This window comes from Salmo salar, chromosome ssa03 (genome assembly GCF_905237065.1).
Source record: "Salmo salar chromosome ssa03, Ssal_v3.1, whole genome shotgun sequence".
NCBI classification, from domain to species: domain Eukaryota; kingdom Metazoa; phylum Chordata; class Actinopteri; order Salmoniformes; family Salmonidae; genus Salmo; species Salmo salar.
The window spans coordinates 87338294-87410382 of record NC_059444.1 but is presented as its reverse complement, the minus strand read 5'-3'; the positions used below and the strand labels follow the sequence as shown (position 1 = coordinate 87410382).

The 72089-nt window shown below is 46.3% G+C and overlaps 2 protein-coding genes across 2 annotated transcripts in view; one reads left to right on the top strand and one right to left on the bottom strand.

Annotated features, from left to right (window-relative positions):
- Positions 1-6399, top strand: part of LOC106594801 (BAH and coiled-coil domain-containing protein 1) — a 161974-nt gene extending 155575 nt beyond the window's left edge. The window contains exons 17-19 of the mRNA XM_045715696.1: positions 1-988; positions 1771-2007; positions 2365-6399. The exon at positions 1-988 is cut by the window's left edge and continues 286 nt beyond it. Of these exons, the coding sequence (XP_045571652.1) occupies positions 1-988; positions 1771-2007; positions 2365-2580 (1441 nt within the window). The 3' untranslated portion in view covers positions 2581-6399. The remainder of the gene's footprint in view (positions 989-1770; positions 2008-2364) is intronic.
- A 53285-nt stretch (positions 6400-59684) lies between these two features.
- LOC106601958 (actin, non-muscle 6.2) lies at positions 59685-64295 on the bottom strand. The gene is made up of 6 exons (XM_014194401.1): positions 64144-64295; positions 63523-63649; positions 61787-62026; positions 61078-61516; positions 60371-60552; positions 59685-60144 (listed from the first exon to the last, which is right to left on the bottom strand). The coding sequence occupies exons 2-6, from the start codon at positions 63646-63648 to the stop codon at positions 60001-60003; spliced, it is 1131 nt and encodes a 376-aa protein (XP_014049876.1). The 5' UTR covers position 63649; positions 64144-64295; the 3' UTR covers positions 59685-60000.
- Between the last annotated feature and the right edge of the window lie 7794 nt (positions 64296-72089).

Genomic DNA, 72089 nt, shown 5'->3' with positions numbered 1-72089 from the left:
TAGCACCCAGCCCACCGGCATGTCCCTGGGTTCCAGGACCGGGCCCTATGTCCAGAGACGGAGGCCCAGCGAGGTGCCGCGGAGCAGCAGGAAGAGCGGTCAGGAGTTCCTGGTCAAACTGGATCACGAGGGGGTGACTTCACCCAAGACGAAGAACAGCAAGGCCCTACTGCTGCTGGGCGGTGGCTCTGGGTTCGGGACCAAAGGCGTGGGCGGTCTCCCCAGGCCTGAGGCCTACTCCCACCCAGTCCTGCTGGTCAAGGACAACAGGAAGGGAGGTTCTGCCTCGAGGGCTGAGCTCCTCCTTAAGGGTGCCCCTCCTCCACAGAGGAAGGCTTCTCCCTCCCTGGCTATGGGGGAGTATGGTGTCGGCGAGCTGGGTCTCAGCTGCCATCGTGACTGCCACAGCTCCTACTCGGACCTGGACGACGAAGAGGAGGAGGAAGAGGAGGAGAGGAGGAGGAGAAGGGCGGCTGCGCTGGCCACAGCAGCCTCTGGAGGCCTGAGGACCGCGGGAAGCTTCCTCTCGCGCCTCTCTGTCTCGTCCTCTTCCTCTGGTTCCTCAAGTTCGTCCAGCTCGGGCTCCATGTCCAGTTCCAGCCTGTGCTCCTCGGATAACGACTCGTCCTACAGCTCGGAGGATGAGGAGAGCTCCACGCTGCTGCTACAGAGCTGCCTGTCCTCCCACCATGGCCTGCTGCAGTCCCCCGAGCCCCCGGCTGCAGCCGGACCCCACCAGGGCCAACAGTCCTTCGTGGCCAAGGCCGTGGCCGTATCCAACACCAAGGGAGGAGGAGCCACCAACGACCACAGTGCCAACAACAAGCTTCTCAAAAGGAAGATGTGCGGCAGCTCGTCCCCCTCCAAACCTCCCAGAGACCTGGTGAAGAGGCAGAGGATTATCCCCGATGATGCAGGACCAAGACCCAAGATGAACACGTTCCTACCGGGAAGACAGATGTGGAGGTGGTCGGGGAACCCCACTCAGGTGAGACGGGTTGATCTTTTTAAAAACGGAATTCTGTGGTCAAAAATGTTTATGCCAATCTATTCCTGCCCCAATCCTTCCCCAATACCTCCATATCATAGCTACATGAGACCCTAACTCTCTCCCAATACCTCCATATCATAGCTACATGAGACCCTAACTCTCTCCCAATACCTCCATATCATAGCTACATGAGACTCTAACTCTCTCACAATCCTCCATATCATAGCTACATGAGACCCTAACTCTCTCACAATCCTCCATATCATAGCTACATGAGACTCTAACTCTCTCCCAATCCTCCATATCATAGCTACATGAGACCCTAACTCTCTCCCAATCCTCCATATCATAGCTACATGAGACCCTAACTCTCTCACAATCCTCCATATCATAGCTACATGAGACTCTAACTCTCTCCCAATCCTCCATATCATAGCTACATGAGACCCTAACTCTCTCTCAATCCTCCAAAGCAGAGGTACATGACCTTTAGAGCCGCACTATTGACCAGAGATACAAACTACTTAAGGTGACTTTAAGCACACCTAGACTGGTATTCAATCCAACACACAATAATCAACCTGTGCACTGAGGGTGACTTATAAAAGTGATTTCTCCTTGAGCTGACAGCCACGTAGTTTACAGCAAACGTGGTCTCCGCAAAACAAGCTTTTAAAAGTTTATCCTATTGAACAGGACGTTTATCTGAGTTGGATTGAATCCCACTCCCTAGTTCCTAGACATGACTGCGTGTATTGAGTGTTCCTGCATCTCCACAGAGGCGGGGGCTGAAGGGGAAGTCCAAGAAGCTGTTCTACAAGGCCATCGTACGGGGAAGGGACATGGTGCGAGTGGGCGACTGTGCCATGTTCCTCTCTGCCGGCCGGCCCCACCTACCCTACGTGGGCCGCATCGAGAACTTCTGGGAGTCGTGGAGCTCCAGCATGGTGGTGAAGGTCAAGTGGTTCTACCACCCAGAGGAGACCAAGTTGGGCAAGAGGCACCGCGACAGCAAGGTACATCCACATTCAGGTTTAGACCACTCTATTGCCATTTGGGTTGCAAAATCCTGGTTTTAGGAACGGGGCATCCTTCAACTGGGATTTCTGGAAAACCTGTGAATTTTAGTTGAGAATGTGCCTTGATGTTGAACAAGCAATAAAACATCTGTTATTATACCAATCGTTGTGCACAGGTTGTTCATCTGTTTGAAACGCGACCATAGTGTAACATTACAGGAGGTAGCAAGCTTTCATAGTCTTTTGGTATCTCAGCATATTATGGTTTCAGAGTTAAAGTCTATTGAAAATACTGACATTTGCTCTCTCTCTCTCTCTCTCTCTCTCTCTCTCTCTCTCTCTCTCCTCTACTAGCACGCTCTGTATCAGTCGTGCCACGAGGACGAGAATGACGTCCAGACAATCTCCCACAAGTGCCAGGTGGTGAGCCGCGAGGAGTATGAGCACATGACCCGCGGCCAGAAACCCAGCAGTAGCGTGACCACCCAAGGCCTGTACTATCTGGCTGGCACCTACGACCCCACCAGCGGTCAACTGCTCACTGCTGAGGGGGTGGCCATCGTCTGCTGAGCTGAGGACATCTTGTCCTGAGGATACTACTGAACCACCCATCTGATGGGTCTGATGGGAAATGAAGGTGAAGGTCCCCGCAGCTTTGCCTGAAGGTGCCTATGGCCTGACTCAGTCCGTAGGAGGGTTCCCCAGATGGGTCAGTCCTGGAGGAAGTGAAGGTCAAGGTGCCTGTGGCTTTGCCTGAAGGACCCCTGGCCTTAGTCAGTGCTGACTAGTGGTGGACGTCAGGGCCAAGGCAGGGCTGTCCCCTGTCTACACTGGATATCTTAACACACATGGCTGCTAGACTGGGGTCTAGTTAGAAGAAGGGGAGGGGGTAGCCATTCACAGCAGTGAACCCCATTCTGCTCCCACCCTCACTGGGTAACTGAAGACAAAGATCTGGGTCCTGAACAACCAGGATCCAGGAGGTCAATGACACCCGACTGACTTTCCATTGGTCCAACTTAACATCTCTTTAGTTTAGACTGAGGATGGCATGTTTGAGGGACGGTTTCACACCTGATCTTTACACCACTCACCCATCATAGGTCACCAAATTAGAGCTGAACGTAGGTTTGGATTGGACAGCTCAAGGCACCATTAGGTCCCTCCGGACCAGGCCTGTGGTGGCCTCATTTCAGCTGAGTGCGTGAGTGAGTGAGTGAGTGAGTGAGTGAGTGAGTGAGTGAGTGAGTGAGTGAGTGAGTGAGTGAGTGAGTGAGTGAGTGAGTGAGTGAGTGAGTGAGTGAGTGAGTGAGTGAGTGAGTGAGTGAGTGAGTGAGTGAGTGAGTGAGTGAGTGAGTGAGTAGGTGAGGGAGGGAGGGAGGGAGGTATGGGATGTACTCTGCATAGTTCGTCTTCGTGATTCCAGGGATGTTAAAATATGTATAAGATATCGATGATAAAGATGTAAATATTTGGAATAATTTTTCCAGTCAAGCCATACACTTCAGTACCTCTTGTCTCTCTTATGGATCAGGTGTATACTGTACAGGTCAATTATCTGTTGTTTTTGTTGTTGTTGTTGTCTATATGTATATAACAACTATTTTATATAGAAGTATATATGAAAGGTATCTTTCCATGTTTTTTTATTGATTTATTTTTCTATGAGGGGTGAATATGGCTCTTTGTGTTTTTCTTTGGGACGATGAGCTGAAGATGTAAAGGTGTTGCACTACACATGACCTGCTGAGAGACAGACAGACAGACAGACAGACAGACAGACAGACAGACAGACAGACAGACAGACAGACAGACAGACAGACAGACAGACAGACAGACAGACAGACAGACAGACAGACAGATAGATAGATAGATAGATAGATAGATAGATAGATAGATAGATAGATAGATAGATAGATAGATAGATAGATAGATAGATAGATAGATAGATAGATAGATAGATAGATAGATAGATAGATAGAGAGATAGAGAGAGAGAGAGAGAGAGAGAGAGAGAGAGAGAGAGCACAGAAATGAGAGAAGGATATGACAGGAGAGGTCTCACTCTCTCAGAGAGAGGAGCCATCCTGTTCAAGTGTAAATGTGTCCTTAAATGTGTTACTTTCCATTTGTGTTATTTTGTTTTATAACCATCTTTATTTATGTACTTTTCAGTTGTTCCTCGCTACATAGCAGATCCAAGTGGACTGCATTCACGGGTTACAAAAGAATACTATTAACAAGTGAGAAATACAGATATTTACATATATTTATTTTTATTGGTATTGAAATACATTCTAATATTGCCCTGGCATCACTTTAACTATGCCATTGTGGCATGCTCTCCACATTATTCAATTCAAAATGAGTTGGTCTGCATATGCAGGTGTATAGAAGCGCTATACTTCAAGTACACATTTGGACCTGTAAAAACCAAAGCTTCTACTCTGTAAGATCTTCATTAAGTACTATTGAAGTAGTACTTACTGAAGAACATCAAGCAGCTGTGTTATTCAGAGATCACTGGGAACTTAATAATCAAACTGTTTCTCCCTCTGAGAATACAAGACATCCCCCTATGTGCATATATGGCTTTGCTTTGTGACAATGGGTTTTCTTGCACACGTACCTGTAGCTCTGTGAGGTCCAAAGTCCCTGTGGCCAAAATGCATCAGTGACCTGAAACAGGTGGCTGATAAGGTAATACCAAGGTCAAGGTGCTGTCAACATCAAAAAAAAGGTTTGAGTATTGACAATTTGTTGGAGATTCATCAGTTGGGTTTATTGATTAATGAATAGACATGCCTCTTAATTAGGAACACACATGCACTCAATGTTAACGGTGAAGGACAATCAAATTCACAAAGCAATGGATATAGTTTAAAAGGCTCACTTAATCAAAATATTGCTTTTAAATGTTTTATTTCATTTTGTGCCAAATACATTTTGTCTCAGCCTCTGTTGTTTTGATATGCAATCCTGACTGTATTTTTATGTTCTTACAGTTTTTTATTTGCTCATCATCAACCTTTATTTATTGTCAATGTTGCTGTTTGCTCGTCAAGCCAAGAGCTCTCTATGACAACGTGATGTTGTTTCTCCATGTGATGTCACATTTGGATTAGTTTGGTCTTTGAAGAGGCCGCGCAGTAAAAAGGAATACAGGAACACTGGATTATTCTCATCCATAAACCTCTCTGAATAACTTGATGTTTGGACTGGACCCTCCTGCTCTCTGTCTGTGGTGGCGCGACTGACTGACTACATCGCAGACGTTTCATTGCATCAACCAGTAGTTATGCGCCATGTCATGGACTGCACAGTCCTACATCAGATTGCTATGTCATATGATGTGGTTAGCAGATATGTTAAACATCTACACGAGTGTTGAGATCTGGCAGGCGTCTGCAATTTAGTCAGGCAGGAACGCCACCTATGACTCTGCACCCTGGGTTTGATCCCGGGCTGTATCACAACCGGCCGTGATCGGGAGTCCTATAGGGCGGCGCACAATTGGCCCAGCGTCGTCCGGGTTAGGGGAGAGTTTGGCCGGGGTAGGCCGTCATTGTAAATAAGAATTGGTTCTTAACTGACTTGCCTGGTTAAATAAAGGTTAAAAAAAAGAAGGGAAAAAAGCTCCATCTCAGGGTCCCTCAGTGTCTGTGACTCTAGCTTCCTGAAATATTGACCTCCCATTTGTTTCAAGCAACATTTTTTTACGGTCTAAGTCCGAGATGTGTGTGTGTGTGTGTGTGTGTGTGTGTGTGTGTGTGTGTGTGTGTGTGTGTGTGTGTGTGTGTGTGTGTGTGTGTGTGTGTGTGTGCGTGTGTATGTATGTTTGCGTGTGCTTGCGTGCAAGATACTGCATGCCTGTTAAGAGGCCACTGGATATGATGAAATTAGAATGTAGTTTTGGAACTCCCGTGTCTTCATTTGTATAGCGAGAAAGACAGCCTTAGCATTTTGTTTGGAGGCCAGGTGCTATACTAAGATGGCTCAGAGAAGTTGCATTGAAATTCAGTGATTGGGCAGAATATTGCAAAGGCTCATGGGCCAAAGGAAATCAGGATGCAGGAGCATCTTTCCTTTCAACTCACTTTTGGTTATAAGGGAACGGAAATATAAGGTGTGAAAGGTATGGAGTGTCTCAGAGTTGTTACGGTAAATATTAACATCATTTTGACATATGTTTATTATGATTATTATTTTAATATTGTTAAATTGAATTATCTCCTGCTATCAATGTTATAAAGACATGTAGATGTGTATAGCAAGTTTGGGGGTAAATGTTTTACAAAAAAAATACTTTAATAATATAAATCTGTAAAAACTGTTTTAGTATCAAGATTTTTTTATCTGAGTTATGAATAAATATCACAACTTAAAATGACGTATTATTTGTATTGCTAATTTATACACCTATGTCTGGATGATAATTAATCATTTTTCTTGATGAATTCTTTGATAACAATATGAATTAGCCGCTTGTGCTGTCCTTTATTGGCCCCAAAAAACCTTGATCGTTGGTGCTGGTGAGATTTCTCTGTTTTGACCAATGAGAAGGGTGCTTTATGGTGGAGTCTGGAGTGCCTTGCACCACGTTCCATGACTAACACGGATGCAGTGAGTAGTGTACTCACAGTATGATGAGTGCAAGGTTGGGGTCAATCCAAATTTAATTTGAAATTCCAATTAAATTCTTGAATTCACTAATGAACTGGAGAGTTTACGTTGAAATCAATTTGAATTTCAACAATGTTCAAGTTTTGGAATTGGAATTGAATTGGACTTGGTCTTTTTGTTTTAAATAATTTTAACTTGTACCTCTATAATTCCAGTATACTGTATGTAGGCTGCCTGAACCGTGACATGATCAGCCTGAAACCCTGGGGAAATTTAATTGGAATGGGAATTGTTGGGGATAATATTGAATTGGGAATTTAATTATTGGAATTTACCTAACATTGGAATTGAGAGGAATTGAATTATCTCTGAATTCCAAATCTGACCTGGAATTTGAATTGAATTAAATGGAATTTACCGGGAGAGGGAATTGAATTAGAATCAAATCTGTGGATTTAACCCCAACCCTGGAGGAGTGTCTATGGGAGATTCCTCTTTCTCAGTCAGTTATCACCACACTGAAGACCCGTGGATTTGCACATACAGTTCTAACAATTGAGTTAAAACTGTTCAGTACTCAGTCAGTCAGTGTTTTCCCTCTGTTCTGCTCTCAGCACTGCCTCAAGGTCCAAGCTAAGGTGTCACCCACATACCACCAGCCATACACAGGGGCGAAAATCTGATATCAACTTTGGAGGGGACAATTACATGAAATTTTCTCAAGAGTAATTCCTGAGGGGGACACCAAAAGTAGTGCTGTAACACAGCCTACATTGTAATATGGTAAATGTATATTGAGGAACCAAAGAAATAAGGTGTTTGCCGTACTCCTAACTACCGGTACCCAAAACTACACAACTAATCACAACAGCAATACCATTGCCTTTAACAAATCTTAGTTCAGTCACCAGTTTAAGTTGAGAGTGGGGGTATCCATGGCATTTTCCAATTATGTTCCTATTTTACAAGTAAAAAAAATTGAGAACCTTTCATAATGTTGCCAAACAAAGACTCAACAAACTTACCTGAGACTCCCTGTCTCTGCCAGTCTGTCCCTGCATATCTATCTGTCCCCAACTCTGCTGTCTGTGTGCCATCTGTTGCCTGCTCTGCCTAGTGACATCATTGTGAAACATTTCCATTAGAATTTCATTTCTTTCTTATGAACATTTTATCAACTAGTCTTTGAGATATTAGGCTACTAGGGTTCTTACTTTGCGTTTTGGTGTACTGAAAAATACTCTGATGTCCGTCTTTTATTTTTCTGCCATTTTTCTACCTGGCTGGCTGGCTACACCCACACACAGTGTGTAGGTTATTTACAGTAGGAGATGGGCTTCTATCATCTTATCTTTTATCATTCTATTTGGGCTTCGATCTAAAAGGTAGCTAGCAAATGTGAAACGGATTAAAATGACAAGAGTTGACAGCTGTATGAGTTCACCATTTACACAACATATGCTGCAACCTTTTGTAATTTTAATAGTTTGTTTCATATTGGCTGGCTTCCAACAATAGCTGAATTTGCAAAGCTAGCGAGCACCAATTCCGTTTCAGTGGTGTTTGCTATAATCTTTGCTACCCGGGTTAAATAAAGGTGAAATAAAATAAATAAATAAAAGTTCCCTTGCGACAATTTAGCTTTTGCAACGAGACCATTAAATATATTTAAGACAATGGTAGAAGAGAGTGTAGTTCTGTTCAGTTTGGACTCCAGTTTATCGCTAACCTTATCACAGGGACTTTGAAGCACTAACTTACATCATCTGCATGCCGATCTTGGAATAAATTGACGATAGCAAAGATTCCATATTTGACGAGGCCACATAAATGGAATAGGTACTAGCTAGCTTAATAGTTAATATTTGCACGCTAGCTCTGCATATTCAGCTAGTGTGTGTGCGCGATTGACTGGATTAACCTCACGTCAGTTACGTTCATTGAGTGCCTTTCAGACAGTGGATACGACCCCTCTGTTACCTTGCCAACTAAGGAACGGGGGTCGCAATCTTTTGAAACTTAAGAACGCGCTATTAAGTGTCTATAATCAGCACAATTGCTTTCATTGCGTATTATTAATATTATTGAAATTACATAGTTATGTTTCAGTGATATATTGGGGGGGACAAATCATATTTTTCCCAGGATGGGGGGGTCGTGTGTCCCCCGTGTCCCCCGGGATTTCCGCCCCTGGCCATACATAGGTCTACCATATCTGCACATTTGTGCGTTTCCTCGACAACTCGCCATCACGGTTGACAACTCCCTTGTGTCCTCCTCCCAGAGTGCTAAGAGCCTTGGCGTGACCCTGGACAACACCCTGTCGTTCTCCACCAACATCAAGGCGGTGACCCGATCCTGTAGGTTCATGCTCTACAACATTCGCAGAGTACGACCCTGCCTCACACAGGAAGCGGCGCAGGTCCTAATCCAGGCACTTGTCATCTCCCGTCTGGATTACTGCAACTCGCTGTTGGCTGGGCTCCCTGCCTGTGCCATTAAACCCCTACAACTCATCCAGAACGCCGCAGCCCGTCTGGTGTTCAACCTTCCCAAGTTCTCTCACGTCACCCCGCTCCTCCGCTCTCTCCACTGGCTTCCAGTCGAAGCTCGCATCCGCTACAAGACCATGGTGCTTGCCTACGGAGCTGTGAGGGGAACGGCACCTCCGTACCTTCAGGCTCTGATCAGGCCCTACACCCAAACAAGGGCACTCCGTTCATCCACCTCTGGCCTGCTCGCCTCCCTACCTCTGAGGAAGCACAGTTCCCGCTCAGCCCAGTCAAAACTGTTCGCTGCTCTGGCACCCCAATGGTGGAACAAGCTCCCTCACGACGCCAGGACAGCGGAGTCAATCACCACCTTCCGGAGACACCTGAAACCCCACCTCTTCAAGGAATACCTGGGATAGGATAAAGTAATCCTTCTAACCCCCCCCTTAAAAGATTTAGATGCACTATTGTAAAGTGGTTGTTCCACTGGATATTATAGGTGAATGCACCAATTTGTAAGTCGCTCTGGATAAGAGCGTCTGCTAAATGACTAAAATGTAATGTAAATGTAAAGACAATATCCGTCACCAGACTCAAGTGAGATAACTTCGCTGTCATTACCGGAGGGTGGGCACAATATGGGTCACTGACCTTTCTCTCCGAGGGGCCTGGGGGTCCAGCGCCACATTTCCCTCCCCCCAACTCCTCCACTCCCCCCTGGCCCAGACCTCCCCCACCTCCTCCCCTCCCCCAGACCTCCTCACCTCCTCCCCCCTGGCTCAGATGGGGTTAATGAGACATCAGTCATCACAATCTCCACCAGTGGCCCCCAGTGAACCCAAACACTGTCTGCTGTTTACTGTGAGCAGCCATTTGTGTGCTAACCATGGCCACTGTCCCATGTCCAGGCCAGGGCTCGCTCTGCGTCATCACTGTAGGTGTGGTAGGAGCTGGCTGGCCGAATCATCTTGGGGGTGGAGGGTGAAGGGTAATCACCAAAGGGGTGGGAGAGGCGCCTCAACTCACCTCTCCATGCTCCAAAGATATAAAATCAAAACAAAGACCTTTGAGTTCATTACAGGCTTGGGTAACTTCATGACAACATGTGTTCGAATATAAACCTTAGTAGCCTGCAGTACATTTTGTTATACAACCCTAAAAGCACATACAGTGATCCATTTTGTTCTCAAAAGCTTCCATTTCTAAACCCTTTTTTTGGACTTTGTCAAGCAACTAGTTACCGACATAAAACACAATTTACCATGTCTTCTTTGTTAATATGGAGGAACGAAAATCTCTTTTGTATAGTAATGGTGCCTATATCATCCATATCGGTGGCTATCGTACATCGTACCGGTATGTCAGATGAGCTCACTCGCCAATTTCTCAGACTAAGTATCACAGAAACAAAACACTGAATGAATAACAAAAACTTTTCCTGACAAGTTGCTATAGATGATATTGATAAAAATAACTGTTCAACCTGTGAAAAACACAAAAATGTATATTTCTTTTAAATAAATGTGTAAAAATATATGCTTATTTTGGGGAATTAAAACCATTTGCTTGAGTAACAAAACATCCACCCAAAACCACTAATTCTTATAATTTACAGTGTTAAATAACACTAATATGTGAGAACAATATTTTTTGTGATTTCTTTTCGTTTTGTCATTATAATAAGGTTGGTAGCAACATGTGAAAATTGTTGTGGAAATCTGTTACGGCTCAAGTCGACTACAAAACCCACAATGGAATGCTCTCTCTATGGGCTGGCTAGATAGCTAGCTAAACAAACTCCACTGTCAATTAAGGAGTCTACAATCTCACCATGTTCAACCTGCAGATCGATGTGCCTCGCAGAGTGGTGTGACATTCGCAACAGCCATGTACGGCAGCAGGCAATGCCCCCCGGACTGAAGAGTCAGACAAATAGGTGAAATGTGGTGGACCCTCTGTTAAATGACACATTTCTCGAGGTAGGATATATCGCAAAAATATGATCAGTGACTCATTAATTAAAGAGAAGACAACCTCCCGTGTCATGACATCGGCCAGTATTGAAGTCTGACGTATGATAGACGTTTTCGCGATCTAAAAGTCATACTCCTATTAACTTCTAGTGTAGTGAGAGAGACTTCATCTCAATTGTATGTCATACCAGACACATTTCTGCCTGCTTTAACGGCAATAGCTCAGATACACATGGAAACTTGAAATGACCCCGGGAATCAATAGAACATCACTCAGAGATGTACAAAAACAATACAACGTTCAAAATGGGTGAATCTTTCCTTTAATAAAATTAATAGTGTTACTGCTTGACAGGGTGACTCAGCAAGGTGCTGGAGGAAGTGAACGTGGCAAATGTATCATTCAAACACTGACTCTGACTGGGAATTTATTCAACCAAGAGTTACTGAAGCACACAACTCCTACAGAATCTTAAAATTTGTGTGTGTGTGTAAATTTGGACAAATCTCCGACAAGTTTTAAAGTGTTGTCCGCCTAATAGTCCATAGTGTTAGTCCATAGTGTTAGTCTAACACTTATTTCTCCTGCCATGACCTAGATCCAGTCATGACACCCCTAATCCATCTCTCTGTTGCTCATTACCAGTGGCTTGTACAGATTCTGTATCGGCTATGCTAGCTGAGCTTTCCACAGCATTACATGGGATTACTGTCTCTCCTCGCAACATATGATGTTAACATGCTTATGCAATGATGTAGCACTCTGTTGACACTATTGACACTAGACCTGGGTTAAAATACTATTTATTGTATTTCAATTACTTTCAAATACATTTTAAGGAAGTATTTAAAATGGGAATGTATTTGGATAAACATTTTGAAGACCAATCTTTTCTACCTCTTCCTCCACTCCACTCTCCTCCCCTCCACTCTGTATGCAGACTCGTCTCAGAGAGCGTTGCTCGGTGTCAACAGGAGGAATGCTACCCTGCACAAATATCCACACCCCATAAATCTCTTGACCCCTGCCTGACCCTGTCTGACCACCGACCAGCTGGGGGTTGGGGGGGGGGGGTTACCGCTTTTACGATGAAGTTATGTGAAGGCAAGTTTATGTATTTACATGCCAATTACTTGTCCACTAGGGCAATTCATGTGCTTGTTAACATCTAGTACAGTGGTTCCCACAGTGGGACCCCTTGGGGAACTTGGCCTATCCACTGCAGGTACTTGAGAAGACTCATGAAACCATAGGCCTACTGCTAAAATGCACAGGGGTACGACAGGGGTACTCTGGACAGAGAAAAATTCAGTTGGTGGTACAGTAACCGAAAAAGGTTGGGGACCACTGATCTAGTAGGCTCATGAAAGGGTGTTGGGGACGGGCTTGAGGATGAGGATGAAACCCTGAGCTACGGCTCCAAACATTGGGGGGTTCAATTCCAGTTCCAGGCACTGTTCAATTTTTATTTTTTTTATTCTCAAGGTTCGTTTTGGTTTTGACGAGTGAATGACAGCACTGTCGTTGCGTTCTACTAGCCTTAGTGGTAGTAGTGGTAGTCTTAGTGGTAGTAGTGGTAGTAGTGGTAGTCTATAGCGTTAGTAGTCGTAGTAGTGGTGGTAGTGGTAGTCTATAGTGTTAGTAATGGTATTGGTGGTAGTCTATAGTGTTAGTTGTGGTAGTAGTGGTAGTCTATAGTGTTAGTTGTGGTAGTAGTGGTAGTCTATAGTGTTAGTAGTGGTAGTAGTGGTAGTCTATAGTGTTAGTTGTGGTAGTAGTGGTAGTCTATAGCGTTATTAGTGGTAGTAGTGGTAGTCTATAGTGTTAGTTGCTGTAGTAGTGGTAGTCTATAGCATTAGTAGTGGTAGTAGTGATAGTAGTGGTGATAGTGGTAGTCTATAGTGTTAGTAATGGTATTGGTGGTAGTCTATAGTGTTAGTAGTGGTAGTAGTGGTAGTCTATAGTGTTAGTTGTGGTAGTAGTGGTAGTAGTGGTAGTCTATAGTGTTAGTAGTGGTAGTAGTGGTAGTCTATAGTATTAGTTGTGGTAGTAGTGGTAGTCTATAGCATTATTAGTGGTAGTAGTGGTAGTAGTGGTAGTCTACAGTGTTAGTTGTGGTAGTAGTGGTAGTCTATAGCATTAGTAGTGGTAGTAGTGATAGTAGTGGTAGTAGTGGTAGTCTATAGTGTTAGTAGTGGTATTGGTGGCAGTCTATAGTGTTAGTTGTGGTAATAGTGGTAGTAGTGGTAGTCTATAGTGTTTGTAGTGGTGGTAGTCTATAGTGTTAGTAGTGGTGGTAGTGGTAGTCTATAGTGTAAGTAGTGGTAGTAGTGGTAGTCTATAGCATTAGTAGTGGTAGTAGTGGTAGTCTATTGTGTTTGTAGTGGTAGTAGTGGTAGTCTATAGTGGTAGTAGTGGTAGTATTGGTAGTCTATAGTGTTAGTGGTGGTCGTAGTGGTAGTAGTGTTAGTAGTGGTAGTAGTGGTAGTCTATAGTGGTAGTAGTGGTCGTAGTGGTTGCAGTGTTAGTAGTGGTAGTCTATAGTGGTAGTAGTGGTAGTCTGTAGTGGTAGTAGTGGTAGTAGTGGTAGTAGTGGTAGTCTATAGTGTTTGTAGTGGTAGTAGTGGAAGTCTACAGTGTTAGTAGTGGTAGTCTATAGTGTTTGTAGTGGTAGTAGTGGTAGTAGTGGAACTCTACAGTGTTAGTAGGGGTAGTAGTGGTAGTCTATAGTGGTAGTCTATAGTGGTAGTAGTGGTAGTAGTCTATAGTGGTAGTTGTGGTAGTAGTGGTAGTCTAAGTGTTATTAGTGGTAGAAGTGGTAGTCTATAATGGTAGTAGTGTTAGTAGTGGTAGTAGTTGTAGTCTATAGTGTTAGTAGTGGTAGTCTATATTGGTAGTAGTGGTAGTCTATAGTGTTATTAGTGGTAGAGGTGGTAGTCTATAATGGTAGTAGTGGTAGTAGAAGGCTATAGTGTTAGTAGTGGTAGTAGTGGTAGTCTATAGCGTTTGTAGTGGTAGTAGTGGTAGTCTATAGTGTTAGTAGTGTTAGTTGTGGTAGTCTATAGTGTTAGTAGTGGTAGTAGTGTTAGTAGTGGTAGTATTGGTAGTCTATAGTGTTAGTAGTGGTAGTAGTGGTAGTCTATAGTGTTAGTAGTGTTAGTTGTGGTAGTCTATAGTGTTAGTAGTGGTAGTAGTGGTAGTAGTGGTAGTAGTTGTAGTAGTGGTAGTATTGGTAGTCTATTGTGTTAGTACTGGTAGTAGTGGTAGTCTACAGTGTTAGTAGTGGTAGTCTATAGTGTTAGTACTGGTAGTAGTGGTAGTCTATTGTGTTTGTAGTGGTAGTAGTGGTAGTCTATAGCGTTTGTAGTGGTATTAGTGGTAGTCTATAGTTTTAGTAGTGGTAGTAGTGGTAGTAGTGGTTGTAGTGGTAGTAGTGGTAGTCTATAGTGTTTGTAGTGGTAGTAGTGGTAGTCTATAGTGGTAGTAGTGGTAGTAGTGGAGGTCTATAGTGGTAGTAGTGGTAGCAGTGGTAGTAGTGGTAGTAGTGGAAGTCTACAGTGTTAGTAGTGGTAGTAGTGGTAGTCTATAGTGTTTGTAGTGGTAGTAGTCATAGTAGTGGAAGTCTATTGCGTTAGTAGTGGTGTTAATGGTAATCTATAGTGGTAGTAGTGGTAGCAGTAGTAGTAGTGGTAGTAGTGGTAGTCTATAGCGTTAGTAGTGGTAGTAGTGGTAGTAGTGGTAGTCTATAGTGTTTGTAGTGGTAGTAGAGGTAGTAGTGGAAGTCTACCGTGTTAGTAGTGGTAGTAGTGGTAGTCTATAGTGTTTGTAGTGGTAGTAGTGGTAGTCTATAGTGGTAGTAGTGGTCGTAGTGGAAGTCTACAGTGTTAGTAGTGGTAGTCTATAGTGTTTGTAGTGGTAGTAGTGGTAGTAGTGGAAGTCTATAGCATTAGTAGTGGTATTAATGGTTGTCTATAGTGTTAGTAGTGGTATTGGTGGTAGTCTATAGCATTAGTAGTGGTAGTAGTGGTAGTAGTGGTAGTCTATAGTGGTAGTAGTGGTAGTAGTGGAAGTCTATAGCGTTAGTAGTGGTATTAATGGTAGTCTATATTGGTAGTAGTGGTAGCAGTGGTAGTAGTGGTAGTAGTGGTAGTCTATAGTGTTTGTAGTGGTAGTAGTGGTAGTCTATAGCGTTAGTAGTGGTAGTAGTGGTAGTAGCGGTAGTCTATAGTGTTTGTAGTGATATTAGTGGTAGTAGTGGAAGTCTACAGTGTTAGTAGTGGTAGTAGTGGTAGTCTATAGTGTTAGTAGTTGTAGTCTATAGTGTTAGTAGTGGTAGTCTATAGTGTTAGTAGTGGAAGTCTACAGTGTTAGTAGTGCTAGTAGTGGTAGCCTATAGTGTTTGTAGTGGTAGTAGTGGTAGTAGTGGAAGTCTATAGCGTTAGTAGTGGTATTAATGGTTGTCTATAGTGTTTTTAGTGGTAGTAGTGGTAGTCTATATGTCAGACGATTGCTAGGAGTGGTGGTAGGAGTCAGGCACAGAGAGCAGAGGTACGGAACTGTGTGTTTATTTTAATCAAAAACACAACACGAACAACGCCAACACAAACGGCGTGGAAAAAATGCCAAGTGCCCAAAACAGGTGCACAGCCAGCCTACAATATCACAGTCGTAAATCGGCAGCACATCCAATGAAAAAACACAACCTGACGCTAAGATAATCCCGCACAACACTGGGCGGGCTAACCAGGCTTAAATAACCAAAATCTAAAGACAAATGAGGAACAGGTGCAAACAATAAGACAAACCAAACGAAAAGGAAAAAAGGATCAGCGGCGGCTAGTAGGTCGGTGACGATGACCGCCGAGCGCCGCCCGAGCAGGCAGGGGAGCCACCTTCGGTGGGATTCGTGACAGTACCCCCCTCCTGACGCGCGGCTCCCGCAGCGCGCCGCCACCGACCTCGAGGGCGACCCGGAGGACGAGGCGCAGGGCGATCCCCATGAAGGCGGTGGAACTCCCTCAGTAGTGGGGGGTCCAAAATGTCCCTCCTGGGTACCCAGCACCTCTCCTCCGCGCCGTACCCCTCCCAGTCGACGAGGTACTGTAGGCCCCCCCCCGAAGTCTGGAGTCCAGAATGGCGCGTATTTTATACGCCGGGGACCCCCCCAATGTCCAGTGGGGGGGGGAGGAACCTCCGGCACCTCACCTTCCTGCATGGGACCAGCCACCACCGGCCTGACGAGAGACACATGAAACGAGGGGTTAATACGGTAGTAAGATGGAAGTTGTAACCGGTAACACACCTCGTTTATCCTCCTCAGGACTTTAAACGGCCCTACACACTGCGGGCCCAGCTTCCGGCAGGGCAAGCGGAGGGGCAGGTTTCTAGCCGAGAGCCAGACTCGATCCCCTGGTGCAAAGACAGGGGTTTCACTGCGGTGCTGGTCAGCGCTCTTCTTCTGCCGTCCACTCGCCTTTGTAAGTGCGTCTGGACGGCTCTCCAGGTGTCCTTCGAGCGCTGCACCCAATCCTCCACCGCAGGAGCCTCGGTCTGGCTCTGGTGCCATGGAGCCAGGACCGGCTGGTAGCCCAACACGCACTGGAACGGTGACATGTTGGTTGATGAGTGCCGTAGAGAATTTTGGGCTATTTCTGCCCATGGCACGTATCTCACCCATTCTCTGGGCCGGTCCTGGCAATACGTCCTTAGAAACCTACCCACCTCTTGGTTCACCCTCTCCACCTGCCCATTACTCTCGGGGTGGAAACCCGAGGTCAGGCTGACCGAGACCCCAACCGTTCCATGAACGCCCTCCAAACTCTGGACGTGAACTGGGGACCCCGATCAGAAACGATGTCCTCGGGCACCCCATAGTGCCGGAAGACATGGGTAAACAGGGCCTCCGCAGTCTGCAGAGCCGTAGGGAGACCGGGCAACGGGATGAGACGACAGGACTTCGAGAACCGATCCACAACGACCAGGATAGTGGTGTTCCCCTGCGATACGGGAAGGTCAGTGAGGAAGTCCACTGACAAGTGTGACCACGGCCGCTGTGGAACGGGAAGGGGGTGTAATTTCCCTCTAGGCAGGTGTCGAGGAACCTTGCTCTGAGCGCACACCGAGCAGGAGGAAACATAAAACCGCACGTCCTTACCCAAGGTGGGCCACCAGTACTTCCCCCTCAGGTTCCGCACTGTCCTCTCGATCCCAGGGTGACCCGAAGAGGGGAGATTATGGGCCCATCGAATCAATCGATCACGGAGACCAAGCGGTACGTACTGAACACCTGCCGGACACTGCGATGGTGCAGGTTCCGACCGTAACGCCCGCTCGATCTCCGCGTCCAACTCCCATACCACCGGAGCTACCAAACACGACGCCGGAAGAATGGGAGCTGGATCGATGGCCCTCTCCTCGGTGTCATATAGGCGGGACAGTGCGTCGGCCTTCGTGTTCAGTGAACCTGGCCGATAAGAGATCGTGAACCGGAAACGGGTAAAGAACATGGCCCACCTGGCCTGACGCGGATTCAGTCTCCTAGCTGCCCGGATGTACTCGAGATTACGGTGGTCAGTCCAGATGAGGAAAGGGTGCTTTGCCCCCTCAAGCCAATGTCTCCACACCTTCAGAGCCTTGACCACAGCTAACAACTCCCTGTCCCCCACGTCATAGTTCTGCTCCGTCGGCCCTAGCTTCCTAGAGAAGAAAGCGCACGGGCGGAGTTTGGGTGGCGTGCCCGAGCGCTGTGATAGCACGGCCCCCACCCCAGTCTCGGACGCGTCCACCTCCACTATGAATGCCAAAGAGGGATCCGGATGAGCCAGCACTGGAGCGACGGTAAACAGCTCCTTCAGGCGACTGAACGCTCTGTTCGCCTCTGCTGACCAGCGCAAGCGCGCCGGACCCCCCTTCAGCAGTGAGGTAATGGGAGCAGCAACTTGACCAAAGCCCCGGATAAACCTCCGGTAGTAATTGGCAAACCCTAAAAACCGCTACACCTCCTTTACCGTGGTCGGAGTCGGCCAATTACGCACGGCTTTAACGCGGTCATCCTCCATCACCACCCCCGAGGTGGAAATGCGATACCCCAGGAAGGAAACGGCTCGTTTGAAAAACTCACATTTCTCAGCCTTGACGTACAGGTCATTCTCCAGCAGTCGCCCAAGCACCTTGCGCACCAGGGAGACATGCGCGGCGCGGGTGGCGGAATAAATCAGGATGTCGTCAATATACACCACCACCCCCTGTCCGTGCAGGTCCCTGAGAATCTTGTCAACAAAGGATTGAAAGACGGCTGGAGCATTCTTTAACCCGTACGGCATGACGAGGTACTCATAGTGGCCCGATGTGGTACTGAATGCGGTTTTCCACTCGTCTCCTCCCCGGATACGCACCAGATTATACGCGCTCCTGAGGTCCAGTTTCGTGAAAAAACGCGCGCCGTGAAATGATTCCACCGCCGTAGCGATGAGAGGTAGTGGGTAACTGAACCCTACTGTGATGGAATTTAGACCTCGAATAATCAATGCACGGACGCAACCCTCCATCCTTTTTCTTCACGAAAAAGAAACTCGAGGAGACGGGTGACATGGAGGGCCGAATATACCCCTGTCTCAGAGATTCCGTGACATATGTCTCCATAGCCAACGTCTCCTCCTGTGACAATGGGTACACGTGACTCCTGGGAAGTGCAGCGTTTACCTGGAGATTTATCACGCAATCCCCTCGTCGATGAGGTGGTAATCGGGTCGCCCTCTTTTTACAGAAGGCGATAGACAAATCGGCATATTCTGAGGGAATGCGCACAGTGGAAACCTGGTCTGGACTCTCCACCGTCGTCGCACCGATGGAAACTCCCTTACACCTGCCTGAGCACTCCTCTGACCACCCTCTGAGAGCCCCCTGTCTCCACGAAATATTGGGATTGTGATTGGCCAGCCAGGGAATCCCCAGCACCACCGGAAACGCAGGAGAATCAATGAGGAAGAGACTAATCCGTTCCCCATGATCCCCCTGCGTTACCATGTCCAGTGGCACCGTGGCCTCCCTGACCAGTCCTGACCCTAATGGTCTGCTATCTAAGGAGTGCACGGGGAAAGGTTGGTCCAACGACACCAGGGGAATCCCTAGTCTAAATGCGAGCCCACGATCCATAAAGTTTCCAGCTGCGCCTGAATCGACTAGCGCCTTATGCTGGAAAGAGGGAGAAAACAAGGGGAAAGTTACTAAAACGAACATGTGACCAACAGGGAGCTCTGGGTGAGGTTGGTGCTTACTCACCTGAGATGGACGAGGAGTGCTCCGCCTGCCATCCCGATTCCCAGAGGAGCTCCCCCAGCACCGGTCGGTAGTGTGTCCTCTCCGACCACACTGGATACAAGGGGAGCCTCCTCCTCCGGTTCCCCTGGACGCGGCCCCCCCTAGCTCCATAGGTATAGGAGCTGGAGGACCTGGAGGTGGAACCAACAGGGCCCCGCCTGGACGCCCGCGCACAGCCAGCAGATTGTCAAGACGAATGGACATGTCGATTAGTTCGTCTAGTGACAGGGTAGTGTCCCGACAGGCTAGCTCACGGCGGACGTCCTCCCGGAGGCTACACCGATAGTGGTCCATCAGGGCCCTGTCGTTCCACCCCGCTCCAGCAGCCAAGGTCCGGAACTCCAGAGCAAAGTCCTGTGCGCTCCTCGTCTCCTGACGCAGGTGGAACAGCCGTTCACCCGCCGCCCGGCCTTCTGCTGGGTGGTCGAACACGGCCCGGAACCGGCGGGTGAACTCAGGGTAGTGATCCCTTGCCGAGTCTGGGCCGTACCACACTGCGTTGGCCCACTCCAGGGCACGTCCCGTTAAGCAGGAGACGAGGACGCTTACGCTCTCCTCTCCCGAGGGAGCTGGATGAACGGTAGCCAGGTACAAATCCAACTGTAGCAGGAACCCCTGGCACCCAGCCGCCGCTCCATCGTACTCCCTGGGGAGAGCCAGGCGTAGGGCTCCGGGTCCGGACGTCGGTGGAGGGGTAGATGGTGGAGGGGGAGTTGGTGCTGGGGATGCGGTAGGGAGGCCACTCCTCTCCCATCGGTCCATCCTCTCCATCATCTGCTCCATCGCTGAGCCGATTCGGTGGAGGATGGTGGTATGGTGAAGGACCCGTTCCTCCATCGATGGGAGAGGAGGGGAGGCTGCTCCTGCTGACTCCATAGCTGGTGCGGGATTCTGTCAGACGATTGCTAGGAGTGGTGGTAGGAGTCAGGCGCTGAGAGCAGAGGTACGGAACTGTGTGTTTATTTTAATCAAAAACACAACACGAACAACGCCAACACAAACGGCGTGGAAAAAATGCCAAGTGCCCAAAACAGGTGCACAGCCAGCCTACAATATCACAGTCGTAAATCGCCAGCACATCCAATGAAAAAACACAACCTGACGCTAAAATAATCCCGCACAACACTGGGCGGGCTAACCAGGCTTAAATAACCAAAATCTAAAGACAAATGAGGAACAGGTGCAAACAATAAGACAAACCAAACGAAAAGGAAAAAAGGATCAGCGGCGGCTAGTAGGTCGGTGACGACGACCGCCGAGCGCTGCCCGAGCAGGCAGGGGAGCCACCTTCGGTGGGATTCGTGACACTATAGTGTTAGTAGTGGACGTCTACAGTGTTAGTAGTGGTACTAGTGGTAGCCTATAGTGTTTGTAGTGGTAGTAGTGGTAGTAGTGGAAGTCTATAGCGTTAGTAGTGGTAATAATGGTTGTCTATAGTGTTAGTAGTGGTATTGGTGGTAGTCTATAGCATTAGTAGTGGTAGTAGTGGTAGTAATGGTAGTCTATAGTATTAGTAGTGGTAGTAGTGGTAGTCTATAGTGGTAGTAGTGGTAGCAGTGGTAGTAGTGGTAGTCTATAGTGTTAGTAGTGGTATTAGTGGTTGTCTATAGTGTTAGTAGTGGTATTGGTGGTAGTCTATAGCATTAGTAGTGGTAGTAGTGGTAGTCTATGGTGTTAGTAGTGTTAGTAGTGGTAGTCTATATTGGTAGTAGTGGTAGTCTATAGTGTTATTAGTGGTAAGTGGTAGTCTATAATGGTAGTAGTGTTAGTTTACAGTGTTAGTAGTGGAAGTAGTGGTGGTCTATAGTGTTAGTTGTGGTAGTAGTGGTAGTCTATAGCATTAGTAGTGGTAGTAGTAGTAGTAGTGGTAGTCTATAGAGTTAGTAGGTGTAGTAGTGGTAATCTATAGCATTAGTAGTGGTAGTAGTGGTAGTATACAGTGTTAGTAGTGGTAGTAGAAGAAGTCTACAGTGTTAGTAGTGGTAGTAGTGGACGTAGTGTTAGTAGTGATAGTAGTGTTTGTAGTGGTAGTAGTGGAAGTCTACAGTGTTAGTAGTGGTAGTAGTGGTAGTCTATAGTGTTTGTAGTGGTAGTAGTGGTAGTCTATAGTGTTTGTAGTGGTAGTAGTGGTAGTCTATAGTGGTAGTAGTGGAGGTCTATAGTGGTAGTAGTGGTAGCAGTTGTAGTAGTGGTAGTGGTGGTATTAGTGGAAGTCTTCAGTGTTAGTAGTGGTAGTAGTGTTAGTAGTGGTAGTCTATAGTGTTTGTAGTGGTAGTAGTGGTAGTAGTGGTAGTAGTGGTAGTCTATAGTGTTTGTAGTGGTAGTAGTGGTAGTCTATAGTGGTAGTAGTGGAGGTCTATAGTGGTAGTAGTGGTAGCAGTTGTAGTAGTGGTAGTGGTGGTATTAGTGGAAGTCTTCAGTGTTAGTAGTGGTAGTAGTGTTAGTAGTGGTAGTCTATAGTGTTAGTAGTGGTAGTAGTGGAAGTCTTCAGTGTTAGTAGTGGTAGTAGTGTTAGTAGTGGTAGTCTATAGTGTTTGTAGTGGTAGTAGTGGTAGTCTATAGTGTTAGTAGTGGTCGTAGTGGAAGTCTACAGTGTTAGTAGTGGTAGTCTATAGTGTTTGTAGTGGTAGTAGTGGTAGTAGTGGTAGTAGTGGTAGTCTATAGTGTTAGTAGTGGTATTAGTGGTTGTCTATAGTGTTAGTAGTGGTATTGGTGGTAGTCTATACCATTGGTAGTGGTAGTAGTGGTAGTAGTGGTAGTCTATAGTGTTAGTAGTGGTAGTAGTGGTAGTCTATATTGGTAGTAGTGGTAGTCTATAGTGTTATTAGTGGTAAGTGGTAGTCTATAATGGTAGTAGACTTAGTAGTGGTAGTAGTGGTAGTCTATAGTGTTAGTAGTGGTAGTCTATAGTGGTAGTAGTGGTAGTCTACAGTGTTAGTAGTGGTGGTCTATAGTGTTAGTAGTGGTAGTAGTGGTAGTCTATAGTGTTAGTAGTGGTAGTAGTGGTAGTCTATAGCATTAGTAGTGGTAGTAGTGGTAGTCTATAGTGTTAGTTGTGGTAGTAGTGGTAGTGTACAGTGTTAGTAGTGGTAGTAGAGGTCGTCTACAGTGTTAGTAGTGGTAGTAGTGGTAGTAGTGTTTGTTGTGGTAGTCTACAGTGTTAGTAGTGGTAGTAGCATTAGTAGTGTTAGTAGTGGTAGTCAAATCAAATGTTATTTGTCACATGCACTGAATACAACAGGTGTACAGCTTAAGTGTACACCTTAAGGGAAATTCTTACTTATGAGCCCCTAACCAACAATTCAGTTTAAAAAAAATACGGAAAAGAATAAGAAATAAAAGTAACAAGTAGTTAAAGAGTAGTAGTAAAATAACAATAGCGAGACTATATACAGGGGAGTACCAGAACAGAGTCAATGTGCGGGGGCACCGGTTAGTTGACGTAATATGTACATGTAGGTAGAGTTATTAAAGTGACTATGTATAGATGATAACAACAGAGAGTAGCAGAGGAGTAAAAGAGGGAGGGGGGGGGTGCAAATAGTCTGGGTAGCCATTTGATTAGGTGTTCAGGAGTCTTATGGCTTGGGAGTAGAAGCTGTTCAGAAGCCTCTTGGACCTAGACCTGGCGCTCTGGTACTACTTGCCGTGCGGTAGCAGAAAGAACAGTCTATGACTGTGGTTACTGGAGTCTTTGAAGATTTTTAGGGCCTTCCTCTGACACCGCCTCGTATAGAGGTCCTGGATGGTAGGAAGCTTGGCCCCAGTGATGTACTGGGCCATTCGCACTACCCTCTGTAGTGCCTTGTGGTCGGAGGCCGAGCAGTTGCCATACCAGGTTGTGATGCAACCAGTCAGGATGCTCTCAATGGTGCAGCTGTAGAAACTTTTGAGGATCTGAGGAACCATGCCAAATCTTTTCAGTCTCCTGAGGGGGAATAGGTTTTGTCGTGCCCTCTTCACGACTGTCTTGGTGTGCTTGGACCATGTTAGTTTGTTGGTGATGTGGACACCAAGAAGCTCTCAACCTGCTCCACTACAGCCCCGTCGATGAGAATGGGGGCCTGCTCGGTTCTTTTTTCCCTGTAGTCCACAATCATCTCCTTTGTGTTGCTTATGCAATGATATGGCACTCTTTTAACAAATACTATTCATTGTATTTCAATTACTTTCAAATATACTGCTCAAAAAAATAAAGGGAACACTTAAACAACACATCCTAGATCTGAATGAAAGAAATAATCTTATTAAATACTTTTTTCTTTACATAGTTGAATGTGCTGACAACAAAATCACACAAAAATCATCAATGGAAATCCAATTTATCAACCCATGGAGGTCTGGATTTGGAGTCACACTCAAACTCAAAGTGGAAAACCACACTACAGGCTGATCCAACTTTGATGTAATGTCCTTAAAACAAGTCGAGGCTCAGTAGTGTGTGTGGCCTCCACGTGCCTGTATGACCTCCCTATAACGCCTGGGCATGCTCCTGATGAGGTGGCGGATGACTCCTGAGGGATCTCCTCCCAGACCTGGACTAAAGCATCCGCCAACTCCTGGTCAGTCTGTGGTGCAACGTGGCGTTGGTGGATCAAATCAAATCAAATCAAATTTATTTTTATATAGCCCTTCGTACATCAGCTGATATTCTCAAAGTGCTGTACAGAAACCCAGCCTAAAACCCCAAACAGCAAGCAAAGCATGTGAAAGAAGCACGGTGGCTAGGAAAAACTCCCTAGGAAAAACTCCCTAGAAAGGCCAAAAACCTAGGAAGAAACCTAGAGAGGAACCAGGCTATGAGGGGTGGCCAGTCCTCTTCTGGCTGTGCAGGGTGGATATTATAACAGAACATGGTCAAAATGTTAAAATGTTAAAATGTTCATAAATGACCAGCATGGTCAAATAATAATAATCATAGTAGTTGTCGAGGGTGCAACAAGCACGTCCGGTGAACAGGTCAGGGTTCCATAGCCGCAGGCAGAACAGTTGAAACTGGAGCAGCAGCACGGCCAGGTTGACTGGGGACAGCAAGGAGTCATCATACCAGGTAGTCCTGAGGCATGGTCCTAGGGCTCAGGTCCTCCGAGAGAAAGACAGAAAGAGAGAAAGAGAGAATTAGAGAGAGCATATTTAAATACACACAGGACACCGGATAAGACAAGAGAAATACTCCAGATGTAACAGACTGACCCTAGCCCCCCGACACATAAACTACTGCAGCATAAATACTGGAGGCTGAGACAGGAGGGATCAGAAGACACTGTGGCCCCATCCGATGAGCGAGACATGATGTCCCAGATGTGCTCAATTGGATTCAGATCTGGGGAATGGGCGGGCCAGTCCATAGCATCAATGCCTTCCTCTTGCAGGAACTGCTGACACACTCCAGCCACATGAGGTCTAGCATTGTCTTGCATTAGGAGGAACCCAGGGCCAACCGCACCAGCGTATGGTCTCACAAGGGGTCTAAGGATCTCATCTCGGTACCTAATGGCAGTCAAGCTACCTCTGGCGAGCACATGGAGGGCTGTGCGGCCCCCCAAAGAAATGCCACCCCACACCATGACTGACCCACCGCCAAACCGGTCATGCTGGAGGATGTTGCAGGCAGCAGAACGTTCTCCACGGCGTCTCCAGACTCTGTCACGTCTGTCACGTGCTTAGTGTGAACCTGCTTTCATCTGTGAAGAGCACAGGGCGCCAGTGGCAAATTTGCCAATCTTGGTGTTCTCTGGCAAATGCCAAACGTCCTGCACGGTGTTGGGCTGTAAGCACAACCCCCACCTGTGGACGTCGGGCCCTCATACCACCCTCATGGAGTCTGTTTCTGACCGTTTGAGCAGACACATGCACATTTGTGGCCTGCTGGAGGTCATTTTGCAGGGCTCTGGCAGTGCTTCTCCTGCTCCTCCTTGCACAAAGGCGGAGTTAGCGGTCCTGCTGCTGGGTTGTTGCCCTCCTACGGCCTCCTCCACGTCTTCTGATGTACTGGCCTGTCTCCTGGTAGCGCCTCCATGCTCTGGACACTACGCTGACAGACACAGCAAACCTTCTTGCCACAGCTCGAATTGATGTGCCATCCTGGATGAGCTGCACTACCTGAGCCACTTGTGTGGGTTGTAGACTCCGTCTCATGCTACCACTAGAGTGAAAGCACCGCCAGCATTCAAAAGTGACCAAAACATCAGCCAGCAAGCATAGGAACTGAGAAGTGGTCTGTGGTATCCACCTGCAGAACCACTCCTTTATTGGGGGTGTCTTGCTAATTGCCTATAATTTCCACCTATTGTCTATTCCATTTGCACAACAGCATGTGAAATGTATTGTCAATCAGTGTTGCTTCCTAAGTGGACAGTTTGATTTCACAGAAGTGTGATTGACTTGGAGTTACATTGTGTTGTTTAAGTGTTCCCTTTATTTTTTTGAGCAGTGTATATTTTAAGGAAGGGTTTCGATTTTTTTTTTGTTATACAAGTAGTTGAAAATGGGAATGTATTTGGATATACATTTTCAAAGTATTGGCATGAATTTGAAAATACTCTTAATATTAACATTATATTTTCGCATACAAATATTGAAATAGTCAAGTATTTGAATCCAGGTCTGGTAAACTCAGTAACAACTGCAAATCAAATCAAATTGTATTGGTCACATACACATGGTTAGCAGATGTTAATGCAAGTGTAGCGAAATGCTTGTGCTTCTAGTTCCGACCATACAATAATATCTAACAAGTAATCTAACAATTTCACAACAACAAAGGAATTAATAAGAATATGTACATATAAATATATGGATGAGCGGCATAGGCAAGATGTCGAACAGCAGAGGCAAGATGCAGTAGATGGTATAGAGTACAGTATATACATATGAGATGAGTAATGTAGGGTATGTAAACATTATATACAGTGGCATTGTTTAAAGTGACTAGTGATACATGTATTACATCCAATTTTTTATTATTTAAGTGGCTAGAGATTTGAGTCAGCATGTTGGCAGCAGCCACTCAATGTTAGTGATGGCTGTTTAACAGTCTGATGGCCTTGAGATAGAAGCTGTTTCAGTCTCTCGGTCACAGCTTTGACGCACCTGTACTGACCTCACCTTCTGGATGATAGCGGGGTGAACAGGCAGTGGCTCGGGTGGTTGTTGTCCTTGATGATCTTTTTGGCCTTCCTGTGACATCGGGTGGTGTAGGTGTCCTGGAGGGCAGGTAGGTTGCCCCTGGTGATGCGTTGTGCAGACCTTACTACCCTCTGGAGAGTCTTACGGTTGTGGGCGGAGCAGTTGCCGATCCTGGCGGTGATAAAGCCCGACAGGATGCTCTCGATTGTGCATCTGTAAAAGTGTCTGAGTGTTTTTGGTGACAAGACACATTTCTTCAGCCTACTGAGGTTGAAGAGGCACTGTTGCACCTTCTTCACCACGCTGTCTGTGTGGGTGGACCATTTCAGTTTGTTCGTGATGTGTACGCCGAGGAACTTAAAACTTTCCACCTTCTCCACTACTGTCCCGTCGATGTGATAGGGGGGTGCTCCCCCTTCTGTTTCCTGAAGTCCATGATCATCTCCTTTGTTTTGTTGACGTTGAGTGTGATGTTAAAGTCCACGATCATCTCCTTTGTTTTGTTGACGTTGAGTGTGAGGTTATTTTCCTGACACCACACTCCGAGGGCCCTCACCTCCTCCCTGTAGGCCGTCTCATCGTTGTTGGTAATCAAGCCTACCACTGTAGTGTCATCTGCAAACTTGATAATTGAGTTGGAGGTGTGCATGGCCACGCAGTCGTGGGTGAACAGGGAGTACAGGAGAGGGCTGAGAACGCACCCTTGTGGGGCCCCAGTGTTGAGGATCAGCGGGGTGGAGATGTTGTTTCCTACCTATTCGATCATGTTTCCAGTCGCCTTGCCCTGATTAAAAGCAGTGGTTCGTGCTTTCAGTTTTGAGTGAATGCTGCCATCAATCCATGGTTTCTGGTTGGGGAAGGTTTTAATATTTGCCGTGGGTACAACATCACCGATGCACTTGATAATAAACTCACTCACCGAATCAGCGTATACATCAATGTTGTTGTTCGACGCTATCCGGAACATATCCCAGTCCATGTGATCGAAGCAACCTTGAAGCGTGGAATCAGATTGGTTGGACCAGCGTTGAACAGCCCTGAGCACGGACGTTTCCTGTTTTAGTTTCTGTCTATAGGCTGGGAGCAACAAAATGAAGTCATGGTCAGATTTGCCGAAAGGAGGGTGGGGGAGGGCTTTGTATGCGTCGCGGAAGTTAGAATAACAATCATCCAGCATTTTGCTGGCCCGGGTCGCGCATTCGATATGCTGATAAAATTTAGGGAGCCTTGTTTTCAGATTAGCCTTGTTAAAATCCCCAGCTACAATAAATGCAGCCTCAGGACATGTGGTTTCCAGCTTACATAGAGTCCAATTAAGTTCTTTCAGGGCCGTTGAGGTGTCTGCTTGGGGGGGATATACACAACTGTGATTATAATTCTCTTGGTAAATCATGCGGTCAGCATTTGATTGTAAGGAATTCTAGGTCAGGTGAACAAAAGGACTTGAGTTCCTGTATGTTTTTATGATCACACCACGACTCGTTAATCATAAGGCATACTCCCCCGCCATTCTTCTTACCAGAGAAATGTTTGTTTCTGTCGGCGCGATGCGTAAAGAAACCAGGTGACTGTACCGACTCTGATAACGTATACCAAGTGAGCCTTGTTTCCGTGAAACAGAGAATGTTACAATCTCTGATGTCTCTCTGGAAGGCAACCCTTGCTCGGATTTCGTTTACCATGTTGTCAAGAGACTGGACATTGGCAAGTAGTATACTCGGTAGCGGTTGGCGATGTGCCCGTCTACGGAGCCTGGCCAGAAGACCGCTCCGTCTGCCCCTTCTGCGGCGCCGTTGTTTTGGGTCGCCTGCTGGGATCCGATCCATTGTCCTGGGTGGTGGACCTAACAGAGGATTCGCTTCAGGAAAGTTGTATTCCTGGTCATAATGTTGGTAAGTTGACATTGCTCTTATATCCAATAGTTCCTCCCGGCTGTATGTCATAAGACTTAAGATTTCCTGGGGTAACAGTGTAAGAAATAATCCATAAAAAAAAAAATACTGCATAGTTTCCAAAGAATGCGAAGCGAGGCGGCCATCTATGTCGGCACCGGAAGCAAGACATGTATGATCTGGTGTGTTTTCTTTTTGTTTCCAGGTCAGTCTGTGTTAATCGCTCTTTTTTTTCAGACTCCCTTCTCCCATCTCTCCTCATCCACTCTATTCACTGTTACGCCTCTGTTAAGACTCAGCCACTCCAGCTGAAAGATGGATGAGAATAGGTGCTGAAGGACAAAAACAGAATTGTGGTACTGTTTATGGATGATGCTATGTCTACCCAGCTGAAGTTTGCCCTTAGGCCTGGATACTGGGAATGAAGGTTTGATTAGGACCTCATATATCTTAGATCTCTGGTAAACACAATCATCTCTTTAACAGCAACATGACAAATTAACAGATTATTTCAGTAATTGTGACTCACTTAGATAAAAAATAACCATACATGAATTATAAAATATATACACTGAGTGTACAAAACATGGCATAGACTGACCAGGTAAATCCAGGTGAAAGCTATGATCCCTTATTGATGTCACTTGTTAAATCCACTTCAATCAGTGTAGATGAAGGGGAGGAGACAGGTTAAAGAAGGATTTGTAAGCCTGGAGACTATTGGGACATGGATTGTCTATGTTGATTTAAGTCATTTAAGAACAAATTGTTATTTACAATGACGGCCTACCCCGGCCAAACCCTAACCCAGACGATGCTGGGCCAATTGTGCGCTGCCCTATGGTACTCGGCCAGTTGTGATACAGCCTGGAATCGAACCAGGGTCTGTAGTGACGCCTCTAGTGCTGAGATGCAGTGCCTTAGACCGCTGCACCACTCGGGAGCTACTAACACTATGTGCCATTCAGAGGGTGACAAAATACTTGTGTTTTTGAACGGGGTATGGTTGTAGGTCCCAGATGCACCGGTTTGTGTCCAGAACTGAAACACTGCTGGGTTTTTCACGCTCAACAATTTCCCATGTGTATCAAGAATGGTCCACCACCCAAAGGACATCCAGTCAACTTGACACAACTGTGGGAAGCATTGGAGTCAACATGTGCTTAATGTTTTGTACACTAGAGGGAATGGTCTTCAACCAAGCAAATAGCACAGAGAGAACAAGAGCACACTGTAAGAGTCTGTCCCTTACTGAGATTGGCTAGCTGTTGGATGTTGGTGAGAGATCATGAAGCCTCTGATGTCTGCCAGGGAGGCTCCTCATGTCTAGGACTCTTGCATCCTGGCTGTGTGTGCTGTAAGTTGCCCAAAGTTGGTGCTGTGTAGCTTCGCTCTGCTACGGGACTCTAATAATAGTGGACGACTGCTAGTCAGAGTTGTGAGGCTATCATGGGAAATTATAAGGCTGTTCTTTACGAGGTGGCTCACAGCGCCACTTCAAGGGTGTAGCTCTCCTGTTGGAAGTCACAGAGGGGATCCGCCTGCCGGACGCTGCCTAATAGCCCTCTATCACCTCTCATGGTCTGTGTTTGATCACGCTCATTTGAATACCCCCTTTCACTCTGTCGGCGACAGGTTACAAAATGGTGCCGGGGAAACTTGACGGAATGAGCCCTAGTGGCCTCCAAACCTCCAATGCTGTCACCTGCACAAAATCTGTCAGTGGCCCCTGGCCCTGTGGGAACCAACAACGGCCAAAAGTTATGGGCTGTCATAAAACACCCTGAGTCCCCCTCTCGTACTGTCCCGTGTGTAAGTGGTGGGACAGCTGGAAAAGCAGCCACACCTCGTAAATAAGGAAGAGGGGCCTGTGGCTGTTAGGGCTGTTACAGGCTTCCTTCTGAACCGGCAAGGCCAGTGAGACTGGAGCAATTAACGGCAACCCTTCTACAACCTATTAGACTAGGGCTGTTCATAGATACTTCAACGTGTCGTGCGTTTTTTATTCTTGCTATGCATGGCCGTGTGGCCGTGCATGACTCCAACACCATTATCAAGTTTGCCAATGACACAACGGTGGTGGGCCTGATCACCAATGACGATGAGACAGCCTATAGGGAGGAGGTCAGAGACCTGGCAGTGTGGTGCCAGGACAACAACCTCTCGCTCAACGTGGGCAAGACAAAGGAGCTGATCATGGACTACAGGAAAAGGCGGGCCGAGCACGCCCCCACTCACATCGACGGTGCTGTAGTGGAGCGGGTTGACAGCTTCAAGTTCCTCAGTGTCCACATCGCTAAGAAACTACCGTTGTCGAATCACACCAACATAGTCGTGAAGAGGGATTGACCACGCCTCTTCTTCCTCAGGAGGCTGAAAAGATTTGGCATGGGCCCTCAGATCCTCAAAAAGTTATACAGCTGCACCATTGAGAGCGTCTTGACTGGCTGCATCACTACTTGGTATGACTACTGCCCGGCGCTACAGAGGGTAGTGTGTATGGCCCAGTATATCACTGGGGCAGAACTTCCTGCCATCCAGGACCTCCATACCAGGCGGTGTCAGAGGAAGGCCTTAAAAATTGTCAAAGACTCCAGCCACCCAAGTCATGACAGTTCTCTCTGCTACTGCATGGCAAACGATACCGGAACGCTAATTCTGGGACCAAAAGGCTCCTGAGGAGCTTCTACCCCCAAGCCATAAGACTGCTAAATAGTTAACTAAATAGCTACCCGGACTATCTGCATTGATCCTTTTTGCACTAACTCTTTTTAACTCTATGCACACACACTGGACTCTACCCACATACTCACACATACTTACACTGACACTCCAACACATACACACACATTTGCCACACACACACACTTCCACACATGCTGCTGCTACTGTCTATTATCTATCCTGTTGCCTAATCACTTTACCCCTACCTTTATGTACATATTTACTTCAATTACCTCATACCCCATGCATATAGCCAAGCTATCATTGACTTGGTACTGGTACTCCATGCATATAGCCAAGCTATCATTGACTTGGTACTGGTACTCCATGCATATAGTCAAGCTATCATTGACTTGGTACTGGTACTCCATGCATATAGCCAAGCTATCATTGACTTGGTACTGGTACTCCATGCATATAGCCAAGCTATCATTGACTTGGTACTGGTACTCCATGCATATAGCCAAGCTATCATTGACTTGGTACTGGTACTCCATGCATATAGCCAAGCTATCATTGACTTAGTACTGGTACCCCATGCATATAGTCAAGCTATCATTGCTCATTGTGTATTTATTCCTATTTTAACAATTTATTTTTCTATTATTATCTTGAATGTTTTATAGTATTCTGCATTGTTGGGAAGAGGCGTAAGCAAGCATTTCACATAAATTATTTTCTATATTTTCATAATATTTGTACTATTAACATGAGCTTATGTCCTCAAAAGTGAGTACACTTCAGCAATGTATAGCTATTTTACCAGAAAGGTGGGTTCCAGACCTTTCTAAAACTATACAGCATGACTAGTTATTGTTCATGGCCACCTCATGAAAAAGAACTACTTTTGGGTATGTCTATTTAGGAGGGAGTCTACATTTTGCTATAACGTTCTAGAGGTTTTAAGGTCCCCAGCAAAACCTTCCTGAACTGAGAAATCAAGAAAGCTCGATTAACGAAAGGTGCTTTGCTTTCTCCTGAGCTGGTCATCTATACAGAATGCCATGTATTCTCAGGACAGAGATGGGATGAGATAAGCTATGAGATGAGAGAGGTATGTGCCTACTCCTAAGTACTATTCACTAGGAAAGAAACTGAGGAAAACAGTAAGAAACAGAATGAAACACAATGAATTAATAGTGGTGCTATCTGAGCAGTTCCAAAGAGAACCACTCATTTTCTTTTGCACATTTTGGAAGGTTTCTGTCCCATGTTTTCTTGTTTCCTATATTTGGGCATAGCTCTCCCCTCCCCTCTCCTTCTCCTCCCCTCTCCCCCTCCTTCTCCTCCCCCTCCCCTCTCTCCTCTCCTCCTCCCCCCTCCCCTCTCAACCTCTCCTTCTCCTCCCCCTCCCCCTCCCCTCTCAACCTCCTTCTCCTCCCCCTCCCCTATCCCCTCTCTCCTCTCCCCTCCTTCTCCTCCCCCTCCCCTCTCAACCTCCCCTCGCTCGCTCGCTCTCTCTCTCCCTCTCCTCCCCTTTACCCTGCTCTCCCCTCTTCCATCCCCTATACCTTCCCCTCCCCTCCCCTCTCACCTCCTCTCCCCTCCCCTCTCCCTCTACCCTGCTCTCCCCTCCCCTCCCCTCTCCCCTCCTCTCCCCTCTCCCTCTACCCTGCTCTCCCCTCTCCCTCTCCTCTCCCCAGCTTGTTCCTGGGAGTGTAGTGTAGTTTACCCCTCATTCACAGCCAACACAGCTAGCTTCCTGAAACCCATGGCTGTTTACACAGCATTCCTCCTCTATTGACAGTGTTGTCCAGCTCTCTGGTGCAGCTCGCTACAAACAGCTGTTCAGCTAAGAGTGAGTGGGCTGCTGTAAACCACACAGGGCTCTCATGAAGCTCCCAGCTCTCAGCTCCTCTGATAACTGCCTGCGTGTGCTGGCATGGCTGGTACTGTTACCGCAGCACAGCGCACTGCCTCACACGCACACAACGCCCCCCCCTTAACACACGCACACAGGTATGCTAGATTAGGGTTGGAGCGAAAACCCACAGGACAGTAGCTCTCCAGGAACAGGTTTGGAGAGCCCTGATCTTGAAGGTATAGGAACAAGGCCACTGTCTCCACACTGAGTCAACAGAGTCGGACTGTCAAGTTATTACAGTAACAGACTGGGTCAGGGCCATGCAGACCATACTGCACTATGAATAGCCATCTCCTCGTGTGGGAGTTATCCCCCCCCCCCCCTCCGTGTATTCAACCGCTCTTTTCCTCCTCCTCATCACACACACGCACACATGCACACACACGCACACGTACAGACACACACAGCGCACTGCCTCACACGCACACACACACTACGCCCCCCCTTTAACACACACACACTACCCCCCCTTAACACACACACGCACACACGCGCACACGTACAGACACACGCACACGTATACACACACACACACACACACGCACACACGTGCACACACGTACACGTACACACACACAAGCAAATACACACAGCTGGTTGCTGGGTCAGGAGGAGAGGAGGAAATCTGAGAGAAAGGCCACCATCACCCTGAGTAGCAACGGGGACAGGAGACACCTCATTAATCACAATACAATGGCTTCTGTCTGGGGGGGGGCATGGGAATATTGTAGGGGCCTGTTTGTGTGTAAGCATGTTTACATATTTATGTGAGGGAGTGGTCGCATGTGTGAGTGAGTGTGTGTGTGATTTTGTGCGTGCATAGGATGTGCACACGTGTGTGTGTGTGCGTTTGACCCGTGCAAGCATGTGTTTGTGCTCTTGGGTTGTGTGTGTGTGTGTGTGTGTGTGTGTGTGTGTGTGTGTGTGTGTGTGTGTGTGTGTGTGTGTGTGTGTGTGTGTGTGTGTGTGTGTGTGTGTGTGTAACAATAACTCTCATACAGCAATATCCATCTGCCCGTCATGTATCCATGTGTCCATCTAAATCCCCCTCTATATAGAACACACATCAAGCTGGAATAGCGTAAAACTTCAATTAAACGCTGTCGGAAATAGCTGGGCAACAGCACACATTTCAGCAAATAAACACCTGTTTAACATAAACACTGAGTCTAAATGAATTGTTTACAAGGTTACCATAAATTAACATGAATCGTTCATGAGGTTTAATGTTTGATTTGTCACATTAAATAATTCAGTAATGACTTGAAAAAATTATGGCAATCATCCGTTTTTATCGGCAGTAAGAAACTGCCAGCCATTGGCTGCTAACAGTTGAGAACTGCCAGTCATTGGGTGATAACAGTTGAGAACTGCCAGCCATTGGGTGATAACAGTTGAGCACTGCTAGCTGACTGGCAAACACAAAAACAGTCAACAACTTCGGGAGTAGAGACCTTTAGAAAATGGCCTCTAGTGGTGAAAGTAAAAACTGCCGAAAATGCACAGTCTCATACCCTGACTACACCGTTCGCGTCGCGTACGGGGGCGTTGCAAAATAAATGTAGGAATCTATGTTTTTCAATTATTGCACCCACAATGCTCGCGCGCATCAACAAGCTTCTGCGTTGCCAAGGGCTAAAATAGAAGTCATTCCTATTTCTGACGCAGATCACGCTGCAAGTCCTGCCTCTCCCATCTCCTCATTGGTTTATAGAAGCAGGTACCCACGTGCCATCTCCTCATTGGTTATACCCACGTGGTTGATTGAAAGACGAACTGTTGCCCATTGTCGTGGTAATACTATGAAAGTTTAGATGCTAATCACCATATAAGTTAAACGATGAAAAAGCCTGGAAGGAGGAGAGATGACTAGAAATGATTCGGTTGACCGTTTTATGTGAGGATTAGTTGTCGGAGTAGAGGACCTTGAGCATTTCAGGTAAAATAACAACCTAATGTTTATATCCCAGGACAAATTAGCTAGCAAGTGCAAGCTAAATTGCCATAAATGTTTAATGCTTTTCGACCTGTCCCCGAATTAATGTCATTGGTTCAGAGTTTGTTTTGATATTTTAACCTGCGTGTCGTGATCGCGTTTGGTGTAGGCGGACAAAATAAATGTATGCACGATGGCGCACGTGCACAGCCGGTTTGGGTTCCGTGTAAGGGGAGGAAAAATATTCTGTCAAGGAAAGGGATATTGAGACAAAAGAAACAAGTGTGTAAATGATAACACATTAGTGCAGAAAATGAATAAATTGATACAAATTCTGGAAGTGAATGCTGGAATTAAATTAAATAAAGAAAAATACTATGCAAATGAGCAAAAGCTTTGTGCATTTAACAGGTACCGGGCGAGCCTTGTGAAGCTTGAGGGTGTCCAAGAGCAAAACAACCTTATGAAGCTTGAGGGTGTCCTAGAGCAAAACAACATGTCCGTGTTCCTGAGAGACTCACCTTTCCATAGAGGGGTCATATTAGTGTGTAGCCCAAATTGTTCGGATGCTACAGACAGAAATTGGTAGATCGGCGGTATTGAGTTCAGACGAGTTCCGTGGCGCATGTAGGGGTTGTAGGGCAAAACCACGTGTTCGTGAGAGTCTCACCTTTCCATAGAGGACGCTACAGACATTTTCGTGAGAAAACCAATTTTCGGGATATCTCACGGTCTGACAAACAGTGCTGTTGCTCTGCCACCTTTCACCGGAGATATGAAAGGCCGATATCAGAGGATTCTGTGGATTGAGATGCAGCCCATGCAAAAAAAGCTAATATCTCTAGTTTATACAGACATATTTCTAAGGGGAATTTTGTATTATTCTAATTCGATTTCCACGGCGCCTGTCTCAAGCCTGTCTCTAATAAGTGGCTGTTGTGTTCAGTGATTGAAGCAAATAAACGCCTTGTCACGTCCTGACCATAGAGAGCTCTTATTTTCAATGGTAGAGTAGGTCAGGGCGTGACTGGGGGGGTTTATCTAGTTTATTTAGTTATATGTTGTTTTGGTTCTAGTTTCTTTTTTGTATGTTGGGATTTTTGTATGATCTCCAATTAGAGGCAGCTGGTCATCGTTGTCTCTAATTGGGGATCATATTTAAGTAGTTGTTTTTCTCACCTGTGTTTGTGGGAGATTATTTTGAGTTAGTGCATGTTGCACCGCTTTTGTCACGGTTTGTGTTTTGTTTGTAGTTTATTGTTTGTTTTGCAAAGTTTCACATTAAAATAAAAGATGTGGAACGATACCCACGCTGCGCTTTGGTCTCCTTCCTACGACGAACGTGACATGCCTGGGCAATTTACGCTTTATGGTAGGTGTTACTTTAGTGATGTTGTTGAAGAAATTACCACTAAGGACCCCAAAGTGGTAATTTAAATCAGTTCTACCTAATTTCTATCAACATGTTAAATGTGCAACCAGAGGGAAAACAATTCTAGATCACCTGTACTCTACAGAGAGACGTGTACAAAGCTCTCCCTCGCCCTCCATTTGGTAAATCCGACCACAATTCTATCCTCCTGATTCCTGCTTACAAGCAAAAATTAAAGCAGGAAGCACCAGTGACTCGGTCTATAAAGAAGTGGTCAGGTGAAGCAGATGCTAAACTACAGGACTGTTTTGCTATCGCAGACTGGAACATGTTCCGCGATTCTTCCGATGGCATTGAGGAGTACACCGCATCAGTCACTGGCTTTATCAATAAGTGCATCGAGGATGTCGTCCCCACTGTGACTGTATGTACATTCCCCAACCAGAAGCCAATGGATTACAGGCAATATTCGCACTGAGTTAAAGGGTAGAGCTGCCGCTTTCAAGGTGCGGGACTCTACCCCGGAAGCTTATAAGAAATCCTGCTATGCCCTCCGACGAACCATCAAACAGGCAAAGCGTCAATACAGGGCTAAGTTTGAATCGTACTACACTGGCTCCGACGCTCGTCTTACGTGGCAGGGCTTGCAAACTATTACAGACTACAAAGGGAAGTACAGCCGCAAGCTGCCCAGTGACACGAGCCTACCAGACGAGCTAAATCACTTCTATGCTCGCTTTGAGGCAAGCAACACTGATGCATGCATGAAAGCATTAGCTGTTCCGGACGACTGTGTGATCACGCTCTCCGTAGCCGACGTGAGTAAGACCTTTAAACAGGTCAACGTTCACAAGGCTGCGAGGCTAGACGGATTACCAGGACGTGTGCTCCGGGCATGTGCTGACCAACTGGCAGGTGTATTCACTGACATTTTCAACATGTCCCTGATTGAGTCTGTAATACCAACATGTTTCAAGCAGACCACCATAGTCCCTGTGCCCAAGAACACAAAGGCAACCTGCCTAAATGACTACAGACCCGTAGCACTAACGTCCGTAGCCATGAAGTGCTTTGAAAGGCTGGTAATGGCTCACATCAACACCATTATCCCAGAAACCGTAGACCCACTCCAATTTGCATACTGCCCAAACAGATCCACAGATGATGCAATCTCTATTGCACTCCACACTGCCCTTTCCCACCTGGACAAAAGGAACACCTACGTGTGAATGCTATTAATTGACTACAGCTCAGCGTTCAACACCATAGTACCCTCAAAGCTCATCACTAAGCTAAGGATCCTGGGACTAAACACCTCCCTCTGCAACTGGATCGTGGACTTCCTGACGGGCCGCCCCCAGGTTGTGAGCGTATGTAGCAACACATCTGCCACGCGGATCCTCAACACTGGAGCCCCCCAGGGGTGCGTGCTCAGTCCCCTCCTGTACTCCCTGTTCACCCACAACTGCATAGCCAGACACGACTTCAACACCATCATTAAGTTTGCAGACGACACAACAGTGGTAGGCTTGATCACCGACAACGACGAGACAGCCTATAGGGAGGAGGTCAGAGACCTGGCCCGGTGGTGCCAGAATAACAACCTATCCCTCAACGTAACCAAGACTAAGGAGATGATTGTGGACTACAGGAAAAGGAGGACCGAGCATGTCCCCATTCTCATCGGCGGGGCTGTAGCGGAGCAGGTTGAGAGCTTCACGTTCCTTGGTGTCCACATCACCAACAAAGTAGAATGGTCTAGCACACCAAGACAGTCGTGAAGAGGGCATGACAAAGCCTATTTCCCCCTCAGGAAACTAAAAGGATTTGGCATGGGTCCTCAGATCCTCAAAAGGTTCTACAGCTGCACCATCGAGAGCATCCTGACTGGTTGCATCACATCCTGGTACGGCAACTGCTCGGCCTCCGACCGCAAGGCACTACAGAGGGTAGTGCGTACGGCCCAGTACATCACTGTGGCTAAGCTGCCTGCCATCCAGGACCTCTACACCAGGCGGTGTCAGAGGAAGGCCCTAAAAATTGTCAAAGACCCCAGCCACCCCAGTCATAGACGTTTCTCTCTACTACCGCATGGCAAGCGGTACCAGAGTGCAAAGTCTAGGACAAAAAGGCTTCGCAACAGTTTTTACCCCCAAGCCATAAGACTCCTGAACAGGTAATCAAATGGCTACTCGGACTATTTGCATTGTGCCCCCACAACCTCTCTGTTACGCTGCTGCTATTCTCTGTTTATTATATATGCATAGTCACTTTAACAATACATTCATGTACATACTACCTCAGTTGGCCTGACCAACCAGTGCTCTGGCACATTGGCTAACCGGGCTATCTGCATTGTGTCCCGCCACCCGCCACCCACCACCCGCCAACCCCTCTTTATGCTACTGCTACTCTGTTTATCATATATGCATAGTCATTTTAACCATATCTACATGTACATACTACCTCAATCAGCCCGACTAACCGGTGTCTGTATATAGCCTCGCTACTGTATATAGCCTCGCTACTGTTATTTTTCACTGTCTTTTTACTGTTGTTTTTATTTCTTTACTTACCTATTGTTCACCTAGTACCTTTTTTGCACTGTTGGTTAGAGCCTGTAAGTAAGCATTTCACTGAAGGTCTACATCTGTTGTATTCGGGGCACGTGACAAATAAACTTTTGATTTGAAGTCACGCTTAAATTAATTTATGTTTATTCACGCCAGAGAGATTACAGACAAACAACACTTCATGTTTAGTCAGAAGCTCTGACAAGGTATTTCCCCCTCAGCATATTTGTACTATTGCTACGAGTTACACAAAGATAGCCAAGTGCATCCTTTCTCAGCAAAAGCGTTTGCTCCCAGAGACACCTGGCAGCCACAGTTTGGGCGTTCAGCCAATATTTTCACTTCCGCTGAGCCGACCTTGTGAGAGCAAACTTCAGACACCCTGTCTGTCTACAACAGGCACATGTCTAAGTATGCAACAGGTCAAACGTGTATAATAATTGAGATACAGTCAAATTCCACTACAATGCCATCCAGAGAATGCTAGGAGACAGTTGACTAATGCCAAAAAGACAATCACCACTTACAGCTGCCATGGTAACAGCACAGCAAATATTAGCAGGGGGGACACTTCAGAACAAAGTCGGCAACAATACTCAACAATGTTGTTAATTCATTGTTGTAGTCTGATATTAAATCCATGACCTCAGCTGTGGCGGCAGCTAGAAAAACTGTTTCCTTTATGCTTGATACAGTCTCTTTTCTCTCTCACACACTCTCGATCTCTTGCTCTCTCTCTGCCCTCTCTCCAAGTCCCCTCCCTGCCTGTGTCTCTCTCTCTCTCTCTCTCTCTCCAAGTCCCCTGCCTGCCTGTCTCTCTCGCTCTCTCTACCTCCCCTGCCTGCCTCTCTCTCCACCTCCCCTGCCTGCCTCTCTCTCCACCTCCCCTGCCTGCCTCTCTCTCCACCTCCCCTGCCTGCCTCTCTCTCCACCTCCCCTGCCTGCCTCTCTCTCCACCTCCCCTGCCTGTCTCTCTCTCTACTCTTTATTTCTTTTTCACCTTGTTGAGCAGTATTTGCTCTACAGCAACAAACATGGGTTGAATTGTGGGAAATAGCACTGAGAAACAGATGAGATGAGTCAGCCAGGCGAGAGGAGGATCTGAGGCCTGCTAGTGTCCTATTGCACACACCTGTTCATGCAGGGACACAGACAAAGAAGAGACAAGCTCAGTCAGGCTACCCAATACCCTGAATATATACACACACCTGTTCATGCAGGGACACAGACAAAGAAGAGACAAGCACAATCAGGCTACCCAATACCCTGAAAACACACACACACACACACACACACACACACACACACACACACACACACACACACACACACACACACACACACACACACACACACACACACACACACACACACACACACACACACACACACACACACACACACACACCTGTTCATGCAGGGACAGAGACAAAGAGACTAGCACAGTCAGGCTCCCCAATACCCTGAATATATACACACCTGTTCATGCAGGGACAAAGTAGAGATTAGCACAGTCAGGCTACCCAATACCCTGAATACACACACACCTGTTCACGCAGGGACACAGACAAAGAAGAGACAAGCACAATCAGGCTACCCAATACCCTGAATACACACACACACACCTGTCCATGCAGGGACAGAGACAAAGAGACTAGCACAGTCAGGCTACCCAATACCCTGAATATATACACACACCTGTTCATGCAGGGACAAAGTAGAGATTAGCACAGTCAGGCTACCCAATACCCTGAATATATACACACACCTGTTCATGCAGGGACAAAGTAGAGATTAGCACAGTCAGGCTACCCAATACCCTGAATACACACAATCACACACACACACACCTGTTCATGCAGGGACAAAGTAGAGACTAGCACAGTCAGGCTACCCAATACCCTGAATACACACACACACACACACCTGTTCATGCAGAGACAACGAGACTAGCACAGTCAGGCTACCCAATACCCTGAATACACACAATCTCACACACACACGCACAGAGGATATCTATTGGCTCTCTCCTTTCAAACCCCTCTGTCTGAGTTGTGTGAATGTGTGGGTCAAACTGCCAGTCATTCTAGGGTATAAAAGAGTCTGCCCAGCTGCCAAGCCTCCAGCGCCGGCTGCCAAGGCCCCTAAACACGTCCTCCACTGTGTGTGTGTCCTCCACTGTGTGTGTGTCTTCCACTGTGTGACTCTCCGTTTATATTCAGCATTATAAAATATACTGACAGAACACTGAGTCATCCACTATGACTGACACCCTGACATATCATCACTGTAAAAGCCCCTGGGCCACAAAGCACTCCTTTGATCAGACATTTTGGAGACATCTTTCATTTCCTTAAAACAAATCCACAGGGTTATAGTGATGGTGAAACTCGACAGCGCAAACTCAAAGCACAAAATGCACCTGGTGCAGAAGGTAAAGCCATGCTCATGTAACAGTGTTGCTCCTGACCCTCTCCTCGCCCCGACCTGGGCTCCAACCAGGGACCCTCTGAACACATCCACATAATTCACCCACAAAGCATCGCTACCTATCGCTCCACACAAGCCACAAACCTGACAGAGCAAGGGAAACAACTACTTCAAGGTCTCAGAGCGAGTGACATCACTGATTGAAACTCTACTAGCGCGCACCGCTAACTAGTCAAGGGGATTGTAGATTGAGTGTAGAAAAAAAAGGTTATGGGAGGGATTTCTATTCTAGCCCTACCACCCAAAGCAGAGGAGTAGAGCGGGACAGAGAGACAGAGGTGCTAAATAGAGAAGGGAAGAGAGAAAATGTAACTTAAATTGTCTAATTCAGCTGTCTGATCCACACAGAGAATTCACTTCACGCCCTGTTTGGTCTCCATGGAGACCCTCCTGAGTGGGGAGTATTTTCTCTGGTCTGACTGCTCCCGTCAACTCATGACTGGTATTCATTTTAATACTGTTTATGCTCCTCTGTTCTGATCAGATCAACGGCAGAAACAAGGCTGTGGTCAAGATCACCTAGGACACAAAACCCTAGCAATGAAGAGAGGTTGAGGCTAGTGTTTTCTTAATGTTCTCTTTGATTTGTCATTGGTCCTTTTGTCCATTCACATACAGGATCAATTCATGTCAACTCAGGGAGAGTCCAAGTATTATCTGCAGTGTTTTGGCTAAGATGTCCTCTTTTCTTTCCCTATCCCAGAATACCTCTTTCATATGGCCAACATGTCCTCTTCTCTTTCCCTATCCCAGAATACCTCTTTCATATGGCCAACATGTCCTCTTCTCTTTCCCTATCCCAGAATACCTCTTTCATATGGCCAACATGTCCTCTTCTCTTTCCCTATCCCAGAATACCTCTTTCATATGGCCAACATGTCCTCTTCTCTTTCCCTATCCCGAAATACCTCTTTCATATGGCCAACATGTCCTCTTCTCTTTCCCTATCCCAGAATACCTATTTTATATGGCCAACATGTCCTCTTCTCTTTCCCTATCACAGAGTAACACAGTCAGTCATATGTGAGAGAAACTGATATCTCAGTCTTCCTGGTTGAAGATCTTGCAGGCATTCGCCTAGGAAGTCCACCACCACGACGTTGAATGCATTAAAATTTAAACACACCAACCACCTGGGGGATAAGGCTTTGGCTCAGAGAGTCCAGTGGCTTAAAGTTCATAAATACACCCACAGCTTCATATCTGTCTTATACTGCCTGGGGCAGTTGTCCATAATGATAGTGCCTCTCCATCTCCACTTCCCCCTTCCTCACTACCCCCCGGATACCCACTTCCTTTGGTATCCAAACCACAGAGCAGGAGTACTGGGTTTAAGATGGCCTTTATCAGTGGTCTGTCCAATGGTATCGGCTTACAAGACAGCACTCTGTCCTCACACACATTCTGGAAGTTTTAATAGGTGATCAGAGCAGCTGCTGCAGACGCAGTGCTGATTTACTGCCCCTCGTAGGGGCTTAATGACTACAGGAGGCAGACGGCTCTTCAGCCTTTGATGTTATATGATCAGCTGGCCCCCTTGGAAAACACACACACATGAAAACACACGCACGTGAATGTGCATGCACGTAAGCACACACGCCCACACACATTCCTTTCTTGGATCACTACTGTAAGTGGAGAAGTGAAAGTCATATTGTTCTGAATCTGTCCACCTGCCCCTCCCCTTTCCTAGAACAATACTCTCAGAAATACTGCCCGCCTGCCCCTCCCCCTTCCTAGAACAATACTCTCAGAAATACTGCCCACCTGCCCCTCCCCCTTCCTAGAACAATACTCTCAGAAATACTGCCCACCTGCCCCTCCCCCTCCCTAGAACAATACTCTCAGACATATTGCACTTTCAGCTCCTGCTAACATCCAAGACTACCATCACACTGTCTCTGTAAGCACTTAAACACACACACACACACACACACACACACACACACACACACACACACACACACACACACACACACACACACACACACACACACACACACACACACACACACACACACCACTTGCGTTTCTTAAAACAAGTTGACAGGTGGGGCATGCTCAGGGGAACACAAGCCTTATACGGCACAAAGGCTCCCGATAGGCTTAGCACTTCAGCACCGACCAATTGGAATAGTTACGCAGGAGATTCTGCACTATTCACACCATGCCACCTCCCTCTTTGGGGTCAAGTGTCACCTTCTGTTTGTACTTCAAAGACATCAATATCCTCTTTCTCTCTGCACTCTGCACCTTTTCCAAGATGGCATAGCAGTCAGACGTCCTTTGTCCTCCTCTTGTCGTGTCCCGTGTATATATATATTTACATATTTTCTTCGCATATCTTTTATATTTTTTCTAAAAACTCAACCTCAAAACACTCTCCTGCAACCCGTCTCACAAATAAAAATAAAAAGTATTATTTACCTCAAATCTGAAATCCACAACAGAAGCTAGCCAGAGGTTAGCCAGAGGCTGGCCAGTTCACTAGCTAACGTTAGAACTCAGCTAACCATGGTTGGCGGTCATCAGCTATCCCTTAGCTCGATAAGCTATCGCCAGTTTTGTACAGCGCGACTCAGACAAGAGCATACCAGACCTATTTTTCTCTCCATATGCCCGGATTTCTACCGCAGGCTCTGGACATTTACACCTGGATCTTGCAGCAAGCTAGCTGCTACCCGAATGACTATTGGCTAACGTCGGTCCCGGAGCTAACATCAATTATTCCGGAGCTAGCCAGCTGAAGAGTTCCAGCAGCCACTCCTGGGCTACAATCACCTATCCGGACCCGTTTTACTGCCGATGCGGAGCCCCATCGGGCCTTCACGACTGGACTACCGATGTTATCTGCCTGAGGGAGTTATCCAACTGGCCCCTCTGTCGCAACGTAACCTGAACGCCCATCTGCAGCCCGCTAATTGTTAGCTGTCTTATCGGCTGCTATCTTAATAGGTCTATCGGACAATTTTCTTGGGCCACTATAACTATAACTATTTTGCCAATTGGACTGGTCCCCCCCACCACACGGAACCCCACTAATCTACAGACGGAAACGCACGAGGTGGCTAAAAACAGACCTCCCTCCATCTTCTGCCAGCTTGCTACCTATGGCCCGGTTAGCTGTCTGAATCTCACTTGGACATTTATGATCACTCGGCTAAGCATGCCTCTCCTTAATGTCAGTATGCCATGTCCATTGCTGTTCTGGTTAGTGTTTATTGGCTTATTTCACTGTAGAGCCTCTAGCCCTGCTCATTATACCTTATCCAACCTTTCAGTTCCACCACCCACACATGCTATGACATCTTCTGGTTTCAATGATGTTTCTAGAGACAATATCTCTCTCATCATCACTCAATGCCTAGGTTTACCTCCACTGTATTCACATCCTACCATACCTTTGTCTGTACATTAGACCTTGAAGCTATTTATCGCCCCCAGAAACCTGCTCCTTTTACTCTCTATTCCGGATGTCATAAACGACCAATTCTCATAGCTTTTTGCCGTACCCCTATCCTACTCCTCCTCTGGTGATGTAGAGGTGAATCCAGGCCCTGCAGTGCCTAGCTCCACTCCTATTCCCCAGGCGCTCTCTTTTGATGACTTCTGTAACCGTAATAGCCTTGGTTTCATGCATGTTAACATTAGAAGCCTCCTCCCTAAGTTTGTTTTATTCACTGCTTTAGCACACTCTGCCAACCCAGATGTCCTAGCCATGTCTGAATCCTGGCTTAGGAAGTCCACCAAAAACTCTGAAATCTTCATCCCTAACTACAACATTTTCAGACAAGATAGAATGGCCAAAGGGGGCGGTGTTGCAATCTACTGCAGAGATAGCCTGCAGAGTTCTGTCCTACTATCCAGGTCTGTACCCAAACAATTTCTACTTTTAAAAATCCATCTCTCTAAAAACAAGTCTCTCACCGTTGCCGCCTGCTATAGACCACCCTCTGCCCCCAGCTGTGCTCTGGACACCATATGTGAACTGATTGCCCCCCATCTATCTTCAGAGCTCGTGCTGCAAGGTGACCTAAACTGGGACATGCTTAACACCCCAGCCATCCTACAATCTAAGCTTGATGCCCTCAATCTCACACAAATTATCAATGAACCTACCGGGTACCACCCCAAAGCCGTAAACACGGGCACCCTCATAGATATCATCCTAACCAACTTGCCCTCTAAATACACCTCTGCTGTTTTCAACCAAGATCTCAGCGATCACTGCCTCATTGCCTGCATCCGTAATGGGTCTGCGGTCAACCGACCTCCACTCATCACTGTCAAAAGCTCCATGAAACATTTCAGTGAACAAGCCTTTCTAATCGACCTGGCCCGGGTATCCTGGAAGGATATTGTCCTCATACCGTCAGTAGAGGATGCCTGGTTATTTAAAAAAATGCCTTCCTCACCATCTTAAATAAGCATGCCCCATTCAAAAAAATTTGAACCAGGAACAGATATAGCCCTTGGTTCTCTCCAGACCTGACTGCCCTTAACCAACACAAAAACATCCTGTGGCATTCTGCATTAGCATCGAACAGCCCCTGTGATATGCAACTTTTCAGGGAAGTTAGAAACCAATATACACAGGCAGTTAGAAAAGACAAGGCTAGCTTTTTCAAGCAGAAATCTGCTTCCTGCAACACAAACTCAAAAAAGTTCTGGGACACTATAAAGTCCATGGAGAATAAGAACACCTCCTCCCAGCTGCCCACTGCACTGAGGATAGGAAACTGTCACCTCTGATAAATCCACTATAATTGAACATTTCAATAAGCATTTTTCTACGACTGGCCATGCTTTCCATCTGGCTACCCCTACTGCGGTCAACCGCACTGCACCCCCCACAGCTACTTGCCCAAGCCTTCCCCATTTCTCCTTCTCCCAAATCCTGTCAGCTGATGTTCTGAAAGAGCTGCAAAATCTGGACCCCTACAAATCAGCCGGGCTAGACAATCTGGACCCTTTCTTTCTAAAATTATCTGCCGAAATTTTTGCAACCCCTATTACTAGCCTGTTCAATCTCTCTTTCGTGTCGTCTGAGATTCCAAAAGATTGGAAAGCAGCTGCTGTCATCCCCCTCTTCAAAGGAGGGGACACTCTTGACCCAAACTGCTACAGAACTATATCTATCCTACCCTGCCTTTCTAAGGTCTTCGAAAGCCAAGTCAACAAACAGATTACTGACCATTTCGAATCCCACCGCACCTTCTCCGCTATGCAATCTGGTTTCAGAGCTGGTCATGGGTGCACCTCAGCCACGCTCAAGGTCCTAAACGATATCGTAACCGCCATCGATAAGAAACAATACTGTGCTGCCCTATTCATTGACCTGGCCAAGGCTTTCGACTCTGTCAATCACCACATCCTCATCGGCAGACTCAATAGCCTTGGTTTCTCAAATGATTGCCTCGCCTGGTTCACCAACTACTTCTCTGATAGAGTTCAATGTGTCAAATCGGATGGCCTGTTGTCCGGGCCTCTGGTAGTCTCTATGGGGGTGCCACAGGGTTCAATTCTTGGGCCAACTCTTTTCTCTGTATACATCAATGATGTCGCTCTTGCTGCTGGTGAGTCTCTGATCCAACTCTACACAGACGACGCCATTCTGTATACTTCTGGCCCTTCTTTGGACACTGTGTTAACTACCCTCCAGACGAGCTTCAATGCCATATAACTCTCCTTCCGTGGCCTCCAACTGCTCTTAAATACAAGTAGCACTAAATGCATGCTCTTCAACCGATCGCTGCCTGCACCTGCCCGGCCGTCCATCATCACTACTCTGGACGGTTCTGACTTAGAATATGTGGACAACTACAAATACCTAGGTGTCTGGTTAGACTATAAGCTCTCCTTCCAGACTCACATCAAACATCTCCAATGTAAAGTTAAATCTAGAATTGGCTTCCTATTTCGCAAACAAAGCATCCTTCACTCATGCTGCCAAATATACCCTCGTAAAACTGACCATCCTACCGATCCTCGACTTCGGCAATGTCATTTACAAAATAGCCTCCAATACCCTACTCAATAAACTGGATGCAGTCTATCACAGTGCCATCCGTTTTGTCACCAAAGCCCCATATACTACCCACCACTGCGACCTGTACGCTCTCGTTGGCTGGCCCTCGCTTCATACTCGTCGCCAAACCGACTGGCTCCAGGTAATCTACAAGACCCTGCTAGGTAAAGTCGCCCCTTATCTCCGCTCACTGGTCACCATAGCAGCACCCACCTGTAGCACGCGCTCCAGCAGGTATATCTCTCTGGTCACCCCCAAAGCCAATTCCTCCTTTGGCCGTTTCTCCTTCCAGTTCTCTGCTGCCAATGACTGGAACGAACTACAAAAATCTCTGAAACTGGAAACACTTGTCTCCCTCACTAGCTTTAAGCACCAGCTGTCAGAACAGCTCACAGATCACTGCACCTGTACATAGCCGGTCTATAATTTAGCCCATACAACTACCTGCTCCTTTGCACCCCATTATTTCTATTTCTACTTTGCACTTTCTTCCACTGCAAATCTACCATTGCAGTGTTTTACTTGCTATATTGTATTTACTTTGCCACCATGGCCTTTTTTTTGCCTTTACCTCCCTTATCTCACCTCATTTGCTCACATTGTATATTGACTTATTTTTCTACTATATTATTGACTGTATGTTTGTTTTACTCCATGTGTTGTTGTATGTGTCGATCTGCTTTGCTTTATCTTGGCCAGGTCGCAATTGTAAATGAGAACTTGTTCTCAACTTGCCTACCTGGTTAAATAAAGGTGAAATAAAATAAATAAATAAAATAAACCCTGCATTACAGCTGGACAAACAACAGAAGAACGCAATGATAATTGTTCAACTGAGTGAAAACCCCAACAGTTACTGTACTGGCTTGAAATCAGGCCTATAAATGTAGCATCGGCCCCATTCTCCAATCCTCAGGCGATGGCGCTGGACTGTTGTCCTGTTCTGCTCACCAACAAGGATGTAATCAAAAACAGACTGAACAATCAACTAAATGTCTTTTATTGGGGGAAGAATGGATCTCAGTAGTGCATGAATTAGAGTGAAACAGGCACTGGGACTGTGAATGATGCTCTGCTAACAAACCCAAGCCAAGTCATGGTCTCTCAATGCCAGATGAGAGAATGCCAAGCACTTCCTTCTGTAAACAATCTAAAAGACAAGAGTGGGAAAATGACTAGAAGAGAACTACAGAAGAGCCTGATTGGTACATCTACTTCTTTTCTGTAAACACATTGACATCAGTTTGTCGGTGAAGTTAGGCTCAATGGGTGTGTGGGAAACGAGGAACACTTGTATCTACTTCTACACAGACAGCCAGCCAGACTGGGGCTAGAGCTCACGATAGGGGATGTCTAGGGGACCTGGGATGTGATACACAGCCCCCATATTAAAGACTAGCTCAGATTTGGTTTGGATGGCAGGAGTAACATCATTCAGATGGCAGTAGTAACATCATTCAGATGGCAGTAGTAACATCATTCAGATGGCAGTAGTAACATAATTCAGATGGCAGTAGTAACATCATTCAGATGGCAGTAGTAACATCAATCTGACGGCAGTAGAAGCATCATTGACGGCAGTAGTAACATCATTCAGATGGCAGTAGTAACATCATTCAGATGGCAGTAGAAGCATCATTCAGATGGCAGTAGAATCATCATTCAGATGGCAGTAGTAACAACATGTAGATGGCAGTAGTAACAACATTCAGATGGCAGTAGAAGCATCATTCAGGTGGCAGTAGAAGCATCATTCAGGTGGCAGTAGAAGCATCATTCAGGTGGCAGTAGAAGCATAATTCAGGTGGCAGTAGAAGCATCATTCAGGTGGCAGTAGAAGCATCATTCAGGTGGCAGTAGAAGCATCATTCAGGTGGCAGTAGAAGCATCATTCAGGTGGCAGTAGAAGCATCGTTCAGGTGGCAGTAGTAACATCGTTCAGGTGGCAGTAGTAACATCATTCAGGTGGCAGTAGTAACATCATTCAGGTGGCAGTAGTAACATCGTTCAGGTGGCAGAAGTAGCAACATTCAGATGGCAGTAGTAGCATCATTCAGACGGCAGTAGTAACATCATTCAGACGGCAGTAGTAGCATCATTCAGACGGCAGTAGTAGCATCATTCAGACGGCAGTAGAAGCATCATTCAGGTGGCAGTAGAAGCATCATTCAGATGGCAGTAGTAACAACATTCAGATGGCAGCAGTAGCATCATTCAGATGGCAGTAGTAACAACATTCAGGTGGCAGTAGTAACAACATTCAGATGGCAGTAGTAACATCATTCAGATGGCAGTAGAAGCATCATTCAGATGGCAGTAGTAACAACATTCCCATTCACAGTAGATCAAGGCTCTACAAACTATAAAGGACAGGTACGATCCTCAGCGTGTAATGTTTGGGATGTTTTCCCCTGCTGTCCCGCTGCATGCTACTGTTCTGACCAGAGACCTGCTAGAGGCCTGCTAACACAGTACCGCCATGAAGTGGCTTGGGCGGTGACGTGGTGTAAGGACAACGACCTCATGCTCCACGCCTCAAAAACCACAGAGACAGACATAGACTACAGAATAAGAAAGACCCACTCTGAGCCCGTCATAATCACTGACCAACCAATAACCCTGACAGATTCTTTACAATTCTAGAGAGGGTTGTGTCGAAAGCCTCAAAGATCAGACTAGAGAGGGTTGTGTCGAAAGCCTCAAAGATCAGACTAGAGAGGGTTGTGTTGAAAGCCTCAAAGATCAGACTAGAGAGGGTTGTGTCGAAGCCTCAAAGATCAGACTAGAGAGGGTTGTGTCGAAGCCTCAAAGATCAGACTAGAGAGGGTTGTGTCGAAGCCTCAAAAATCAGACTAGAGAGGGTTGTGTCGAAGCCTCAAAGATCAGACTAGAGAGGGTTGTGTCGAAGCCTCAAAGATCAGACTAGAGAGGGTTGTGTTGAAAGCCTCAAAGATCATTGGCTGGGACCTTCCCTCTATGAGCTCTCTGTACACCAAGCACACCTCCAAAGTGCAGAAACAATCATCAACAACCCCTCCCATCCAGCCAATTACCTCATTCAGCCCCTACCCTCTGGTAGTTGCTACAGGTCATTGACCACCAAAACTGAACATTTTAAAAGCAGGAGAACCAGCACAATTTCTCTGTAACCTCCCTACAGGACAGCCAGCATTTCACTGTGACCCTACAGGAGAACCAGCCCCATGTCTCTGTGACCTCCCTACAGGAGAACCAGCAACATGTCTCTGTGACCTCCCCACAGGAGAACCAGCACCAAGTCTCTGTGACCTCCCTACAGGAGAACCAGCACCATGTCTCTGTGACCTCCCTACAGGAGAACCAGCATCATGTCTCTGTGACCTCCCTACAGGAGAACCAGCATCATGTCTCTGTGACCTCCCCACAGGAGAACCAGCATCATGTCTCTGTGACCTCCCTACAGGAGAACCAGCATCATGTCTCTGTGACCTCCCCACAGGAGAACCAGCATCATGTCTCTGTGACCTCCCTACAGGAGAACCAGCATCATGTCTCTGTGAACTCCCCACAGGAGAACCAACACCATGTCTCTGTGAACTCCCCACAGGAGAACCAGCACCATGTCTCTGTGAACTCCCCACAGGAGAACCAGTACCGTGCCTCTGTTACCTCCCTACAGGAGAACCAGCATCATCCCTGTAACCTCCCTACAGGAGAACCAGCAACATGTCTCTCTGACCTCCCTACAGGAGAACCAGCATCATCCCTGTAACCTCCCTACAGGACAACCAGTACCATGTCTCTGTGACCTCCCTACAGGAGACCCAGCATCATGTTTCTGTGACCTCCCCACAGGAGAACCAGTACCATGTCTCTGTGACCTCCCTACAGGAGAACCAGCACCAAGTCTCTGTGACCTCCCTACAGGAGAACCAGCACCATGTCTCTGTGACCTCCCTACAGGAGAACCAACATCATGTCTCTGTGACCTCCCTACAGGAGAACCAGCACCATGACTCGGTGACCTCCCCACAGGAGAACCAGCACCATGTCTCTGTGACCTCCCTACAGGAGAACCAGCACCATGTCTCTGTGACCTCCCTACAGGAGAACCAGCACCAAGTCTCTGTGACCTCCCTACAGGAGAACCAGCACCATGTCTCTGTGACCTCCCTACAGGAGAACCAGCATCATGTCTCTGCGACCTCCCTACAGGAGAACCAGCACCATGTCTCTGTGACCTCCCTACAGGAGAACCAGCACCAAGTCTCTGTGACCTCCCTACAGGAGAACCAGCACCATGTCTCTGTGACCTCCCTACAGGAGAACCAGCACCAAGTCTCTGTGACCTCCCTACAGGAGAGCCAGCACCAAGTCTCCGTGACCTCCCTACAGGAGAACCAGCACCAAGTCTCTGTGACCTCCCTACAGGAGAACCAGCACCATGTCTCTGTGACCTCCCTACAGGAGAACCAGCACCAAGTCTCTGTGACCTCCCTACAGGAGAACCAGCACCATGTCTCTGTGACCTCCCTACAGGAGAACCAGCACCATGTCTCCGCGACCTTCCTACAGGAGAACCAGCACCAAGTCTCTGTGACCTCCCTACAGGAGAACCAGCACCATGTCTCTGTGACCTCCCTACAGGAGAACCAGCATCATGTCTCTGCGACCTCCCTACAGGAGAACCAGCATCATGTCTCTGCGACCTCCCTACAGGAGAACCAGCACCATGTCTCTGTGACCTCCCTACAGGATAACCAGCACCAAGTCTCTGTGACCTCCCTACAGGAGAACCAGCACCATGTCTCTGTGACCTCCCTACAGCAGAACCAGCAACAAGTCTCTGTGACCTCCCTACAGGAGAACCAGCACCAAGTCTCTGTGATCTCCCTACAGGAGAACCAGCACCATGTCTCTGTGACCTCCCTACAGGAGAACCAGCACCAAGTCTCCGTGACATCCCTACAGGAGAACCAGCACCATGTCTCTGTGACCTCCCTACAGGAGAACCAGCACCATGTCTCCGCGACCTTCCTACAGGAGAACCAGCACCAAGTCTCTGTGACCTCCCTACAGGAGAACCAGCACCATGTCTCTGTGACCTCCCTACAGGAGAACCAGCACCAAGTCTCTGTGACCTCCCTACAGGAGAACCAGTACCATGTCTCTGTGACCTCCCTACAGGAGAACCAGCACCAAGTCTCTGTGACCTCCCTACAGGAGAACCAGCATCATCCTTTGTGACCTCCCTACAGGAGAACCAGCACCATCCTCTGTGACCTCCCTACAGGAGAACCAGCACCATGTCTATGTGACCTCCCTACAGGAGAACCAGCATCATGTCTCTGTGACCTCCCTACAGGAGAACCAGCACCATGTCTCTGTGACCTCCCTACAGGAGAACCAGCACCATGTCTCTGTGACCTCCCTACAGGAGAACCAGCACCAAGTCTCTGTGATCTCCCTACAGGAGAATCAGCATCATGTCTCTGTGACCTTCCTACAGGAGAACCAGCACCATGTCTCTGTGACCTCCCAACAGGAGAACCAGCATCATGTCTCTGTGACCTCCCTACAGAAGAACCAGCATCATGTCTCTGTGACCTCCCTACAGGAGAACCAGCATCATGTCTCTGTGACCTCCCTACAGGAGAACCAGCACCATGTCTCTGTGACCTCCCTACAGGAGAACCAGCACCAAGTCTCTGTGATCTCCCTACAGGAGAATCAGCATCATGTCTCTGTGACCTTCCTACAGGAGAACCAGCACCATGTCTCTGTGACCTCCCAACAGGAGAACCAGCATCATGTCTCTGTGACCTCCCTACAGAAGAACCAGCATCATGTCTCTGTGACCTCCCTTCAGGAGAACCAGCATCATGTCTCTGTGAACTCCCTACAGGAGAACCAGCACCAAGTCTCTGTGACCTCCCTACAGGAGAACCAGCATCATCCTCTGTGACCTCCCTACAGGAGAACCAGCACCATCCTCTGTGACCTCCCTACAGGAGAACCAGCACCATGTCTCTGTGACCTCCCTACAGGAGAACCAGCATCATCCCTGTAACCTCCCTACAGGACAACCAGTACCATGTCTCTGTGACCTCCCTACAGGAGACCCAGCATCATGTTTCTGTGACCTCCCCACAGGAGAACCAGTACCATGTCTCTGTGACCTCCCTACAGGAGAACCAGCACCAAGTCTCTGTGACCTCCCTACAGGAGAACCAGCACCATGTCTCTGTGACCTCCCTACAGGAGAACCAGCATCATGTCTCTGTGACCTCCCTACAGGAGAACCAGCACCATGTCTCTGTGACCTCCCTACAGGAGAACCAGCACCAAGTCTCTGTGACCTCCCTACAGGAGAACCAGCACCATGTCTCTGTGACCTCCCTACAGGAGAACCAGCATCATGTCTCTGCGACCTCCCTACAGGAGAACCAGCATCATGTCTCTGCGACCTCCCTACAGGAGAACCAGCACCATGTCTCTGTGACCTCCCTACAGGAGAACCAGCACCAAGTCTCTGTGACCTCCCTACAGGAGAACCAGCACCATGTCTCTGTGACCTCCCTACAGGAGAACCAGCACCAAGTCTCTGTGACCTCCCTACAGGAGAACCAGCACCAAGTCTCTGTGACCTCCCTACAGGAGAACCAGCACCATGTCTCTGTGACCTCCCTACAGGAGAACCAGCACCATGTCTCCGTGACCTCCCTACAGGAGAACCAGCACCATGTCTCTGTGACCTCCCTACAGGAGAACCAGCACCATGTCTCCGCGACCTTCCTACAGGAGAACCAGCACCAAGTCTCTGTGACCTCCCTACAGGAGAACCAGCACCATGTCTCTGTGACCTCCCTACAGGAGAACCAGCATCATCCCTGTAACCTCCCTACAGGACAACCAGTACCATGTCTCTGTGACCTCCCTACAGGAGTCCCAGCATCATGTTTCTGTGACCTCCCCACAGGAGAACCAGTACCATGTCTCTGTGACCTCCCTACAGGAGAACCAGCACCAAGTCTCTGTGACCTCCCTACAGGAGAACCAGCACCATGTCTCTGTGACCTCCCTACAGGAGAACCAGCATCATGTCTCTGTGACCTCCCTACAGGAGAACCAGCACCATGACTTTGTGACCTCCCCACAGGAGAACCAGCACCATGTCTCTGTGACCTCCCTACAGGAGAACCAGCACCATGTCTCTGTGACCTCCCTACAGGAGAACCAGCACCAAGTCTCTGTGACCTCCCTACAGGAGAACCAGCACCATGTCTCTGTGACCTCCCTACAGGAGAACCAGCATCATGTCTCTGCGACCTCCCTACAGGAGAACCAGCACCATGTCTCTGCTACCTCCCTACAGGAGAACCAGCACCAAGTCTCCGTGACCTCCCTACAGGAGCACCAGCACCATGTCTCTGTGACCTCCCTACAGGAGAACCAGCACCATGTCTCCGTGACCTCCCTACAGGAGAACCAGCAACAAGTCTCTGTGACCTCCCCTACAGGAGAACCAGCACCAAGTCTCTGTGACCTCCCTACAGGAGAACCAGCACCAAGTCTCCGTGACCTCCCTACAGGAGAACCAGCACCATGTCTCTGTGACCTCCCTACAGGAGAACCAGCACCAAGTCTCCGTGACCTCCCTACAGGAGAACCAGCACCATGTCTCTGTGACCTCCCTACAGGAGAACCAGCACCATGTCTCCGCGACCTTCCTACAGGAGAACCAGCACCAAGTCTCTGTGACCTCCCTACAGGAGAACCAGCACCATGTCTCTGTGACCTCTCTACAGGAGAACCAGCACCAAGTCTCTGTGACCTCCCTACAGGAGAACCAGCATCATCCTCTGTGACCTCCCTACAGGAGAACCAGCACCATCATCTGTGACCTCCCTACAGGAGAACCAGCACCAAGTCTCTGTGATCTCCCTACAGGAGAATCAGCATCATGTCTCTGTGACCTTCCTACAGGAGAACCAGCACCATGTCTCTGTGACCTCCCAACAGGAGAACCAGCATCATGTCTCTGTGACCTCGCTACAGGAGAACCAGCATCATGTCTCTGTGACCTCCCTACAGGAGAACCAGCATCATGTCTCTGTGAACTCCCTACAGGAGAACCAGCACCAAGTCTCTGTGACCTCCCTACAGGAGAACCAGCATCATGTCTCTGTGACCTTCCTACAGGAGAACCAGCATCATGTCTCTGTGACCTCCCTACAGGAGAACCAGCATCATGTCTCTGTGAACTCCCTACAGGAGAACCAGCACCAAGTCTCTGTGACCTCCCTATAGTAGAACCAGCATCATGTCTCTGTGACCTTCCTACAGTAGCACCAGCCTTGGAATCAGCATGAGAGGAGTAATACGCTGTATCACTGGACCACAGAGTATTTATTTAATTTGACAGTGTCTGGTTGTGGAAACACAGTTAAAGCCATGGAGGAGAAATGCAGTGGGAGCCAAGTATGTCCAGCCCCTGTAACATGGCAGCTGTCCTACATAAACCTCTGTGAATACAGGGGAGCAAGATGTTGGTACAGTCCACACACAAAAACATAAATGTGTGCATCTGGGCGCGCGCACACACACACGCACACCTGCCAACACACCTGCCAGTGTAATTCATGTGGTCATTTTTCTTACATGAAAGAGACAGGCTTCTGTCAGAGCGGAGGGAGCCGCTGAGGCCACAGATGACCTTTCCTGTCTGTCTGAGCCGGTGAACAGAGAGGAGGGCAATAACAGGAGTGCTGCTGCTGCTGTCCCCTTAAGGCCTGTCTGGGCTCGCCCTAAAAGACCACCATTCTATCCAGACCTGGGTTCATATAGTATTGGTGTACTTTCAAATACTGTGAGTGTTCCATTGAGCCTGTCTGGAGTGCCAGTTTGCAGGCACTATTCCATTGACCCCGGTTTGTCAGGAAAGCTCATTCAAGTGCAGCTAAAGTATTTGGAAGAAAACAAATACTATTTGAACCCAGGTATGTCTCTATCTACACAGGGCTCCCACAATCATTCACAACCAGGTATTTAGATCCCAGAGGGTTTTACAACAACAAACTAGGAGTATGTTGTATTGTGCCATATGTCAGAGTTAATCGTTTGACCCTGAAAGTAAGTGAAATAACCTGCTGTGTTTGCATGACCGCTTTTGTCTTTACATCACAGGAGGCTGCTGAGGGGAGGACGGCTCATAATAATGTCTGGAATGGAATGGTATCGAACACGTGGAAAACATGTGTTTGATGTGTTCGATTCCATTCCATTGATTCTATTCCAGCCATTACTATGAGCACGTCTGTGCTTTACATGCTAGACAGAAAAAAAGGCTTTAACAAGTTGGCGTACAATAAAAACAAATGACAGCTCGCAAAACAATTTGCTGTTACAACTTGGCATTAAAAGAGCTGACATTTACGGAGGCTAATTTAAATGACTGTAATTTAAACAGGTAGATAGCATGAGCGGGTGGCTGAGTGAGTGAGTGAGTGGATTTGTGCGTGGGTCTAGGCTGGGCTGGGTGAGCCTTTAACAGGCTTGTGGGAGGGCCGTCCTGTAAATGAATGAACAACTTGGTTAATAGGGTCACAGACCACAGACATGCTAAGGAGGGAGATTCCCAGCCAAAGACGCCCTTTTAATCCCATCTCCCAATGTTAGTGCAGTCGCGGAGACCACATTCAAGGTAAACGCTGCAGATGGCGTCTCAATCTGAAATGACCTTTAAATGTCAACCGCGCTACAACGTGGATCTTCCATGGTCCAGATTGAATCTTGGCCTAAGTAACAGCACATCTCAACACATTTCTCCTCCTCTGCTCCTGCCTGGTCTACAGGGGTGGCAATTGGAGGGGCTACAAGCTTACAGATGAAAGAGGAGAGGAGGCATAGAACCTCTATTGTATTTCCTTTATTCCTGGCTTCCTACCTCCTCGCCTCCTTCTGAAAACCCATTGGATGAGAAGGTCAGAACATTGGATGATAAGTTCAGAGGTCCCTCCCTTCTGACCTTCTCATCCAATGGGTTTTGAATAGGTGGGGGGGGGGGGAGATGTGAGGAAATACAATTGAGATTCTCCCTATGAATATTCTGGGTCTCACATTCAAGGTGTCATTTCCCTTTGAGAGAGAGGGAATTGAAGTGAACTGAATTGAGAGAGAGACAGATAAAGAGAGTGAGAGAGATCAAGACAAATAACGAATATAAGATTAAACTGGTAATGCACACAGGCTTCCAAACACAGTGGTTGGGTAACCCAGCAGGAGAGAGTGATGAAGAGAGGGGGGTTAAGGAGAGAAGAAAGCCACTGTCCTCATTAGCTCATTGAGACCTTCACCTGCCAGCAGTCTGGTCACACACCTCACGGTGCATTAGAGCATTCCAGAAGTCAACAATACAACTTTATAGTACCACACACACACACTTAGCCTACACACATATACACATGCACGCACACACATTCACATGTATGCACGCATACATGCTCAAACACACACACACGCACACGGATGCACTCACACAGTGGGGTACTCAGGGCGGCAAATAAAACAAACAGGTCATTCCCAAACTCCAGCTTAATTCTCCTTTCAGACACTGATCTAGGATCAGACAGCAGGAACAAGTACTTTTTATACCTGCAAACTCGACAGACAGCAAAGTTATTATGAAACATAATTGATCAGCAGGTATGATATGTAGTACTGTAGGAATGCAACATGCCTGTGGTCTGCCCCAAATTACACACGCTTCACTTGAGATGGTCTCTGTGTTGATCGATATACCAAGGGATATTTTTATACTGAATTCCCTTTAAAAGCATTTTAGACAGTAAGTATAGTGTACATGGAACTATGAGTGAGGTTCTGGTCACCAAGAATATTCCCAGATAGATCCAGAGGAGCAATGCATTTGAGAGCAGATATGCCATTTGTCCATTGCTTTGTTTTATTAATTCACAGGTGATATTTATGGATGATTTAATCATTGTTTGGGGATTAAGTTTAAATTAAATATTCAATGACATCAGCACATAATTGGAGCTGTTATCCAAACGTAAAATCCAGTAGATAATTCACTCATCCTTTACCTCATTTTCAGAGAAAATGTTATTGATCAATGAACTCAAATTGTCTCAACGATCTCATACCCACAAGGGGCCAAAGCCTCATGGATTTTCCTCAAAAGGATGGAAAACAATAAACAGCTAGTTGGGTGTGAAACTGTCTTCCATCGCCCCTTAATGTGCAAGTGTATACTCGTCAGATGTCATACATCAGAAGTGTCCACTTAATTTGAGGGCTGAGGGGATAGGGTGTGTCTTAAGCGTTTGGACCTCAACCACTGTAGGTCATGTGACAGAATGTGAAAGCAGCATCTGCTCCCCTACCAGTGTGGGTCGTGACAGAATGTGAAGATGGCACTGCCATCTAGTGGACATAGCATGTGCATCAGGTATCTCCAACTGTGGTCCTGAGTCTGTGCAGGCGTTACTTCCAGGACTAACCCTAGAGCTGTTCTATAGGATTATTTAAAAAAAAAAAAATAAAAAAAAAAAAATAAATCGCACCCATCTGGTGTCCCAGGTCTAGATAAATCAGTGGACCTGGCTTCGATTGAAATGTGCCTGCCGTATGAAGTCCCACCAAGTTGACCAGCGTTACCTATGCCAAAACAGGCTTTGGGTCTAGCGAGCTCTTTGATAAACTCACCTGCTTTAGTCTGGGATTTAATTACTGTCACCAGGTGTTTTAGCACTGGTGTAGAATACACACCTGCAAAGCTTCTCATGACCAGACCCTCCTGATAAAATAGTTAGCCGTCTTATGTTCATGGCATCACTGATGTGATTAGAACAGCTACTTCTGTTCATTAGCATGTACTCCTGTCAAAGACAGTGGGCTTTCAGTGTACATTATAGAAGTGGCTTCTTCACCTTGCCTTCATCTATACTGATATGTCATACCTGGCCAGCACAGCAAAGATCTGAGAGATGAAGCCATAAACGTGAGGTTCAGCCAAGAGAATATAATGAGAACTGTTAGATTCACCCATTTGATATTCTAACCTGCAGTGGGTTCCAGTCAATGACAAATACATGAGGCATCTGATCTGCCATGACAAGAAAGTCAAACATGTCACTTTCCAGTAGAAAGAACAGGCAATAGTGCCAACCAGTGGACAAAGCCAGAATCTCAGAACACTTGTTCCCAAATCACAATCTGAACATAAGACTTAACGTTTCAAATACAGACTACACAGAGTATCATGTTATGGTGAATGTTTATTCGATGGCCCAGGAGCAGATGTTACAGCAAGACGAATAGTAACAAATACAACAAGGCAGAATGTCACAACTCTAACAATGAGCCTACCCAGAAACCACCCTGTCACTCCCCCCCAGGACACCATGTAGAACTGAAACAATATGGCTTTCTCTCTACCAGTTAGGATACATGGAATTCACTTCTACTCATCTGATAATTTTAGAGCCACACAAATGCTTAGGGGATAGGGGCAAGGTGTTGGCTTCTGGACAGGAGAGCCATCTGAAATAAACACTGAGGTTAAGAGGCGAGGCTTTAGAAACATTTGCGGTGGACGATAGACGGGCCGGATTCCTCGTATTCCTGCTTGGAAATCCACATCTGTTGGAAGGTGGAGAGAGAGGCCAGGATGGAGCCACCGATCCAAACAGAGTATTTACGCTCAGGAGGGGCGATGATCTGGAGACCAGAGATTTGAATGTATTCATTAGTAAAACGGAGGTGATCTAAAGTTGTTTTAGTGCAGAATACATTAATAAATATGATTTCTGATCATGATCTTATGAAAGTATTGGAAGCCAAAAAGAGATCAACTGACGGGGAATACCATTTTTTGGGGGCTAGTTGAGAGATTACACTTGATGCCCATGGGCTGAAATTCAGAGAATCACACATGAATGCCCACCTTAATCTTCATAGTAGGAGGTGCCAAGCCACTGATCTCCTTCTGCATTCTATCAGCGATGCCAGGGAACATGGTGGTTCCACCAGAGAGAACAGTGTTGGCATACAGATCTTTCCTGATGTCCACATCACACTTCATGATAGAGTTGTAGGTGGTCTCATGCACTCCAGTGCTTTCCATTCCTACAAAAGCAAGCATGTACATGTTGATGGCAGCCCTAGGAACAGAAATTAACAGGCCTACAAGAATGGCTCTTTTAATGAGGTCAGTGAACATGCGACTGTCAAGAACCTTAGAGCTCCATAGGATTCTGAAAATGGTTTGTAGTGGTCAATGACTCACTAAGCTGAGTAACATTGTCTAGACAAGAACATTTGTACATGTATTAAAGAGCAACTCCAGTGGCCGAACGCAACCTTTGTCCGCTGATTTTCGAAAACCGCTAAAAAGTTGGGTGATTAGTGATCATGAATATTCATATATAAATAAGGGTGCATTTTGAATGTGACCTCTACCAAGAGGAAACATTCAGAGCCTCCATTTCTGTAGTGATATAAATGTATGAGTCAAAGCCCCAAAATGTCACATTTCACCACCATGTGGATTTCAGGACTAGAATTACTATAGTCACCAACCATAGACAAATGGCTTTTAACATGAACATTGTTAGCTGAAGTTCCTCTTTAATACGCAGAAAAACATCTCACCAATGAAGGACGGCTGGAACATGGTCTCAGGGCACCGGAAGCGCTCGTTGCCGATAGTGATGACCTGTCCATCAGGCAGCTCGTAGCTCTTCTCCAGAGAGGAACTGGAGGCGGAGGTCTTCATCTCCTGCTCGAAGTCCAGCGCCACATAGGCCAGCTTCTCCTTGATGTCGCGCACAATCTCCCTCTCGGCCGTGGTGGTGAAGCTGTAGCCACGCTCAGTCAGGATCTTCATCAGGTAGTCCGTGAGGTCACGTCCAGCCAGGTCCAGACGCAGGATGGCGTGGGGAAGAGCGTAACCCTCGTAGATGGGCACCGTGTGGCTAACACCATCCCCGGAATCCATCACTATTCCGGTGGTGCGACCAGATGCGTACAAAGACAGCACGGCCTGGATACCTACATACATGGCTGGGCTGTTGAAGGTCTCAAACATGATCTGGTAGAATAATAGAAGGTGGGAATTAGGACTATGCAAGACCCTTTATCAAAAAAAACATTTTAAACACCTACAAATACTGCTAGGACTGTGAGGCCCACCACTAATCAATACCTACCCTCAGGCAAGGTGAACAGAGTAACCCTGTCTACTGCTCTACATTCTGCTAGTGGATGAGGAGTCTTCACATGTAGTAAATAAAATGGCTGGGTTTATTTACTACTGCCACAGGGTTTCATTTGTAAATGACACTAATGCCCCCACTACTACCTGGGTCATCTTCTCCCTGTTGGCTTTGGGGTTAAGTGGGGCCTCCGTGAGCAGGACGGGATGCTCTTCAGGGGCCACACGCAGCTCATTGTAGAAGGTGTGATGCCAGATCTTCTCCATGTCGTCCCAGTTGGTAACAATGCCGTGCTCGATGGGGTACTTCAGAGTCAGGATGCCTCTCTTGCTCTGGGCCTCATCTCCCACATAACTGTCCTTCTGTCCCATGCCCACCATCACACCCTGGGGAAAGACACATTACCGTTACACTTTGTCCCTGCATTACGCATAAACTCAAGTTACAATACACTACAGAAGTTGTTTTCATCAAATGTTGGCTTGAGTTGCCTGCATGTTTTATATACACACAAGCAATTTCTTAACTCATGAAATCACAATCTTCAGTTTTAGGCTACCAATATATTATGCTTTTGTTAATGTGTTTGGGGAGGGGTGTCCCTTTCTTTTTAATGAGGCAATTTCTGGCCGATATTTGTCCATTTAGTGGACCTCTTGGCTCAAGAGCACCCCCAGAAGGAAGAGTTCTGTATAGCCTCTTCAAACTATCCCAAAGTCAAATATTGAGATAAAGAACATTACCAAAAAGTAAGTGGACACATGCTCGTCAAACATCTCAATTCCAAAATCATGACTATTAATATGGAGTTGGTCCCCTCCTTTGCTGCTATAATAGCCGCCACTCTGAGAAGGCTTTCCACTAGATGTTTGAACATTGCTGTGGGGAATTTCTTCCATTCAGCCACAAGAGCATTAGTGAAGTCAGGCACTGATGTTGAGCAAATAGGCCTGACTCAGTCAGTGTTCCATTTCATCACAAAAGTGGTCGATGGGTTGAGGGCCGGGCTCTGTGCAGGCCAGTCAAGTTCTTCCATACGAGCCACAGACCATTTCTGTATGGACCTCTTTGTGCACAGGAGTATTGTCATGCTGAAAGAGGAAATGGTCTTCACCCAAACTGTTGCAACAAAGACAGGCGCACAGAATGTCGCTGTAGCGTTAAGATTTCCCGTTATTGGAATTAAGTGGCCGAGCCTGAACCATGAAAAACAGCCCCAGACCATTATACCTCCACCAAACTTTAGTTGACACTACACAGTCGGGCAGGTAACGTTCTCCTGGCATCTGCCAAACCCAGATTCGTCTGTCGGACTGCCAGATGGTGAAGTGTGAGTCAGCACTCAAGAGAAGGTGTTTCCACTGCTCCAGAGTCCAGTGGCGGTGAGCTTTACACCACTCCAGCCAACACTTGACATTGTGCATAGTGATCTTAGGCTTGTGTGCAGCTGCTTGGCCACGGAAACTCATTTCATGAAGCTCCCGACAAACAGTTGTGCTGACGTTGCTTCCAGGGGCAGTTTGAAACACGGTAGGGAGTGTTGCATCCGAGGTCAGACGTCTTTTACATGTTTCAGCAGTCCCATTCTGTGAGCTTGTGTGGCCTACCACTTCACAGCTGAGCCATTGTTGCTCCTAGACATTTCCACTACACAATAACAGCACTTACGAGTTGATCGGGGCAGCTCTAGCAGGTCAGAGATTTGACAAATTGACTTCTAGGACAGTGCCACGTTTAAAGTCAGTAAGGCCCTTCTACTGCCAAAGTGTGGATGAAATAGCCAAATCCACTAATTTGAAGGGGTGTCCACATACTTTTATACACAAACTATATAGCCTATATTAAGTGAATCCGATATCTAAGAGCCCAGTATGGTTCCAACCTGATGTCTGGGTCTTCCAACAATGGAGGGGAAGACAGCACGGGGAGCATCATCCCCTGCAAAACCAGCCTTGCACATGCCTGAACCATTGTCAACCACCAGTGCAGCAATATCGTCTTCAGCCATTCTGTTAAAAAAAAAAAAAAAAGAAGGGGATTAATGAAGCAAGGCCTAAAAAGCAAGAACAAAGCCAAACCATTGCCTGGTGTAGGGTATATCTCAATACATACCACCAATTACTACAGTATAAATGTGACAAATTAGAGGTCCTCATTTGTAAGTGTAGACATAGGACCATAGTCAACTGTAATTCGTAACAATTAGTTAAATGTTTAACCACAGTAACTGTTAAAGAGCACTAGTCTACTAGCAGAACTTGTAAAAACAGTGGAATTGAAACTAATACAATAATTTGGAACAAAGCAAGAACTCCAGTGTAATTTATTCTCTCTCAATATATGGCTCCGAGTCCAACAACTCAAACACGTATTCAGACAAATCCAAGCAAAGCTGTATTTCAAATCAAGTGATTTTAACCAAGCTAGAACAAACACATTTAACGATACAACTCGACATTTCCGATTAGCTTTCCCAAACGTCGGGAGAGTGGCGTTTGCTTACCTGTCAGTTGGGACTTCTCGTCAAGAATCCGGGAATGATTATGTTCTCCACAAAGTGTGCGTGACATCCACATTTCAGCAGGAGACTATATACCTCCTTTTCTCCCCAGCCGTGCATCATCCTCCGCCTTCACGTTCACCTGCACACACCAAATATGGGCATTGTTTTCAAAAAAAGACACCGGATTGGATTGGGAGGTGTTTTACGGTGGAAGTGACTGACCGTTGTCTTTCCCAGGCAAGACGACATGAAAGAGACTGCATGGATTGGAAGGAAACAGGTACATGTTGGGTTAGCCTACAGGTTTTGGGTCATTTAAATTCAGTAGAATTTTGAAATGTAAGAGACGTCGTTGAATGTGTTAGCAGGCTAACCCTTTATCAAGTGAATCCACATTGTGGAAAAGACAATGGGAAAAGAGGACTGGTGCGCTCATATTGTAGTGAGACAAAAGTAGCCGATAGGGCGCGATCAAATATAATACCTCAATGTGCCCGATCCCATCGTAATTTATGAACATGGCTTGATTATGTTTTGTTTTGTTAAATAAATGTTTGCCCAACTATTCTTTTGAAAGATCAGCTGCGTGTCATGCATTGCATTGTATTGCATCAGATCTGCGCACCCTGGACCAGAGTGTTGCATCGAAAGTTTGACCTGAGATAGGCATAGGTGGGCTATGCTGCCCTTCATAGTCTGTAGACATTAATCAAATACATATTAGACCATGTCAAATACGTGACCTGTGCTTAGTTCTTAGTTATTCAGTACTTTACAATGCAACCTCAAAGCACCTAGTATACACAGGCAGCCTAATTCTGATCTGATTGGTCTAAATACCAATAATTGGGAAAAATATCAGAATGTGGCTGCCTTTGGGTTTAAAATCTGGTATAATTGCTCCCGAAATACAGGCTAGCAGAAGGCTATTATTGTAAAAAAAAAAAAAAACTCAATGTGTGAGAGGACTGTACTTGTCTGTGGGGCTATAATTGGCTAACAGGCAGTAGTGGTGTGTGTGTAAAATCACTGGGGAAGCCAAACCTATGTGTTGTGATAATTGCGTTGTTTGCTCTATAACATGTTAGTTCATATGCCTTGTGGCCATGATATATAGGCCTAATACCCTGACCACACCGCTCGCGTCGCAAAATAAATTTAGAAATCTATGTTATTCAATTATTGCACCCACACTGCTCGCGCGCGTCAACGAGCGTCTGCGTTGCCAAGGGCTAAAATAGAAGTCATTCCTATTTCTGACGCAGATCACGCTGCAAGTCCTGCCTCTCCCATCTCCTCATTGGTTTATAGAAGCAGGTACCCACGTGCCATCTCCTCATTGGTTATACCCACGTGGGTGATTGAAAGACTAACTGTGTTGCCGGTTGTCGTGATAACACTTTGAAAGTTTAGATGCCAATCACCATATAAATTCAACTATGAAAAAGCCTGGAAGGAGGAGAGATGACTAGAAATGATTCGGTTGACCGTTTTATGTGTGGATTAATTGTTAATTGTTAATTGTCAACCTAATGTTTATATCCCAGGACAAATTAGCTAGCAACAGCAAGCTAGCTAAATAGGACAAATTAGCTAGTAAGTGCAAGCTAACTAGCTAAATTGCCATAAATATTTAAAGCTTTTCGTCCTGTCCCCAAATTAATGTCATTGGTTCAGAGTTTGTTTTGATATTTTAACCTGCGTGTCGTGATAACGTTTGGTGTAGGGGGACAAAATAAATTTATGCACGGTGTCCCACGATGGCGCACACGGTTTGGGTTCCGTGTAAGGTCGAGACAATAAGAAGACACAGTGGCTGAATCAATTCAACAACACCTTTGTTTCATCACAAAACCGGAGAGCAATCTCTCTCCGGTGAAGTCCACAAAGCATACTGCATTTAACAGACAGTTACATGATCTACAGCATGGTCAAGCAAGTTAATGTTTCCAACATTTTCGGACTACTAAACAACTGTTGAGAGAGAGTGTGTGTGTGTGTGTGTGTGTGTGTGTGTGTGTGTGTGTGTGTGTGTGTGTGTGTGTGTGTGTGTGTGTGTGTGTGTGTGTGTGTGTGTGTGCGCATTTGTGCAAGTAGAAAAAAACATGTTGACTCTACTTGTAGAGAAATGCCAATGCCATCCTCCTCTCTTTTATGACTCTGTCATACAGTACACACTTTTAGTTTTTGCTGTCCTAGGCTACCTGGCTAAAATGCTTGCTCGCTAGCCTAACTTCCTTTCATGGGCAACGATGTGCCGCTAGTTAACGTTAGCCTATTACAGTACATTAGCTACATATTGAACTTCCATCCTCTCAGGCCAGAGGATCATTGGCCAGTAAGGAGAAATAAGTAAAACCACAAGTCCAAATCCCTATCTCCATCCATGGGTAATTTAGGAAAGGGCCAATTTTAGCTAGTTAGCTAGCAAATGGAGGACAACAGCACAACGAGATACAATTCATGTTTCTGTCAATTATGTTTTGCTTTTGATGTGAAATCCAAACTGGATTCCCTTTACACTTTTTTTGGGGTGTGCCAGGACCATTCACAGTTTAGCTCGCTCAGTTTAGCTCAACGCTGATTGGCTATTATTTTATGTATTTTTTTTATCAAGGCAGGCCAAATGCTCGCTGGCTTCCCTTACATTCAATGCTACGGGCGGAAATAATGTTGACCAGGCAGCATCAGATAGATGGCCGCTGTTTCGCAGGCTCGGATGCTTTCTCCGGTGAGATTCGTTCAGCCTCTTGCGAACTGAAGGACATTTATGTATTCTTTTATTGGTCAATGTTTTGGGAAAGCCTGACTTCCCTTGCCATCCATGAATACACGCACTGCTAACAGGGGTAGTAAACTGCTCAACCTGCTTAGAATTCTAAACTCGTACAAACTAACTTCGCTATAGGCCTACAAATAAACTAGTTATTTACCAGTGAAATTGTATTTAATTGTATTGAACCTTTATTTAAGCAGGGAGTCATGCTGAGACTACGGCCTATATTGCAGATGAGCCCTGCATGACCACATCAATCAACAACAATTACACTATACACACTAATTACACAATACATGAAAAGCAAACACAAAACAGGAAAAGCAAAACACAATCATATGAAACAAACACATTGTTCAATAAAAAGACCCTCTAACATCTGCCTGAATTGCCTTAGAGGCACCAATTCATCTTTTAGGACTTTTGGAGGTCATTCCACAGGCACAAAAAACTAAAAGCAGATTTACCTAACTCCGAAGAGATTGAAGGGATCTCTAGGGTTAGCCATCCATGACTCCGGATCTAGTAACTTATACGTCTGAAGGTTAACAGTGAGGTCAGGTATGGTGTAAGTTTATGCAAGAGGGCTTTCTAGACAATGAGACTTCAAGGATGGCCAGCCTACTTTCTGATGCAAAATGCAATGATGTGTACTGAACCTATTGCCTGTAATATTTTGTATTTTATTTAACCTTTATTTAACTACACAATGCGCTGTGATGAACTGCGTCCAATGGCTTCAATACAGTGGCAGCTGCATTCATATAAACGTTATCGCAATAGTCAATAACTGGAATAAATGATTTGTTTTCAGCTATTTAACGAAATAAATGACCTGTTCCTATAGAAGAAGCCTATTTCAATCCTTCATTTCTTAACTAACTCATCAACATGCTTTTTGAAACACAGCTTTTTGTCAATTCAGATTCCCAGATATTTATTCGCGGGGGCACGATCAATGAGGGCACCATCCAAAGTATATATGCATAAATCATCAGATACATTTTTTTATTTTTATGAATCGAAACCAAACTTTTTGCAGCATAAATGTATCTTCTGCACCATTTCCTCTGCTGGATGTTCCTCATTATAATCCCTTATATTAATTATAAACTGGGTGGTTCGAGCCCTGAATGCTGATTGGCTGACAGCCATGCTATATCAGACCGTATACCATGGGTATGACAAAACATGTATTTTTACTCCTCTAATTACGTTGGTATAGTTATAATAGCAGTAAGGCACCTCAGAGGTTTGTGATATACTGTATGGCCAATATACCACGGCTAAGGGCTGTGTCCAGGCACTCCGTCGTGCGTAAGAACAGCCCTTAGCCGTAGTACAGTATATTGTCATATACCACACCTCCTCAGGCCTTATTGCTTAATTAGAACATATAAAACATGGGTCTACATAGCTCACAGGAGCTGTGTAGTAGAAACAGGAGATATTTATTCTGGTGCAATTGACATATAACCTTTAACCTAAGGGGAAGAAGCGGAAACTCTTTATTCAAGGGGTTATTTGTCACATAAATGGAAAGTTTTTGTGACAGAAGAACCTGTTTAATAGTAAAGAGGATTCATGTCTGTGTACGTACTCTAATGGTCTTGCTGGAGACACTTTCACAGTTATAGTCAGTCTGTCTTCAGAAAAAATGTATCTATAGATCTGTGTCATATCTATGCAAGAATTGAGGTTTCCCATTTTAACTTCCTTTTCTAAAATGCAAATATTTTCCTGTGTATGACCACTAAGGGGCAATGCAGTTCAATCTACCGCAGACCTGGCTACCTACCAGATGGTCATCACCGTAGTTACCACAGCCACAAAGTCATAAACCCCACCTATTTCTGTCATTTTTACGATAGACAATTTTGACTTTGTGGCTGTGCTATCTAGTGGAAACCCTACCAGAGAGCGCTCATCTTACCGCTGTCCCCCACCCAGTCAGCAACGATGGTAGTTAATGCCGTTTTAGGTTTTCTGCTGTGTGCCTCTCCTCCATGTTCTGTGGTCAGTAGTAGCCTACATGGGACTTCATTTCCCACGTGCTCATCAATGTGATGGGTTGCTGCAGTGATGTATTACAGCGTGTTCATAGACATCCAACAATCTGTTGTGCCACATAAGGTGTTTGAGAGCTGGCGCTTTGTAGGCCTACTTGCAGAGCGATCATTGTACAATTTCTCCATCCCGGCCGTCACAGTTTTGGCATCTAGTCTGGTTTGTATTGCCTTACAGGACTTCGCTGCTGTCGCTTCCCTATCTTACTCTCTGACATTTTTTAAACTGTTAACGAGGATGACGTGCTGGGCACTTTAAATAAGTAATTTTAAAGATGCATATCTCCTACTAACATATCTCCTAATACTAACATACAGTCCATTCAGAAAGTATTCAGACCCTTTGACTTTTTCCACATTTTGTTAGGCCTTATTCTAAAATTGATTAAATCGTTTTTCCCTCTCATCAATCTATACATAATACCCCATAATGACAAATCAAAAACAGAAATATCACAGTTATATAAGTATTCAGACCCTTTACTCAATACTTGTTGAAGCACCTTTGGCAGCGATTACAGCCTTGAGTCTTGTTAGGTATGATGCTACAATATTGGCACACCTGTATTTGGGGAGTTTCTCCCATTGTTCTCTGCAGATCCTCTCAAGAGAGACATTCCGGTCCAAGTCCGGGCTCTGGCTGGACCACTCAAGGACATTCAGAGACTTGTTCCGAAGCCACCCCTGAGTTGTCTTGGCTGTGTGCTTAGGGTCGTTGTCCTGTTGGAAGGTGAATCTTCACCCCAGTCTGAGGTCCTGAGCGCTCTGTAGTAGGTTTCCATCAAGGATCTCTCTGTACTTTGCTCCATTCATCTTTCCCTCAATCCTGACTAGTCTCCCAGTCCCTGCCGCTGAAAAACGTTCCCACAGCATGATGCTGCAAGCACCATGCTTCACCGTACGGATGGTGCCAGGTTTGCGCTAGACGTGACGTTTGGCATTCAGGCCAAAGAGTTCAATCTTGGTTTCATCAGACCAGAGAATGTTGTTTCTCATGGTCTGAGGGTCTTTAGGTGCCTTTTGACAAACTCCAAGAGGGCTGTCATGTACCTTTTACTGAGGAGTGCCTTCTGTCTGGCCACTATCATAAAGGCCTGATTCTCCCATCTCCACAGAGGAACTCTGGAGCTCTCTGAGTGACCATCGGGTTCTTGGTCACCTCCCTGACCAAGGCCTTTCTCCCCTGATTACTCAGTTTGGCCAGGTAGGGCCAGCTCTAGGAAGAGTCTTGGGGGTTCCAAACTTCTTCCATTTAAGAATGATGGAGGCCACTGTGTTCTTGGGGACCTTCAATGCTGCAGACATTTTTTGGTACCCTTCCCCAGATCTTTGCCTCGATTCAATCCTGTCTCGGAGCTCTACTGACAATTCCTTCGAACTCATGGCTTGGTTTTTGCTCTGACATGCACTGTCAACTGTGGGACCTTATATAGACAGGTGTGTGCCTTTCCAAATCATGTCCAATCAATTGAATTTACCACAAGTGGACTCTAATCAAGTTATAGAAACATCTCAAGGATGATCAATGGAAACAGGATGCACCTGAGCTCAATTTCGAGTCTCATAGCAAAGGGTCTGAATACTTATGTACATAAGGTTTTCCTGTTTATACTTTTTTATACATTTGCAAACATTTCTAAAAACCTGTTTTCTCTTTGTCATTATGGGGTATTGTGTGTAGATTGATGAGGAAAACAATTAATTTAATACATTTTAGAATAAGGCTGTAACATAGCAAAATGGGGAAAAAGTCAGGGGGTCTGAATATTTTACGAACGCACTGAGTGGATACTGAGTGTGACTGTGTGAGAGCGAAGTCTTGACTAAATAACGACTCATTATTATTTGTACATCAGTCAGTCACAATTTACCCATGATACATTACAATTTTTATCCTCTTGAACATGGCCATTATCTGCAGTGCTGCTCATGGCACTGTCATTTTGCTGAGCTACCCAGAGACCGAAGAGAAAGCGAGACACCACACTTGTTTTTTTTCTGGTTCAATGTAATGTAAGTCAATGAACTACTTACTATAAGTAGACCAGACCCAGCTGCTATTGCATTGGTGTCTATGGGAGACACACCCAGTTAAATAGACCGGAACATACTTTTTTCCTCAATGGTAAATGGCCTGAGTGAACCATCTTCATTTAACCATCATCTTTGGTCTACCTTTATGTTGTTTATCTACCTCCTGAAAGCTAAGTATAGAAAACAATTCCCACCTTTAATATTCAGTCCTACAGGGGTCACTCATCATTATGAGACATTCAGGGGTTACTTTTTAATGGTACGTTTACAAACATATATTTTCATAAATAGAATTTAAAGTTGTGTCTCATTATGGTAAGTGGTGAAATAAGTATAGCCAGTTACAATTGTAATGGCCTAGCAGATAATAAGAAAAGACAGTCAGTATGTACCTGGCTAAAAGAGAAGGAATATAATATCTATTGTTTACAGGAAACACATTCAACAATTTTAGATTAAGTTTTGTGGAAAAAGGACTGGGGGGGCAATATATATTTCTCCCATGGGCAAAGAAATTCAAAAGGGGTGATGATATTAATTAACAGCCATTTTGATCCAAATGTGCAAATTGTCCAAACAGATCCGCAAGGTATATGAATGATTTTAGATATGTTATTGGACCATTAACATATATGGCATATTAACCTATACGATCCAAATAATGATGATCCAAACCTCTATGAAAATATATATAAGAATGTATCAACTCTACTCTAATGGTGTTTTACGGGTACTATTTAATGAAGCTGCCAGTTGAGGACTTGTGAGGCGTATGTTTCTCAAACTAGACACTCTAATGTACTTGTCCTCTTGCTCAGTTGTGTACCGGGGCCTCCCACTCCTCTTTCCGTTCTGGTTAGAGCCAGTTTGCGCTGTTCTGTGAAGGGCGTAGTACACAGCGTTGTACGAGATCTTCAGTTTCTTGGCAATTTCTCGTATGGAATAGCCTTCATTTTTCAGAACAAAAATAGACTGACGCGTTTCAGAAGAAATTTCTTTGTTTCTGGCCAATTTGAGCCTATAATCGAACCCACAAATGCTGATGCTCCAGATACTCAACTAGTCTAAAG

Bases quoted from the DNA above. Each gene is read 5' to 3' on its own strand.
- LOC106601958 (XM_014194401.1), bottom strand. From the start codon at position 63,648: ATGGCTGAAGACGATATTGCTGCACTGGTGGTTGACAATGGTTCAGGC. The intron at 61,517-61,786 runs GTAGTAGTGGGG...TTATTCTACCAG, and splicing joins ACAGGGAGAAGATGACCCAG to ATCATGTTTGAGACCTTCAA. The intron at 60,145-60,370 runs GTGGGCATTCAT...TCTGGTCTCCAG, and splicing joins CTCCTACTATGAAGATTAAG to ATCATCGCCCCTCCTGAGCG.